This window comes from Cryptomeria japonica, chromosome 10 (assembly GCF_030272615.1).
Source record: "Cryptomeria japonica chromosome 10, Sugi_1.0, whole genome shotgun sequence".
Classification (NCBI taxonomy): domain Eukaryota; kingdom Viridiplantae; phylum Streptophyta; class Pinopsida; order Cupressales; family Cupressaceae; genus Cryptomeria; species Cryptomeria japonica.
In genome coordinates, this window is record NC_081414.1 from 718279552 (window position 1) to 718351640 (window position 72089).

General features: G+C 36.7%; 1 protein-coding gene across 2 annotated transcripts; it reads left to right on the forward strand.

Moving 5' to 3' along the window:
• Window positions 1-2243: 2243 nt before the first annotated feature.
• LOC131046265 (D-amino-acid transaminase, chloroplastic) lies at window positions 2244-44861 on the forward strand. 2 transcript variants are annotated; one of them, XM_057979951.2, is made up of 5 exons: window positions 2244-2723; window positions 3641-3720; window positions 28779-28954; window positions 43599-44275; window positions 44431-44861. In XM_057979951.2, exons 2-5 carry the CDS (start codon window positions 3667-3669, stop codon window positions 44523-44525), a joined length of 1002 nt encoding a protein of 333 aa, XP_057835934.2. In that variant the 5' UTR covers window positions 2244-2723; window positions 3641-3666; the 3' UTR covers window positions 44526-44861. The 2 variants fall into 2 exon arrangements, with proteins under 2 accessions (XP_057835934.2, XP_057835937.2); XM_057979954.2 differs by lacking the exon at window positions 2244-2723 and adding an exon at window positions 4983-5056 and having other exon boundaries at window positions 3650-3720.
• Window positions 44862-72089: the final 27228 nt, after the last annotated feature.

The window sequence follows — 72089 nt, forward strand, 5'->3', positions numbered from 1 at the left end:
TAGAAGATGCATTAGATGAAGGTGGAAAAATATTTAAATCATGTCTATTTTTTCCCAAGGTTACTGTAGATATTGATAAGAAAATAAGAGATCTTGAAGGGAAGCTAGCAAGTATTGGTCATTCATTTGCCCCTCATTCAATTTTTCCAAGTTCCCTTGAAGCTCAAATAATGGATTTTACTGACAAAATCAAGGGATTGAATAAAGAAAAAGAGCAAGTGTTAAGCAGAGTAGGAGAACTAAGAAGTCTAATCACTCCCCAGATGGACGCCTTCCTTGGAGCTCAACAAGATGCAATCAGTGCTTTAGGTAAGCCGATGCCCTTTGACCTCAAAGGCGTTGAAGTTCATGCATACATGTTTAGTGCCCTGATTAATGTTCTAGATTATTTCCTGAGAGGATGGAATGGGTACTTGCAATTCTTGAAGGTTACATATGCAAACATTTTTAAATTCATGTAAATTATTGCATTCATTTGTACATAAGTTTTGGCGGATTCCCACCCTTTGCCATTGATGTCAAAGAGAGAGAGAGAGTTTGGAGAGAGTTGGAGAGAGAAATGAAAAATGATGCTCATTCTTAGGGGGAGTCAATTGAGTGTACAAATTTCAGATTGTCAGATTGCTTGCAGTTTTTGGAGTTTTGGAACATTTATCATTTTTCACAGTGTTGCCATCAATGCCAAATGGGGAGATTGTTGGCATAAGACACTATTCCGGTGATGCTCTAGTGAAGATTGATGATGTCTGATGCATGATATTTCTTAGGAGTTGTCATTGATGACAATTTAGCCTATTGATCTTATCCAGTATGGAGTTTGAGATATTCAGATGTCTTGAGTAAGCTTTGGTATAAGTCTGTTGGTGATACTCTGTGTACAGTTTTGGTGAGCAGTTCTCTTTTTCAGTGATGTGTTTTTGGCCTCAGTGATCTAAGTTAAGCTGATTGAGTATGAGAAGCAAATTATCACACAATTCTATACTTCGGTGTTCTTAAGCATGTTAGAAGGTCTGGTATCCGATAAAGCAGTAAAACAGGGTTATCTCCATTATTGGTGGTGTAACGTGTGGACCGGATTCCTTGAGGTGATTTTGGTGGTTGTTGGTAAGTTTGAGCTAATTGGATCGACTTATGGGAAGCGTGTGATCATATGTTTTGGATCCGAAATATGGTTTTGTAAAGATTTGAGTCGACTTGAAGCTACACGTTTCATATTCTGATATTTTGAGAAGCCGACTTGTGGGAGATCAATTTTGTTAGTGTAGATATATAAGATCGATTGGGTTAATGCTTTTGTGAGATGAGATGATATGGAAGATGATTTTGGGAGCGATTGAGCACAGTTTCACGTGCGCACCTTAAGTTTTGTTGATTCGATAATCAGTAGCAGAGCAAAACAGGGGAGTTTATCAGAACAGTAACAACAAATCACTTTGTGCCTAACTGAAACTATTATTTGGCATAGTCAGATGCTTTTATTCAGTTCATTACTCATTGTAATCATTTTGTATTAGCCTGTAAGGCAGTGAGGCTTCCTCCAGGTAGTAGCCCTTTGGTAATTGAGCAGTGAGCTCTAGACAGTGCGCCTAAATGCATGTGCATTCCCCTCATGTAACATTGTTTTACTACTGGCCATAGTATAATAATATTGTGGGTACTCAATCCCACTGTGGTTTTTCCCTTTCAGGGTTTCCACGTAAAAATATTAGTGTTATGGTTATGTGCTTATTTGTTTTGTGTTTTTGCATTACAGGTTCCGCTATTTGCATCTGATGGATAAAGAATCACATTAACAAATTTATAAATACTAGAACACTAATTCACCCCCAGCTCTCAGTGTTCATTGATCCCAACACCTTCTTCCCCATACTTCTTTTAAGACCATGTCTACATCTCTCTCTTTCACTTTTTTTTCATGAATAAATGTGATCTGAAGCATCAATGAGAAAAACACATAAAACAACACTATTTCAATATATAATTGTGTTAAGCCGGCATAACTAATTTTTTTCTCCACCCTCCTCCAAAGCTGAACAAGAATTTCCATGACTGTTGCACATTTCACGATTACAACCACGTAGGCATTGAAATTCTTATTAAAGAAAAACGAATTGCACAAAAGAAAGTGGTTGTTTTTATATCTTAAACATACATAAATAGAACAAAACAAGAGAACCACGTAAGGGAGGCGATCGATTGTCCGATTGGGTGTTCTTTCCTCCTCTATAATGGATTGAGGAATCTTTAATGATTTCTAATTTAACAAATTTCTAAGGCATCTCGGAGATTTATTTATTTTTAAATAATACTCATGGACGTTGCATTCAAACAGTACTCCACCCCACAAATTGCTCGAAACAAAAACAAGAATCACTAAGAGAATCTCGATAAAACACAAGCACAGAAGTCCATAAACTTTGGCACATATGACTTGTTTTTCTGAACTCTCAAAAAACGGGAATTCCAACCCTTACACTGGAGAAAGCAATGCCTGTTTGTTATAACCATATTTCTAATCATAACACACACTAGTGAGTGGGGACGGAAAATACGAAGGTTTATTCAAAACTAAAAAGATTCCTTTGTTATTGTTTTGGGGCAATTTTGATCGTTGCATTACATTCTAATTTAGTATTAGAGGGGTTCCTGGTCTCCATTACATTTCACTCTTTACATCAACAAAACAAAAGAGGAAGCAGTCAGCTATTTCTCAACTTCTACAGGCAAGTATTTTCGGTATCTTCTTTTTAAATTCCTAGCTCTGTAAGATTGGCCTGTACCCACCTGGTACATTTTTGTTTGCTTTTGACAACACTCAAACGAACCAAATGTTTAATTTCAAATGGGCTTTGTTTTAACAGCACACAGAACCACGTAGTTGTCCAATTTCAAACAGGCTCGTTTTTTTAACTGCACACAGATTGGCCTGTGGTCACCTGGTCAATTCGTTTAGCATTATTTTGCCGTTTAGGGTTAAATGTTAAATCTGATCAAAGATCAGGAAAATCAAATTATCTATTGATTATTACATAATAGTTCATGCCCCGTTTCCCATCGCCAAATGCTCCTTTAATTCCTGATAGGTAGTAAAAAATGTTCAAAGTTTAGCTACTGCATTCTCAATGCAAAGATTTTTTTGACAAGAATCAGTAATGAATCTTCAAAGGGTTAGCTGTTCCATTTTCAAATTCAATTATTCCGTTAGGAGAATGTTTTAGTACTCATTTTACAGGTTTATTAATTTTAAAAGAAGCGTTTTAGTAAAGTCATCAGAATTATTTGATGCTTTGGGTATTATCGAACATAGTGTTTGCGTGTTTCTTTCAGCTTTCGTTTTAGGCCTTAAAAAAAAATGTTTTTGCCTATATTATTTATGGTTGTTCGAGCTATTACAGCTTACCTAACATGTATTATAAATTCTTGTGTTTGAGAGACGTTTCATCCGAGATGGTACCACACTTTATTCCCAATAGATTAGTAATAAATTTTGAATCTTCATAGGATTGACTGCACCATACTCAAATTTTGGTAAAAGGGCTTCAATTCAGTTGTTTGTTTATTTCATTTTTATCATACCGTCTTGCTTATTTGAAACAATTTTGGCTTTGTCTTAACCGGAAATTGCATTTTTTGGCAGCAGGTGAATTAAAAAGCCAAGATTTAACCATGGAACATAACAGTGATGCTGATTTTGAAGTTCCAATTCTCTCTAGTTCTGAGGTGTCTCTTTAACTCTGCTTCTCTCTTTCCCATGCATCCCGTAATGCATTTTCAAATTATATGCTTCTAGGTTACAACTAGTAGAGGCAGAAAGTAGAGTGATTGTGTCCTGCAGGTGTAAGTATGCATGCATCAGTCAAGTGGCTTTACATAGCATTTTTTTAGCAGGATAACCTGCATATATGATGCGTACCTTTGGGATTAAATTTAATAAGATCAATTTTCTTGTTTACTTTTATATTTTTTGAAGAAATTTTCTATTATAGCAGTAGCCAAAATTTGATTACATTGAGTAAAAACTCATTCTATTGAGTACATGTACACCATAAAAGATCTTTTGGCAGGATCACAATCTTCCAAAGAACCAAGACAACTAGATATCAATTGTTGTAACTTGTATTAATCACTGGTTAGTGCTTGTGTTGCTTTGAGTCACACAGAATTATACAAAGTCGATGATTGCTATTTAGTGAACAACTAAGATAAGTAAAATCCTCTACTAATTTATCTTTTCATTGATGTAATTCTTTTACTTAGGTTTTCACCCCATTAGGGATTCTTTTCCATGTTTGCTTTCTGCTTATTCAAAAATTTGAACTGTTTATCATTGGGGGGTAGTGATGGCTATGATGAAACAATATGATTGAGACTTTATATACAATCCTATATGAAAAAAATTAATGTACATTCCATTCTTTAGATAAGTACAGATAAGTGTTTTAACTTTTTCAAAGATAATGATATTCTGTCTTTTGCTTATAAGATTGGATTGAAGAAGAGAGACACATCAACTTGTGAAGGAATTCTTTGCTTCATATTAAGATTTACAAGACTCCCATTTATGATGATTTTTTTCCATAAAGCTTTTCAGTATAATCCTTGTGAAGAAGAATTAAAATTGTAATAATCAACAAGACAAGAAATTACAAATGATTTTTAAGGACTGCTAAAATGTGTTCCTGGGTTTCCTAGGCTTATAAAAAAATGGGAATAGGTATCTCAATATTAGTAGTATGTAATTATTGTTGTTTTGAAAAAATAGATACAAAACCTTTCACTTGTACTGGTTTTATCTTATATACAAGTTTAATAGGAAGTTGAGAATCGATTCGAGCTATTAATGATGTATATGGTTTGCACATCACCTCGTGAAACCTGATGTCAATAGCGAGATTATGATACCTTTGGATGTTTATGTACCTTGAAAGATAGGAGAATATTTTTCTAATGGAAATTCCATGATCATCCATTTCTATGTGTAGGGAAGATTTGGTGCTCCTGTTGGAGGCTTCATTTTTGTATTAGATATTCTCCTAAGTGCGAAACTTTATTTTAGGTATGTGTTGTATTTTGAATAATTTTGGGGCTTCCATGGTGTCCTCAGCGTGTTCTTATTTTGGACATTGGACATTGGGCATTATGTGTGTTGAATTGCGACATGATCTATGAAAATGAAGCCAAATTGAACTTTAAGGAATGGATACTTGCTCTATGCCTGTGCTGTATGCATTTACCTGTTCAATTTGAGCCAAATGCATTGGCACTCTGTTTTGTCATGCTCAATGAGTAGATTCTGTTATTGATTCAAGATAGAGATGAGTATTCTATTAGAGTAGTTATCATTTTTGCATGTTTGCAGTCCTTTCAAATGGTTTTTAGACAAAAAATCAATTACACTATCAAGTTTTTGAAACAAATCTGTACAGTGAAACGTGCACTTCACCATTTATTCTGGATGTATTATTAATCTTATGATTTTAATTCCACAAAATGTCACTGCTATAGATGCAAGATATTTGATATGGCCAGAAAAGCAGAAAATCATTAACTGGGAGGAGAAACATAGCTAGAGTAGAATTGTTACTCATGAGTCAATGACTGTTGTTTTATGGGCATTTAAGATTTCAGAATGTGCTACATTCTCAGGTTTACTCTTGCTGTGATGTGTTTCTTGGGCCTTGATACCAGATATAAGAATGTTCAATTTTTTTTAGAGGGTAAAAAGGAATTTTTTATTACTCAAATTATAAGAAAAGCATACAATTCTCAGAGATTTCCAGATGGCCAAAGACAAGACAACATACATAATATAATAAATCCACCCAGGAAACTTATAAAACCAGCAAACAGAACACATGAAGGAACCAATGAGCCCCTGGCAACCAGAACCCAACAAGCTGAATCTACCTTTCTTGATCTTCATGAATAAGCTTGAGAAGGAGCTGAGATTTCTCTTGATGTAATTCATTCCAATTAATAACATTCCAGCCATGAATACCTTCAGAAGCTGACTTAGCAAGACAGTCACCCACCTTATTCCATTCTCTCGGGATGTGCACAAAAGACAGCCTCAAAAGTCCTTGTGAGATGCAAGATTTGTTTGGCCATAGTAGCCAATCTCCAGGAAACATTATGAAAATTCTTATAATTCAGAATTGACACCAGGATCATCGAATCAGTTTTCACATAAGATTCTTTTTCACCCCTTAGCATGAGCGCATTCAAGGGTCTTAAGAACAGCACAAGCTTCCATTTGATTATTGAAATGTGAACCCAAAAAAGTAGAGAAAAAGAAGTGCACCAAACCTTCCCTGTCTCAGTCAATTCCCCCTATACCAGCATTACCAGAATTTCCATGAGAAGATCTATCAGTATTTATAGCATTCCTTTAGGAGGATGACTCCATTTTCCAGTTCTATTTACTTTCTTGGAACCTTGATTTCATTTGCTAGGATTTTGCTGAACAGACAAAGGCATAGAAATCTCCAAGCTTTTGACAATGTGCTAATCCAATGAAGTAAGGGATTCCTCCATATTCGACTTGGCTTCATTTGTTTCCTTAATCATTTTTTTTGATTTAAGCCAAACCTATAGAACTCTACTCTTGCAATCCTGGAAAATTCTTCAATTTTGTTCCAACCAAATCTGCCAAAAGATGAAAGAAGGCCCAATGTCCCAAGTAGCAATTAGAAAAGAAGTTGAGGCAGGAGGGCACCCAAACTGTCCCAGAATTCAATCACAGAAGTAGCATGAATAACAGGTCTTTTCCAGACCTTGCACCCAAAGTCCCAAATTTCTTTCGAAAAGGAGCATTGAGAAAAGAGGTGAGAAATGCATCCCTCATTCCTATGAATCCTACCATAGAGAAAACAAAGAGGTCCCTGAAAACGTCTCTTCTGAATGTTATCCCATGTAAGGCATTTGTTTTGGCACAAGGGCCACAAAAAGAATTTACATTTGGGCCATCCAATCTGGTTTCAAATTCTCCTCCACCAGGGAAAATAAGCCTCCCCTCTTCTTTCTTGATCAAGATATTGGTAGCCAAGAGCAGTAGTGTACACATCTTTTGGAGCATGACCCCAAGCCAGAATATCAGAACATGAACGAACAACAAGGCCTCTCATCTAAGATGGAAACCAAGAGATCTTGATCCTCTTGAGATCCCCCATCAGGCCAGGACTGTGGATTTTACCACCTATATATGGAGGAGCAACCGAGGTTGACACTATACTTAAATTCAGCCACCTTAGTCCACTTGGCATTCACAAAGATATCCCAAAGCATCCGAAGCTGAGGGAATGAAGAGCGAATAGAAGGATGATTATCTCAACAATCCTCCTAGAATAGAGCATTATTACCTTTATTTACTATCCAGAAAAGCTCCTTTTTAATAAGTCTGGCCCCATTTTTGATAGTGTTTCAAATTATGGAACCGTTTTCAACTAGATCCATTCTTGGGATATCCACCTCAAGACCCCTTTGAGATATTTAGCATTTAAAGTTTTAGCCCAAGGCTGTCCAGGATTTTTTCACCATCTCTAGTACAACTTGGCAGCTAAAGCTTGGCAATTGAGTTTTGATTGTTGCAGTCCAAGCCCCCCAACCTCCTTTTGACTACACACAATGTCCCAATTTAAGAGGCTCCATTTATGTCTATCCAGTTTCCCAGCCCAAAGAAACTTTCTAGAATGAGCATCACAATATTTAAGAAATCTTTTCGAGGCAGCCAAAATTAAGCCAAAATTAAGAACCTATAAATAGGTAAAGCTTGGAGGACAGATTTTAAGAGAGTAAGCCTACTAGCAAAAGATAACCACCAAAAGGTCCAGTGATTGACTCTCAACTGAAATCTATCAAGAATATTCTTCCATTGATCTCTTCTAAGACATCTAGCTGAAAAAGGAATTCCCAGATACTCCACTTGCAAAGACCCAATCTGAAAATGAAATATATTAGCTATCCTTCTTTGAATACGAGCATCTTTGTTGAAGAAAAAGATTTTAGACTTATCCTCATTGATCAATTGACCTGAAGCCGCTAAGTAAACATTCAATGCCTTTCTAAAGTTAACAACTTCCTCCACTTTAGCCAACCCCATCGAGGTAGTGTCATCAACAAATTGGAGATGAGACTGGGTAATAGAGTTCTCAGCCGAAGACTACCCCTGAATAAAACCCCTCAACTGAAAAACCCTTAATAGCTTGCCTAGACCTTCAACCATAAGATGAACAAATAGGGAGAAAGAGGGTCTCCCTATTTGAGTCCTCTGGAAGCAGAGAAAAGGGGAGAGGGAATACCATTGATTAAAACTGCAAAAGTTGTTGAGGTCACACAACTCATAACCCTTAATCCAATCTAAAGAAAACTTGAATTCCTATAGAATCTTTTGAAGAAAAGGTCATCTAACCTTGTCATAAGCCTTTGACATATCTAGTTTAATGAATGTAGCCTTCTCCCTTGATGATGGCATAGAGTGAATGGCTTTTGTAGCCACAACAATACCATCTAAAATTTGGCAACCATTGACAAATCCACCTTGCTCAGGGGATATTAGAATATTCAAAACCTTCTTTAAGTGCTCTACAATAATTTTGGTAATTATTTTGTAAGTGATGATATAGAGAGCAATAGGATGGAATGAATCCAAAGAAAAGGCATCCCCCATTTCAGGAATCAAAGCAAGAAAATTGGAATTAATGGCCCTTAGCATCTATTTGTTCTGTTTGGATCCTTGCACTTCTTCAATCAAGTCAAGGCTTATCTTTTCCCAATTTTTTTGAAAGAATCCAATAGAAAACCCATCAAGGCCTGTGACTTACCCTTGTTCATTTGAAAAACAATTGACTCAAGTTCATTTGTCAAAATTGGGGCTAGAAGTGACTTATTCACATCATCAGAAACCAAGGGAGGAATACATCCTAAAATTAGTCTTTCATTATCCATATGTTGAGGTATTTGATCATTAAATAAACATGTGAAATATTTGACAACTTCAATGGAGATATCCTAGAAAGAAGAGAGAACTTCCCCCTGACTTGAGGAAAGGGAAACCGTAACGTTACCATTTTTGTGCTTTTTGAACGAGCTATGTAAAAAGGAGGTATTGTTGTCACCTTCTTTCAAACAATTGATTTGAGATTTTTGCTTCCAAAATTCTCCTCCCAAAGTTCCCATTCAACCAGCTCTTTGGAGAGTAAATATTCCGCTTTGAGAAGTTCCTTTGTCAACCCCTTATCCTTTATTTGTAGAGACACTTCCTCTAACTTAGCTTGAAGAAGCTTCTTATTTTGAAATATATTCTCAAAAGTATACTTATTCCATTTCTTGAGCTTGTACTTAACAAATTGAAGACATTTGAAGAAGGAGAACATAAAAGTACTAAATCTGGGTTTCCCTTCAAACCACCAGCACTCCACAAGCTTATACAAATCAGGGTCATGAAGCCACATTAATTGAAATTTGAAAGGTGGGCTTTTTGGCAAAGATAATCCTATGGGATGAAACATGCTAGGCTGATGATTTGACCCCTTCCATCCCAAAATCTTAGAGTATGTATTCCAATTATAACCAAATTACAAATCAAATGCTAGGAATCTATCCAACCTTTCTAAATAGATTTAGATCGACACCTTTTGTTGTTCCAAGTAAAAGTTCCATTCCTTGGAATTTATGTTAATGAGATTGAGAAAAGAAATGTTGCCCCTTATCAAATCAAAGGAAGGACCGAAACGTCTCATTCCACCTCTTTTCCCATCTAGGGTCATAATATAATTAAATCACCTGCTAAAATCCAAGGCAAACTAGGAGCAAGAGAGCGAACAAATCTGATATGAGACCATAATAAAACTTTATTTTGCAAATAAATCATTGGGGACATAAACATTGGAGAGAAGAATAGATGACCCTGAAACAAAACAAGAGGCCATTAAGGAGATAGAATTCTTGCTGCCAACCCACCAAGAGGGAGTTCTGCTTTGAGTATCCCACATGCATGCTACTCCCCCTACAGTACCCTGAGCTCCAATAGAAAGATATTGACTGTCTTTCCAAATCTTAGAAGCAATACTAACCATATCTACACAAGATAATTTTGTTTTCTGAATAAACATAATATTTGTTTAATGATCTCTAATCAAAATTCAAGTGGCTTTTTGTTTAGGGATACTACTAAAACCCCTAACATTCCAAGATACCACTTTCATTTTAAGGTGGTAGAAAAGTGAGAATCTAGTGTCTTAAGCACCAGATTCAACCAATGACGCCCTTATCAATTTCATTTTTTCTTGATCCTTCTTCCTTCATGCTTTCACTACCTTTTCCTTACCTTCCTTTTTGATATTTTTTGGTTGAAGACCTAACACTAGAGAGACCTTTTTGCTTTCATCCTTGGATCCAAAATCTTGTATGGGATCTTACATAATCCCATCATCATTTGTTTCATTCTGATTTTTCGTCAAGGGATCAAGCTCCACCTCTTTAACTTGGATTTTAGATACCTATTGCAACTTTTCCTCATTCACTTCTCTAAAGGAAGTCCTGGCTAACTTTACTTAAGTCCTGCTCCACAGGTTCAAAAGCCTCAAAATTTTCCAGCACATCAAATTTATTCCCTTTCAAAGTTGTCTGATTTTGATGATTAGCCGCTTTTGTCCTTGGACCAGATTTGATAGGAATGAAGCCATCCAGGTTTGGCATCTTTAGGTGCATTGGAGTCTTTCCCTTAGCGCTTGCATTTGTAGATTGAGGATTAGGAATAGGAGTAGAAATCTATTGCAAGGTGTGCGCCCTTGGTCTCCTTGTGCTGTGTAGCGCAACACTCGGGTTTGCGACATGGCTTAATCGCTTCTGGTGGATTTTATAAGTCTAGTGGTTGTATCGAACATTAATAGGTCGATCTTTTGGTGCAACAACAACCGTACTTCTAACAAGTTTTATCAGAGCCTAGGTCACAGGTTCAAATCCCTTCGCTTGCATTGGGGGGGGGGATTGTTGCAAGGTGTGCGCCCTTGGTCTCCTTGTGCTGTGTAGCGCAACACTCGGGTTTGTGACATGGCTTAACCGCCTCTTGTGGATTTTGTAAGTCTAGTGGTTGTATCGGGCATTAACAGGTCGAACTTTTGGTGCAACGACAACCGTACTTCTAACAAAATCGAGGGGCTAATTTTTTGCAGTTCCTCTATAAGTGTTCATATTCATGGCACAAACAACAATGGAATGGAAGAGCCTCATGATTAATCTATTGAATCTAGGACATATTGCCTAATTTGATCTCCAAGGAATCTAGAAGAGGGTTGTTCAAATCCACCTTGACACAAATTTGAGCATATGTAGCAAACTTTCTATCCAAGGCTTGGTGAGAAGAACCTACAGGTTTCCCAATAACAGCTGCTATAGATTGCAATATGTCCAACATCAATTAATCCAAATTGATTATGAAAGTAAGGGCCTCCCTCAAAAATCTTGTTAGGAAAGAACCGCAAAACAATATCCATTAGCTACCAGAATGATCTCCATATCTCCTTCCAGGCTCCAATTCCTCTTCACCCAGTTCTCCAAAAAACGTATAGAGATTTAGAGCTCCATAAAGCTGCATATAAGAGTGTGTTTAGAGAGTTATAACACATCATGAGCAATAGAGTTTGGATTAGTGACAAAAATGGGTTGGTCTTCGCACTTCTTCAAACTGCTGTTCGATTTCGGCCTCAACTTAGAAGAGTGATTAACTCTGGAATCCAGTGTTGCATGCAGCAAAAAATTGACAGCATTTGCATGATCAGAAGGAGAAGCCTCTTTACCAGTAACCACATCCTTAAAAGACAGGGAATGGGGGTCCCCTGGACCTCCAATGTCTGCCATATTGCTAGCCATCTCAAAAGAGCTCAACCGATAGTCAACAAAAGAAAGAGCCTGAGCAAACACCCTAGGTGATCAAAACAAATGCAACAACTCCACAAAGCAAACTAGAATAACTCACACAAATAAAACCAAAAACAATGCAAACAAAATAGATCTTATGCAAAAAAAGAAGCAAAAAGGTGGAAAAATCATGCCCACTTGCATGCAATAGCATGCACAACTTGCAACATCAACTGACACCCATGGCACCTCCTCCTTCCGCTCTCCTTGCAAAATCTATTTCCGTCCAATTCACACACCCTACAAGGTTGCTTTTGATACTATCAATTTTTTTCAAGAATGTTTATTTTATTTTCAATGCTGTTTTGCTTAAATACTTTTTTTTCTATCTTTTGCTATGTTCCATGGTGTTTCCAATATGTGGATTATAGGGGAGGATGGTGTGATGCATTTTTGGGGTGGTAGGGAATCAATGGGCTTTTTTTAGGGGAGAGCAATTAAAATAATTGGGAATTGATTTTTTTTTGGTTGCTCCCATTCTATTAATCAAAATAACGTTTGCATTGTTTTTTCAATATTTTGGGCTGCCCAAAAAATTTAGCCTTTGCAGTTGCCAATATGCATTCAAAATCTAGCAATATTGTAAACTCTTTATCTTACCCATGTTACTATGGCATTATTCTATAGACTACAAACCAAGAAAACTTAGAACCATAGACTAGAAAAGACTTGGAAATCACATAGGTATCACCAAGGATTTGTTGTAATCTTGGATGAATTTTTCCATCTATTCCATGCCCTTTGACTCGACAATGCTCAAAACTTTCTTCAAGAAATTAGCTGCCTTGGATGCCTTTTGATGTCTTTGCAAAATTGGTGTCACACCACTAGAGAACATAAGGAACCAAGCAACCATGTGCCCACACCTTGAGAGTTTGTTGAAGTTTGAGGGCATTGGAACTCCATTGCCATACCTTGCCACCTCCAAGACTTCATTCAGATTGCCCAAAAATTGTCTCTTTATCAAGGCCGTAGAAATGTGCTTCACCATGTCCTTCATTTCCCCCAAATTCAGGAGAGAAGCAATGGACATGGATGATATACTTCTGATCTGCCCACAAAAATCCTTGCCCAAGACCCATTGAATGGTGAATAAGACGTGGGTATGGCGGGTTTTGAAGACACTTTGCAGATGTTTCTTTGAGATTAGATCTCGAAAGGCCATTTGGCATTGAATTGAAACAAGGGGGATTGAAGTATCCATTGTTGTTAGTGAGTAGATTTCCTAAACTTGAGTTTTTACATTTCTTCCGTTATGTTAAAAAGGCCAAGCGTTTATGGAGACACTCGAGCAGAGCGTGTTGGGATTGATGTTCATTAATGCTGAATTGAGTTGCTCTGCTCCATCTGTCCTCATAATTGTAGATAGCCACCCATCAATACTTAAAATAATGATTGAGGTGTCTTTTCCTAACATTTTTCGACAATTCCACTTCAATCATAAATCATCTGTAACCTATTCTAGTTCCTCAGCTTTGCCAATTGCCAAGTTGGCCTATTTATCCGCTTGCTTTTTGGTTAGGGAAATGATCTTCCAAATTTAGGAGTTGGTTTGTTATCACTGTTAGTATTGAATTTAGTTTCCACCCCTAAAGTCTGTTAGATTTTAATGCATTGTTTGCAAGTTTGGATACCAAATGTAAATAGTATTTGTTGATGACAACGTGAAATGAATAGTACTGAATCCTGATTGCTGATTGGGTTTTTTTTTTCAAATTTTGATCATCTCTTTCATGTATGTTTAATGAAACTTATTGCATGGAAAGAACTAAATAATCTTTTGAGCATTAAACCATTTTTCATATAACTTATCAATAGGCGAATACATTAATTTCTGAAAATCAGATTGCATTACAATGTGCAGACCTGGAAGTGGGTATTTAACAGTAGTTTTCATATAATATCAATCTGCTTCAACATTCCTCATTGCCTTGAAAAGGTTCAGAACTGCAGGTCCATGTTGTCCTTTTCCAACCAAACTTCTCCTTGATAATGCCAATTGAAGTATGTACTGACAAGGATCTTACCAACTTTCTGGAGACTGAAAATATCACTCAGAGATTTCTGCACATGTCAAAATGGTGCTGGAAGTTGCAGGGGTGGCTAGGAATTAATTAATTCTTTCTGTCTTCAATCTGTCAAACAACTCACATTACTGCTTCTTCACACCTGGGCGCCTCAAAATGGTGTCTTTCAAACCACAATCTGCAGATTTAAAATCCTCAAAAATGCCCACGTGCCTCTAGGAGTGATGTATGACCCTATCCTTGGGGCAACTTGCGAGGAAAATTTAGTTTTTGACAAAAACATGCAAATAACCTAAGGATTCGTATCGCCAAGACAAGAGGATTCCAATGCAACAATATCCAGAATGATTTATAACCCGATCTCAGAGATATGAACAAAAAGGTGAATCCAAGGGTAGCTGGAGATTGTATGGTCAGCTCTGAAAAGTCCTCCAAATCTCTTGAAAAATCGAATTTGCACTCAGGAGAAGCATAAATCACATCAAAACACAAAACCCACAACAAAACACTTCATAAATCTTCATTTGCATCAAACCCTTATCACTGAACTTCAAGCAAATCATTGAAAAACTTATATTGAAAGTAAGAACCAGCTAGGGTGGGTCTTGCAACACCAAAACTAGGCTAATTGAAGAGGGCTTGCAATACCGAAACTAGGCTAATTGAAGAGGGTTTTTGTTTTGAACAATCCAAAGAAGAACTCTTCAAGTTCATTTCAACAACATCTTGTTATGTGTGCACAAGCAGAATAGAAGAATGAGTCTCTAATTTATAGAGTTAGAGGGAAAATTAGGACAACTTCAAATTTAAAATATTGTGTTTTCCTCAAAGATCCTCAATATAACACTTTTAAAATCACCTTTTGTCTTCCTCCCTTGCCTATGCATCCCCTTTTGAGGCAACTTTATAAAATCATTTTTTTTTTAATAGGTAAAGTATATAATTTTATTAATGATAAAGTATGAGAATCACAATTTGTTTTACAAAATTTTACAAAATAAGGCAGAGGCTGCTAAGAACCAGCCAGCCAAACCCCACCAAAGCCGAACATCAGGGGTGCTAATAGAACAACCACCTCCCCTGCATAGCCCAAAACGGCCCTAGACCAACGAATAACTAGGTCCGACAAAAAAAGAAAAACCCCACCCACCCAAAATGACAAAACCCATGTCCACCAGATCACATACCATGCGATCCAGAACAAAAAAAGTAGTAAAAAGGAGACAGAGACCCCTTTGAACACCCGCTGCTACTTGAAGTCCTTGTGCTGTCCGCCACCTTCCTCTTCACTTTGTTCTTCGAACCCCTCGGACGACCCCGCTTCCTCCTTTGCGCACCCTGCGAGCTTGATTCGGCCAAGGCCACCACCCGTTCTTCCTCCTCCCATTGCTTCTGGTTCTCCAATTTTAAGAGGAAGTTTTTGATTTCTCCTAACCTGATCTGCGCCATTGCTCTTTGCACCTCCCTGTCTTCATCAACATCCCAAAGGAAGAATGGGTACAAAGGAGGAATAGCTTCCCTTACATGCAACCAATCGCCACTAATAGCAATAAAGCCCTCACCAAGATGGGCTTGAGTCAAGAAAGTTGCCATACCCAGACTCCACTTGTCTTTAACTTAGAGCACCACCAGCCGCATTGCCTCCTCCTTCGAGCACAATTCCATCCGCCATGCCGCAAACATAGAAGAAATGTTGACATTAGTGAAGTACTGATATACTGCCTCCAGCAAAGTATCGGCCAACACAATCTTCATCCAATGCAGAAATTCATTGTCGTTGTACTTGAAGACCCATTTCAAATGATCATCTGTCACCCTCCCCCCAAAAAACCATCATGGGCTTGATTGTCTGCAGGGAGAAATTTGCCTACATTTTCACACACCAAACACCAAGCTAAAACTACACTATCACCTAGCTACCTATTCACAAACTTCACCAACAAGCAATGATAATTAGCCTACCCTGCCACCTAAGGAGAACTTAAACACTGATCGAAGAGGGAAATGGCTGCACATATTAACTCCACATTAATTGACCTATGTACTCACCCCTGTACCATCCAACGAGCTTGCACCCGCTACCACCTTACCTTGTCTTCGTGGGGAAATTCCCAAATCAGCTCTTCAATCTCCACATTAACTCCTACTACCCGTTTGGAAAGTACGTCCGCTTCCACGTTTCCCAAACGCTGAACATGCAAGATTTTAATTCTCTAAACGTCGACAGCAAGATGCAGATTGTCTGCACCACCTTGTCTAACTTCCAGTTATCAGAACCACCCTTAATTATGGCATTGATTATGATTTGCGAATCACCTTCTAGTTCAATCGACTCGACTGAAAGCATTTTGCCAAGTCGGACTGCCAAATAGGCCGCTCTAACCTCCGCCACATTGTTTGTGGCCACGCCAATCCCCTATCTACTCCAAAGCACTGTTGAAGTTTATCTCAATCCATCCTGGATCAGGAGGCTTCCAGACCACCAATTCATCAAGGACTTGAGGAGGATTAACTCTTCTAGGCCCATTAACAGACAACTTTATAAAAACATTTATCACTTAAGTTATAAATTAAGAGTTACTTTTTTGTCAACTATGTGAAAAATATAAAATATTATTCCCATCACCTTAGAAATCTCATGAAATCTGCTTTACTTTTGAAGCATTTATGAGAAGTATGTTCCTTTATTATTACTGTTATGATCTTTAACATCGAGCACAAACATCAAATCTCATTCTAAATCCTTTAAATAAATAATCCATCTTGCCAAAATTGAGATTCAGAACAAAAATATTGAGATCAGATTACTTTCAAATAGAAGGCACTATGAATGAATAAAATTGGGCAAAATTTGTATAAGGGTTTTTACACTGTACTGCTGGGCTCTTGCACAAATGATCTTCTGAAATCCTTCAGTAAGAAGATCATCCAAACATCGCAAAATCTCTGCCAACTCCTTAGCAAACTGCTCTCCATAATCACAAATCTGAGGCACCATAGGAACAGACTCAAGAAAGTAAATGTTAACTCTGTTATTCCCAATACCTTGCACTCCGACATAATTGCTCTCTGTAAAGTAACTTGCTGTCCCCTCCATAAGTGCAAGCTGAAAACAAGAAGTAACCACTAATTGGTGCCCAAATACCCATCCAACACTGAACTTGGTCAGTTGCAACACTCATCCCCTTCATGTGAAACCAAAAACTAACCTTGTCAGGAGGTTGAATGATCTGAAAAAACTCAAAGCTGCAGTTGTCCAAGGATGAATTTTCAAAATTCAACACTCCCAAAGAAGAACAATTGCTGCAATTCTGAAAATCCTGGGCCTAAACGAGTTTTCTGTTCATTCCCTTAGCTGCAAACTCACTTCCATGAGTCACCAACACATAATGATCCAAATTTTGTTCAAAACCTCTCTCCAATCCACTTGTATGAATACAAATGGACTCATAAAATGACTGAAAAAAGATATAATATCAGCATTTCTTTCACCTTTGGGATCCATAGCCTCCCATGGGATGTCTCTTCCATCATCTTTGATTCCAAACAACCCATGCAAATGATCCTGGGCATAGATACTCAACCCAAACAAGGCTCCACTACGCCAAGGTCTACCAAACTCTAAAACACCATACCGTTCCTCTCCTTGTAATGAATACATAAACTCCTCCATCGTGTCATATCGATCCCATTCATTTTGACCCATCATATAGGAAACAAACTGAAATGTTCACCCCTGATTTTTTTGAGATCTTGTTTGCTAATTTAAAGGTGGTCGATTGTAATGAATGACTATTTTTTTACTGTTTTCAGACTTCATTCATGTTTCTTATTTCCAAAGACATTTGCAAGATACAATGCATTGTTTATTGATAATGCAATGTGCATAGAGCCAAAGATATCATTGTTCAATCATATTCACAATACATAAAACATCAAATAAATTTATTTCAGTCATGACAGACCTGTAACATGCTGTTTCACTGACCAGACCTGAAAGTGCATACTTTCAGTTTCAGACTGTATGATCATTCCAATTTCTGAAAACACACACTAATTTCAATGCTGTAGCAATCTGAGCACCCAAGACACTAAGGGCATTTCACGTAAATGCTTCCAATCACTTCTCTTACTCCCCAATCTACCAAAAACTATTCCAGATTGTTTTGGGAACTCAAACACCTTAATGAAGTTGATTTTGCAGTCAGCAAAGGATATATATATCTCTGGAAATCTCCCACGTACTAGCCCAACAGGTGTACGGCCGTATCCTTGGGCAACTAGGCTTAGAAAATCCAAATGCTAATTAAAACCCACAAGTAATATACGAATCTATATCGCCCAGCAAAGAGAAAGCCTTAGCAATGATACCCAGATGAAAATATTAAATATTCTAGAAGTTAAGAACCGAAATGAGAATTCCTATGCATTTGAAATTGTATGGTCAGAACTGAAATCTTCACCTAAACACTCTAAAAACGATTAACACTTCAAATATGGTCAAACCATACCAAAATCTGAAAATCCACTAGAAAAAGCAAACCCAAATCAGAATACTTCAAAAACCTTCTTTCCAAATCAAACCCAAAACACCAGACTCAAATAAAAACCTCAGAAAACTCGAATTGTAGAACACCACTAGCTAGGGTGGATTTTTCACCATCGAAACCAAGCTAATTGATGATGAATTTCGTCCTCAACAATCTTCAGAAGAACTCCAAGTTCATTCTAGCATCATTTTTTAATCTTCTTAAGATTCAGCATATTGAAATGAGAGCCAAAACTCTCTTTAATAAAAAACTTAATGAGAAATTAGGGCAACACAGACAATAAAATAACATTATTTACCCTTTAAAATATTTCTTTTATCTCATCCCACGTAGATGTCCACCTTTTGCTCATAATATATTTCTTTTAAATCTTTCATTTTCTTCCTCAATTCTCACATCCACTTTGTGCTTTTTAATTATCACTTAAAAACAACTTTAAGTTGTCATTGTCTAGGCATGGCCCAAGTGGGGTGGAGTGGGGGAGTCTTTTGAATATTTTATTTCATTCAAATCATAAAACTTTATAAAGTATTTAAGTGAAAAAACAGAATAATATTTCCTAGCCTTGGGAAAATCACCAAGTCCTAAAACTAAAGATTCTGCACACAAAAGCTGAGGGAAGGTTGAGATTGAGACCAATTACCATAAATAGCATTTACTATAAATAGTAATATGCTAAAAATAGATAAGTTCCCAGAAAGTCGCGAAATTGAAGATGCTGCATGTTGAAGCTGAGAAGAGACTGAAGCTATGATAAGTTGCTCGAAATAGCATTTGCTATAAATAGTAATATGCTAAAATTAGAAAGTCAGCCAAAACTCCCAATTGACCTAATCGATGTCCATACTGATACTTACTTAAAAATAGTAACATAGTAAAAATAGTAAGTACTCCAGTTGTTCAAAATCACTCCAAAAAGTGTCATTCATCTCCATCAATCTGTCTAAACCAAAGAAACAGGACTCGGACTCGGGACTCGGAGTCAGACTCGGCTTCAGACTCGACTGGACTCGGGAAAGTGAAAAACTCAAGAAATTTAGAGATTTTTGAAGATTTAAAACTTGTTTCATGCACCCTTTATTGAATACACCTTAAAGACAATAACATCATCAAACTCGGCTCATTTGATTACATACACAAGTATACATCAATCACATTAGCATAAACGCAAATTGTAGCTGAAGGAAATAACAAACATAAATATATAAATATTGTCAAATGTATACAATATTACAAAACTCATGGAATAAAAAATCCATGTCATTATATGATCATCATCAAATGTTCCACACAAATACCAAAGGTAAATACAACTACAAGCCTATGGCTCAGAGGAGCGTGCTTGCGAAGGCGTTTAAGGTAGGTCCTGGATGATTCGGCAGCCATAGTCGCTCCCCGTGACACCATGCCATGCTCACCAACATCAGGAACATCTGTGTCACTATCAATATCTCATGTCTCTACTCCTCCTCTGCCATGGCTACAGTCTCAGCCTCTATATCTACCTGGTCGATCCAATCAATGTCAGACTCGGAGGTTAAATTTTCCCTACTTCTATCGACGCAGTTTCCCCCCATATTTTTCAACGGGGGTTTGGGGGCAGCACCCCTTGCGCGCTCCCTGTCGCGATATAGGGTGGGGTCGAGGGGCAGCGCCCCGCGAGGCCAAAAAGACTTTTATTATTTAGTAAAGGCATCAGGTGTTATTTTTCTATTGGCTGACATGTTGTAACCCTAATTTTTCTCATTCTCAGGTGGAGGTTGTAGTGAATAAAGACGAGATTATTCATTTTAAAAAAACTTTAAAAATGCATTTTTTTTGGCCTTGCCGCTGGTCGAGTCCCAAGCACAGGACTTGCCGAGTTTGGCGAGTTTATGCCAAACTCGCCAACTCGGCGAGTCTGGCGAGTTCGCCCTCTGGACTCGGATGAGTCCGAGTCTGAGCTCGCCAGACTCGGGGGGCATGTCTCGTACTCGGACTTGCCTAGTTTGGCGAGTCCGAGGCGATTTTCCGATCTTTGGTTTAAACACACTAGCAACTCCGAGCTCGCTAGACTCGGGGGGCATGTCTCATACTCGGACTCGCCTAGTTTGGCGAGTTCGAGGCGATTTTCTGATCTTTGGTTTAAACACACTAGCAACATCAAAATACTCCTCTGATCATGATGACACCAACTTAGAGAGCTAACATCCACTGCACTACAAGAGAACTTGAAAATGAGGACATTACACAAAGTCAAACTATCATTAAGAACTTGTTCTTCCCCTAAACCATCATTTTGCATCTCAAAAAGAGGATTATGATATGTAAACTCCACATCCATGTCAAAAAGGGGATTATCCAAAATCTGAAAATCATCATTACCTCCTTGTTGTGACTTGGTGATAGGCACATGATTGGATACTACATGCATCATTTGACATGTAGAATTTTGAGATCCCCCCCGTGTCATTCCTCTCAACACCACCATTTTACCACCACTTTGAAATTTCAACTCCATAGATTTGAGGTTCAAGGTGACCTCACCAAGAGATTGAAGCCACTACATACCAAAAGCGACTTCTATGCCTCCTGTGTTCACCACGTAAAAATTACCATTGATTTTGTAGCGGTTTAAAACGAACCTCAATTGAGGAATCTTCCTCATGCAAGACATAGTGTGTCCATTCACTACCATGACTTTGAAGCCACCAAATCTCGTAGTTTTTGTCCCTCTGTGCTGCAATGTTCTCATTAATAAAATTATCTACGACACTGGTGTCAATAAGAGCAACAAGTTGCCACCCTTTCAATATACCTTTAACTCTGAATGAATCATTCTTTTTAAGACTAGAGAGTCTAGCAAGTACTCCTTCACTTCCCTTCTCTTCTCCAGACTCTTCTGCTAAATTTTCTTCCTCACTATCCTCTGTTTCAGTTTGGCGGTCTAAATTTTCTGATTCTGATTTATCAGCTGAATTTTCCTCCAGTTGATGGTTTTTCGCCCTTTCCACACACTTATGACCTGGGGCCTATGGTTCCTTACATGTGAAATATAGATTTTTCTTTCTTAGGTCCTCACCTTCTTCAAGGAGGGCTCTTTGGGCTGAATTTTTTCTTTGTTATCATGTTTCCGACCCTTTTCATCATGAAGGTCTTTAGATGAGAATCTGTTCTTTGTGACAGCAAGCTCCATGCTCCTAGCCTTCCTCATAGCCTCCTATAAACTAGGTGGATCAAAGGCCTTAACCCATCCTCTAATGGGTTCCATTACTCCCTCACTGAGAAGGACTACCAGTCTCCTCTTTGTAATCCCAGAAACCATTGCTGATAGCCTCTGAAATTTTGATATGTAAGCGTCCACTGAACCATACTAATTCAGTTGTGCCAATTCCCTGAAATGCAACTCAGGGTCTTCTTTATCAAATCTCTCAATGAGCTTATTAGTAAACTCATCATATATAGTAATGGATTTGTGACCCAATGTGATAAGACCATGATAGCACCATTCATGTGCGATACCATCCAATTGTAGAGTGGCAAACTTAATTGCCTCATCCGTAGCCATTGTCCTAAGAGCCAAGTAATTGTCCAACTTTTGAACCCATGCTCTAGCTATGCATATGTCACTACCATCAAAAAGAGAAAGTTTAACCTTGCTCAAAGCCTGTTGTAGGTTCCTCTAAACTGCTGGTCCTTTATGATCAACTCTATTTCCTCCCTTCTTCTCCTAACCTGAGAACTCATTGAATGGCAAATGATTTTTGATCACATCAGGAAGGCTGTTATACTTTGCTAAAGCGTTCCTCAACACACTAGACTTGACCCTGCTGCTATAGTTTGTCTCTCATTGTTACCCTGCTGATTGGTAGAACTAGTTTCCCTAATATGTATTTGGTTGCCCTGTACCACCTATGGCATACTCTAACTGATTTTGCCCAAAAGTTGTGACATCATAATCAAACTTTTTTTCAATCCTTGAGTTGGGGCTCACAGAACTAGCTCGTTCTTTATCCCTTTCTGCCATGTTCCTTGTAATACTTTCACTGTCTATCTTTTGATCCTGATGTATCCCAAGAACTCTTGAATAGCTTCTCCTTTTGGGACTTGTGGGGGCTGCCAATGAGTTTTCCTTTGTTCCCCGTTAAAATATCTCTGTTCTCTTTCACTCATAGAAGGTATGCAACTCAATAAAGCTGTTTAAACATAGTTTGGCAGGGAAGATTTTCTATGATACCACTGTAATATGCAGCCCCCTCTTTTTTTTTTTTTGAAATGTCTGCAAGTCTGGATACCAAATGTAAACAGTCTTTGCTGATGACAACATGAAATGAATAGTATTAATTGCTGATTGGATTTGTTTTTTCAGGTTTTGATCATCTTTTTCATGTATATTTAATGAAACTCAATACATAGAAATAAATAATCTATTGAGCATTAAACCATTTCTCATACAACTTATTAATATGCAAATACATTAATTTCTGAAAATCAGATTGCTTTACGATGTGCAGACCTGGAAGTGGGTGTTCAACAGTAGTTTTTAGATAATATCAATCTGCTTCAACATTCTTCATTGCCTTGCAAAGGTTCAGAACTGCAGGTCCATTTTGTATTTTTCCCAACCAAACTTCTCCTCGATAATGCCCATTGAAGTAGGAACTGACAAGGATCTTACCAATCCTCTGGAGACTGAAATCTCACTCAAAAATTTGTGCACATGTCAAAATGGTGCTGGAAGTTGCAGTGGCGGCTAGGAATTAATTCTTTTAAAATTTTTTTTTGTCTCCAGTTTGCCAAACAAATTACATTACTGTTTCTTCACACCTGGGTGCCTCAAAATGGAGTCTTTCAAACCAGAATCTGCAGATTTAAAATCCTCAAAAATGCCCACGTGCCTCTAGGAGTGATGTACAAGCCTGTCCTTGGGGTAAATTGCAAGGAAAATTCAGTTTTTGACAAAAACTTGTAAATAACCTATGGATTCCTATCACCCAGCCAAGAGGATTTCAGTGCAACAATACCCAGAATGATATATAATCTGATCTACATGAACAAAAAGGTAAATCCAAGGCCAGCTGGAGATTGTATGGCGAGCTCTAGGAAGTCCTCCAAATCTCTTGAAATAAGCATAAATCACATCAAAACACTTCATAAATCTTCATTTGCATCAAACCCTTATCACCGAACTTAAAGCAAATCATTGAAAAACTAACATTGAAAGCAACAACCAGCTAGGGTGGGTCTTGCACCATCGAAAGCAAAGTAAATGAAGAGGGTTTTTGTCCTCAACAATCCAAAGAACTCTTCAAGTATATTTCAACATCTTGTTATGTGTGCACAAGCAGAATAGAAGAATGAGAGCCCAAACTCTAATTTATAGAGTTGGAGGGAAAATTAGGGCAACTTCAAATTTAAAATATCACATTTTACTCAAAGACCCTCAATATAACTTTTAAAATCACCTCATGTCTGCCCCCTTGCCTAGGCATCCCTTTTTGAGGCAACTTTATAAAAACATTTATCACATAAGTTATAATTTAAAATTCACTTTTTGGTCACTTAAGTGAAAATATATAATAGTATTCCCATGACCTTAGAAAACTTGTTAATGCATTGAAATCGAGAACACTTCATTTTGAAGCAAAGGGGGAATTTAAATTGAGACCAAGTGTCCAAAATGGCACTTACTAAAAATATCATATGCCAAAAATAGAAATGTTGTTGAAACACACTGAAACTATGGCTCAAGCTCTCCATAGAACTCTGAGTCCCCTAATCAACTCTAAAAAGCTTGCGAGAACCCGAGAATGGGTTAACGGGAAGCACAACTGACTAGGAGCAAAAAGGGGACATTATAGGGGTCAAAAAATGTGTTTATAAGAACGTTCTACCACCATGCCAACCAGTCCACAAACATGTGTTGAAACCCCAGTCCACAAACATGTGTTGAAACCTAAGTCACGGATTTCGTTGAATTTCAGCCATGAAGTTCGAAATTCGGTGAACTTCAGAACACCACTAAAAAATTGTTAAAATTTGCCCTATATTCGGACTAGTTGCGGGCATACTTTTTTAAAATAAAAAGCTATAAAAAAGAGTTTCTTCGGGCCCTTCTCAGGTCGAGCGGTGTGAATGTGATGCAGGGCATCCATGTGGATGAGCCCAAACTTGAATTTCAAATTCTTCCGGCAGAAGGCATTGATATGCTTTGACCAACTCTAAATTTGCAGGTAGTGGGAGTTTAAAAATAGTCTGACCAGCTAGGAGTATTAGGAGTTAAAAATTGTCTGACCAGCTCTGAATTATGACAAATGTAAATTGGTTTGAAGGCACCTTAGGAGAGTTAGTTGTTTTCGGGGGCAGTTATGGTTTTAGGTTGGTGTGTGGGTGCTTCTTGTTAATGCATTAGTAGCCTCTGCAAGATAAGACTCTCCTAACTCAGTAATCTCCTATATTCTGTTTACTCATTCATGCTTTATATTTATCAGACTATAACATTGGTCACAATTATGATATTGATATTGGATTAGATTGACGAGCTGCTTAACTATGTTAAGCGTCAATCTAAAATGCTATCGGGCTATTAACCCGATAGCATATTAATGTCGATTCATATCGGCATTAATATGCTATCGGGGTATTAACCCGATAGCATATAATGCTAACAACTATTGTTATTGTTTATGTTATATTAATCCATATGCTTTGATACCGATTCATAATCGGGTATGTTTTATATCTGTAACAATTAACAAATGACACCGATTCATGATCGGATATGTTTAAGCACTATTATCATTAACATATGATACCGATCGGATATGATTAAGCACTATTATCATCAGCAATGATACTGATTCATTATCAGGCATGTTATAAGCGCTGTTATCATTAAGGATACCGATTCATTATCGGGTATGTTTGAAGCACCGATTAGTTATGGATTGGTTGTTGTTAGTAGGGGTCATGACCAAGTGACATCTTGGTCGGACATGTCTAAAAGACATGTCCGATCAAGGTGCCACTTGATCGTGGCCACCCTACTATTTATACATCATTCCAATCAAAGGAGATGACATTGAAATCGATACATGTTCATCCTCCTTACCTGCAGTAAAAGAAAGATAGCAATATTAGTGTCATAGGCATAATATCAAATTTAAAATACACCATCCTGCATATAACTTGTCCATTAAATTGGAAATTACAATACATTTACACTTCTTGGGGGCTTCAGTAGCTTCTAGAGGCAGCTGTTTTTGAGTTTGAGGGTTCTGTTTTTGGAGTGGGGGTGTAGGGTTGGCTGTAAAGAATAATAGGAGCCTCCAGATTTTGGGGGAAGGGGGAGCTGGGTGTAGTTTTTGGTGTGGAAAGTTGAACTATTGGTTGGTTGCATGTGATATTTTGGAGAGAGGCTATTAGGAAGGCTTTCAAGAAGCCATTGCTGCTGTTAATATAGTTGGTTGCAGGTCTATGAGCAGACCACATTAGATTTGAGACTGTATTCATCAGTCTATAGGCTGGAATCATTTGTATTTGCAGATTTGTAGAGACATTGTCTCATTTTGAAGGTGTTGAATGAAAAATATAGTTTTATTTTGCAGACTTTCATTTCTATTTTACAGCATTTCATTTGAATTCTAGTTTCGTTACTGTGAAAGGGTCTGTGTATGATTTTATTGCATCAGAATGTGTTCATCTACGGAGATTTTTGTAGCATGTTTCAATGTAGAATGGTGTGAATATGGGGACGGAGTTTTTTCTAGCACGCACTTAAATGAATTTTTCCAGCTGACTGAAACCTTCAGAAACAAAATTAGTGATAGGGAAATACAAGGTCGGAATTAAAGAAACGGTGCACAAATTTTATGCTTTGACGGCTCCTCTTTTAAAATTAAATATTTATATCTAATTTTTTAAGTTTTCTTTTTATTTTAAATTTGTTTTTAAAATAAAATGTTTTATTTCTTGTAGATTTGTAATTAATTTTTTTTATTAAATATATTAAAATTCAATATTTAAATTATAATTTATTTATTATTTAAACAAAAATAAAATTTAATATCTTTTTATTTTATGTTCTAAATTATGTAAATTTATTATTTAATATGATTTGTTAAATATTTTAAATGCTTGAATTATATTTTAAATTATAATATATTTTTTATTTAAACAAATAGAAAATTCTATATCTTTTTTATTTGTTTTAAAACATATAGATTTGTTATTTAATTTGTTTTTATATTAAATATATAAAATTTAAATTTCAGAAATACTTAAATTATAATATATGTATTATTTAGTATATAAAATTTAATATATTTATTATTTATATATCAATGATATTTAAATTAAATTTTAAACTATCATAATTTGAATACTTTTAGAATTAATTATAATGTATTCTTAACATAATATTTTTTTATTCTTATAGGTTTAGTATTAATATTTAAAAAAATAAAATTTATATAAGATGAATATAATGCCGAAGTTTTGCCCTAGCCGAACTTCATTCGAATTTTATTGTTGTCAAACATGAACTTGAACCCAAATCTTGTGACATAGGTTGAAACTATGAAAACTTGTACAACATTTGAGGTCCGAACCTCCTCTATTGCCAACGTCAAAATGTGAAATTGGAAGTTTGCATTTTTGTGCTTTTGTGAACAATCAATAACTATGAGAAATTAAAAGCCAATATAGATGTGGTTATGATATCGATGAGTGGCCGATGTCCTATATCGGTCCACCTATCCATGATAATTTGAGTAGCTTGTTCCTTGTCAAGTTTGCCTTGTGTCTTCCATAAACAAACTCACCTTAGAATACTCTCTATCAGAAGGTTATATGTATTCTATTTTCAAAAGGAGGTCATATAAAGAACCGATGGCATTTCTTTGAAATAGGAATATGCTATATGAAATGGGATGGCATTGTCAATAGTAGATTTTGCCTCTTCTCGTGATTGCACATTGAACATTCTTGCAATATCAGTAGCCTCTCTTTCCTTTGCTACAACCCCCTGCCCTTTGACTCTCAACTTCCACGATAGGCACAGTAGATTGCATAAAATCTATTGGCACACCCTTATGTCTTGTCTCACCCTTATGGCTTGTTTAGTGAATGACCACTTTGTCACTACCATAAATCTTACTGCTGCTCATATTACTTTTTTCATTTTTTTTAATAGAACAATTACAAACATTAAAAGAAAGGATTGCCAAAGTGTATGAACCTTCTCAGTGAAAAAAAGAAAATTCAAAAGGATTTATGAAAATGAACAATCGATTTTGAATTTAACTCAAACAATGCATTTTGATACTCTCTTGACTTCTCTCTGTTGTTCTCTTCTATTCTCCTCTCTTTGTGTTCTCACAAAATGCAAAATGATGAAATGGAAAAATGACGGGATTTTAGTTTTTTTTTTAGATTTGGAGTTGCATAAAGGGGTCTGGGGGTCCTGTGGGCTTCCTTAACCTTTGCTTTTCTTTATCAATTTTTCTTTTCCTTTCTGGGTTATAGGGGATGTCTAGACATCCCTAGCTGTCTTTGGGATGCCCCCTACCATTTTCTTGGTGTTTCTAGGACATCCCTGAAGTTTTTGATGATTGAGGATAGCCCTGGTTGGGATTCCCAAAACATCTTGAGGACACGAAAGCTGGAAATGTCTAGGGTACACTTTCCCTTGTAACTTTGATCTTTTGTTATTAGTTCGTGCATGGTTCCCATCATACAAAAGAAAATTCTTTACTGTCTATTTGGTGTTGCTTTCTTTTTCATAGATGCAAATGATTGGGAAATGAATCATGGCATTTCTGTTTTGAGAAACTATTTTGAAATATTTCTTTGGCATTCTAGCAATTATTTTTGCACTAAAAATGTGTTTGGTTATGAGAGTGTAAGGTCATGGATGATGACTTAGTAACTATTTACTCCTATAGAAATTTCTGTCACCATTTTATTGACCATTTCATCACAATTCTAACACTTAATGTGGTTGACGTTCATGAGTCGATTATAAAAAGTCTTACATTTAGTTTTGTTTCTATAATGCACAATAACAATAGAAATTAATTTGTGTGTGTTCTATTCAAATTACAATTATGCAGTTGCATTTATCTATTAACAAAACAACCAAATACATTGTGGATTTTAGGTATTTATTTATTCATATCATCATTGTGTTTTGTTTTCAATTTTAAATGGAAAATGAGAAATCCACCCTTGTTTTCCTATCTTTATTTATTCCCTTCTCATGTAGATAGATAAGCTATTATTAAAAATTGAATATGGTACATGCCAGGTTATAAGCAGATTGCAAGAGAAATTTGGCAGTCACAGTGAGCAGCCTTACCCTGCTATGTATTCGAGCATATTTGGTGGTGTGACAACAGATCCAGCTCTTATGGTAATTCCCATTGATGATCACATGGTTCATCGAGGACATGCTGTGTTCGACACTGCTTTGATAATTGACGGGTAATTAATTTTTTCAGAAGTCTAAGTTTCAGTAAAAGGAAGCAAGCTTCTTTTTTCATTTTCTATATTGTCATGCAATTAATGTTGTTCATGTTGTGTTATTATATCTTTCTGCTTCTTTTTCTTTTTAAATAGCACATGTAGATATGCACAAAACATGCTCCTTCCCAAGCTTCAACGTTTAGAACTGTTTAAAATGTCCTATCCAAAATAACAAAATTGTCTTAAAAGGCATATAAAAATCTTCTTAGGTACCAACAATTATCCACTTAAAAGAAGCTATAACAATTTCAAGATAGGAGAGTTACGTTTGATTAAGCAAGGTTAATAAAGGGCACATCTTGAGTAATCTTAAATACTTCGATTTCTCATCATCATTTGTAGCAGGACCATCAAGTAAGCTTTAAGACCTGCAGCCTGAGCGCTACAGTAGCAGACACTAGAGGATGACCAGACACAATAGGATTAATAGTATAGTAAGATTACCCAGAATATAATGTACATCTTCATAGGATAAAGAACGAGCAAAATTACATCTGAAGCAGGAACATTGTACCTACTAGGAATTTATTATAACAAGCTCCTTAATCATAGAAGCCTTAGAAGTTGAGATGCCAATATTTCTACCCTATTTGGCAAGTTAATCAGCTAAATGAGTATATTTTGAAAGTTTGCACCTGATAAATGCATTAGTTAGCAACGGAAGAGAAAAGTTGCTAGGATCATCCAACATCTTTGCATTGTGAAGAATTTTTTTCTTTTATTAAGAATGACTATGTTATCCATGTTAATTGCATAAATCAGCCATAGTAATGTCCCTTATCCTAAGTATGAGGATGTTGGAGTCACTTTCCAACCTTGGTTAGGACTTCGGACATTTGCATACTGTTAGACCCTTCTCCCAACTCCTGTTTGCTTGGTGGTATTGGATATCCCAAAACCCCAATTCCTGGACTCTTTCTCCCTTGTTGTTTGCAGACCTGCAGACTTTTGTTTCTTTGTGCACTCAATATCGCGAACCCCTGATCCTTATTCCCTATGACCATTACATCTCTCCAATAAACGAATTCTTGCACCCCTTGCCACATTGCTTTTGTCAACATGTGAATCCTTGAATCTCCACCATATTGCATTTTGGCACAATAGAATCCCATTCCTCAAAACCCTGACATCTGGCCTACAAGGTATTATCCGCACAACGTATTGGTAAGTGATTCCTTGGGCTTCCTCGCTGTTCAAATAAAGGAATTCACTGATCTTCAAGGCTGACTAGGGATGCCATTAATGGGCCCAAATTTGAATGTGAAATGGTAGGAAACTCTTCAATAGCTCTCAACAAATTTGAGCTCTTGCTAGGCCTTCAACTCAAATATAAGGTGACCAACTTCATCAATCTGGATCATCTTTTGGACATCATATCAACAAACCCTAAATTGTAGAGTTGAGCTCTTGCGTTCACTTGTTGGATTTGAGGACAAAAAACCTTAGAAGGAGCTAAACACATTGAAGATGTGTTGAAAGAGCAGCTAAAAGCAAAAATCTCAGTGTGTGAGAAGCTTGAATCGAAAATTGTTTCCTTAAGGAAGGAGCTAGAAAAGACTAAAGAGCAGTTCAATAGAAACATAAAGTTCAACAAGCGTTAAAAAATGTTAGAAGATCTTATTAACTCACAAAGATCACCCTTTGTCAAAAGTGGTCTTGGTTTTGATGGTGAAAGTTCACAAACCACAAAGAAGTTGGATAGTAATAATTATGCCATGGCCCTCAAAAGTTCCAACAAAGAGATAAGGGAGGAGGTGAACAAAGAAGAGAATAAAAGAGAAGAAAGCAAAAAAGGAAGCAAGCAAGGAGGATAAAGCCTCATAGTTTCAAAGAACCAACAAGGACAACCTCAAATGGTCCTTCCGGAAAAGAAAGCCATGCACTTTTAGGTTCAACTATTCCTTTCATGGCTATTGTTTTTCATGCAATCAATATGGTCATAGAGCATTAGAATGTAGAGTGCATACAAGAAATTATTTCGGATTTTCAAAGAGGAACTTCAATTCATTTGCTCCTCTGATGGATTATAATGTTATATGTTATAAGTGTAACAAGTTTGGGCACATTGCTAAGTTTTGCAGAATTACCTTTGTTAAGATGCCAAGACAAAATAAGAAAGACAATATTCATGACAAAAAGAGGGATGAACCAAGCAAAGTTTGATAAAAGGAGCAATAGATAAAGGAGAGATCTATGCTTGTACAAGTTGCACTACATGCTCAAGATGCGAGAAACCAATAGTATGTTGATAGTGGATGCTCAACGCACACGACTAACAACAAGAGCAAATTTCTCTCTTTGAAGAGGGTGAATGAAGGAACAATAAAATTTGGGGATAGTGCTATGACAAACATAAAAGGCAAAGGTACACTTAGTTTAGACAATGGAAGAACCAAAACAAAAGATGTCTTATACATTGAAGGATTGAAGCATAATATTTTAAGTGTGAGGCAAATGTGTGACCAAGGGCACACCTTCACATTTCATTTTAGAGGACGCAAAATTGTGAAAGATGGAAAACTAATAGTTGATGCCTACAAAACGGATGGAAATCTCTACATACTTAATGAAGTCATAAATGAAAAATGATACATGGGGAAAGAAGATGAGAGTTGGCTGTGGCACAAGAGGATGGGTCACCTGAACTTTGATTACATTGTGAAGATCTGCAAAAAAGAAAGCCGTAAGGGACATGCCAAAAATAGCAAAACCTTCAAATACCATTTGCAAACAGTGTCAATATGGGAAACAAAGAAGGACAAGCTTCAAATTGAAGGAGTACTCTACATCAAATCCTTTGGAACCTATTCACACTAGTTTGTGTGGGCCCACAATGACAAAAAGCTTGCAAGGTGAGTGCTATTTCATGTTATTAATTGATGACTATTCAAGGATGACGTGGGTAGCCTTTCGCAAAGAAAAATCTAAAGCAACTGAGAAGTTTAAGGCATTTAAAGCCTTAGTAGAGAGTGAAACAGGTTGAAGATCAAGTGTCTTAGATCTGACGGAGGAGGAGAATTCACCTCAAATAAGCTTGAAGAATATTGTGAAAGGCATGGGATAAGAAGACAATATATAGCTGCTAGAACTCCATAGCAAAATGGAATAGTCGAGAGAAAGAATAGAACCATTCAAGGTATGGCAAGAGCCATGCTCAACAAATCCAAGATGGCTGAGACTTTTTGGAAAGCGGTTCATACTGTATATATCTCCAATTGAGCACAAATTAGGGTAAATAACACCAAAACTCCTTAAGAACTTTGGAAAGGAAGGCCTTCATCATTGAAGTATTTCAAGGTTTTCGGAAGCAAATGTTACATAAAAAGGGACGAAGATGATTTGGGAAAGTGATTCTAGAAGTGATGAAGGTATCTTCCTTAGATATTCCACAAGGAGCAAAGCTTACAAGGGCTGTAACAAGAGATTAAACAAAGTTGTTGAAAGTGCAAATGTGAGGGTTGACGAAGAAAGGTATCAAAAGGGGAGATAGTATAAGAATTTGATTATCAAAAGGAAGAAAGTTGCAAAGAAGAAGAGACAAAGGATGGAATTGAAACTGAAGAAGTGGAGCAAGAAAATACAAGAACTTCATCAAAGGCACCACCCAAGACACCATCCAGATTTGATTATTGGAGAAAAAAGTATAGAAATTCAAACTAGAAGAAGACTTGCTAATACAATAGAGCATGCAAATCTGTGTTTGCTCCTCAAAGTTGAGCTAAAGAATTTTTCAGAAGCAAGTGAAGATAAGCACTGGATCAAGATTATGGAGGAAGAATTGGATCAAATAGAAATGAATGAGACTTGTGAGCTTGTCCCAATACCTAAGGACAAAAATGTTATTGGAACTAAGTGTGTGTTTCATAACAAGTTGAATGAAGATGAGGAAATCACAAGGAATAAAGAAAGGCTTGTGTGCAAAGGCTATGCACAAGTTGAAGGAATAGATTTCAAAGAAACATTTACTCCTGTTGCAAGATTAGAGGCTATCGGAATGTTCTTAGCTCTAGCAAGTTTCAAGAATTTCAAAGTTTACTAAATGGATGTCAAATCAGCCTTTCTAAATGGAAATCTTGAAGAGGAAGTGTATATTGAACAACTTGAAGGATTCATTCTATCAAAGAATAAAGATTATGTGTGTAGACTGAAGAAGGCCCTTTATGGACCAAAGCAAGCCCCAAGAGATTGGTATTCAAGACCAGACAAGTACCTTCAAGAGAAAGTTTTTAGAAGAGGAACAACAAATAGCAACTTGTGTATCAAAGATGAAGGAGATAAGTTGTTAATTGTTGTAGTATGTCGTTGACATCATTTTTGGGGTTAACAGTGACATGATGTGCCAAGGCTTTGCCTCCAACATGCAGAAGGAATTTGAGATGTCTATGCTAGGTGAGCTATCTTTCTTAGTTTGCAATATTCCAATTAGATAAAGGAATCTTCATATTACAAACAAAATATGTTAAGAAAATGTTGAAGAAGTTTAGAATGGAGGATTGTAATCCAGTATGTACACCTATGGTTATTGGTTGCAAATTGAGCAAAGATGACGATTCTCCTGCAGCAAATTAGACTATGTATAGATCTATGATTGGAAGCTTTCTATATCTAACAACTACAAGACTTGACATTATGCAAGCAGTTGGTTTGGTAGCATGGTTTCAGGCAGCTCCGAAAGAAAGCCATGTTAATGCAGTCAAGAGAATACTGAAATGTTTAAAGGGGACTATGGATTTCGAATTGTGGTATTTAAGAGGTGAAGATTTCACCCTTATAGCATATACGAATGTGGATTGGGCTGGCAGTATTGATGATAGGAAAAGCACCAATGGAGGTGCATTCTTCCTTGGCAATTGTCTTGTATCTTGGCTAAGCAAGAAACAAGTATCAGTTTCACTATCTTCAGCAGAGGCAAAATATTTTGCAGCAACAAAATTTTATTCATAGGTTCTATGGATGAAACAAACATTGAAAGATATCAAGGTTGAGTATGAGAATCCTATTCCCATACTTTGTGATAATACGAGTGCCATTAACATATCAAAAAATCCAGTTATGCACTTAAGGACAGCATATTCCAATTAAGTATCATTTCTTGAGGGAGCAAGTACTTGAGCTGCAAGTAAAGTTGGAGTATGTTGATACTAAGGAGTAGATTGCAAACATTTTCACAAAGCCTCTTCTAGAAGAGAATTCTGAGTACCTGAGAGAGAAATTGGGAGTGATGTCACTCTCATCCATTGGCTAAGTTCTTCAAAGGAAGCATGAATTTAGGGGGAGCTATTCATTATCTTATTCAAGTTAGCCTCGGATACCCTTTGTCATTGCTGTCAAAGGGGGAGAAGTTTGAGTAAGGGGGAGCATTACAATTACAGGGAGTTGTTGACTCAGTTGCATTCAAGATTTTTTTATAGGGTTGCCATCAATGACAAAGGGAGAGATTGTTGGAATATTGTCATTGATGTCAAAGAACAAATGTTAATTAGAAGCAAAAATTTAAGGAGCAGATATGCTGCATATTGGAGCAAAACTATAGGTTTATGAATAAGTAGACCTACAGAAAAGCAGAAAATACAATAAAGCAACAAATATATAATGAAGGGAAAAGAAGATCTAATAAATACAAATTTGTTTCCGCTATGGGCCGACTTGCTAGCTTTTTTTTATTAATTTGCAAATGAAATTAAATGATCTCTAGAGGTCGACCCCCTCCTTAATTAGGCAACCCTCTTGGAATTACAAAGTTACAAACAATAAATTGAATATGTTAAGGGCTGGGCTGACCCCTCTTGAAATGGGCGCCCAAATATGGCAAGTTGTTTTTTTTGTAAATTAAATCTTTTGTTTCATGCTCTCATGGCCAACCTCCTAGGATGTGCACCCACCCTTGGGCAAATGTGGCTGGCCAACTTGATTTGATGAGTTGTATATTTTGGTGAAGAGGTGCCTCTTGGAAGGTATAAAGAGAGGTATGTTGAGGTTCATTTATCTCAACCATTTATTGAGTATCTTTGCAATCAAGAGCAGAAATATGAGCAGAAAGTCAGATTTGTGAGAGCACAATATCAGTTTTGTGAGCTTATATTGAAGATCATATTTCAGATTTGAGTGGAGAAGAAGTTCAAGGCAAATTGTGGGCAGACTTTGAAGGCCTTGAAGGGATCTAGGGAAGATCCAAAAATAAAAATCTTCTTGTTTCTAGAAGGTTGATGCCTTCCACTTGGTGAGTTTAAGAGGTTGGAGCCTCTTACTCAAAGAGATTGGAGTCTCTTGCTGAGTTCGTGCTTAGTGGAGGGGATTGGTGTCTCCTGTGGGTTGGTGCCTACAAAATTGTAAGGAGTTCTCTATAAAACTTTAAAAGCAATATTTTGCTGTGGTTTTCTCTTGCAAGGGTTAACATGTAAAATTGTATGTGCATCTTGTGTTCTCTATTGTTAGATCATAATTGCGTGGATGCTTTGATTATTGCCTTACAGTTGCTAAAATTATAAATTGAGAAAGTTGTTCTTATACTGATTCACCCTCCCCTCTCTACTCAACATCACACAATCTGCTCTATTGCCAACGAACTTCACATCCTTAGCAATCTGACCTCGATGTATGCCATGATACCTATGATCCTTGCTGCACCCACCATCTACTTCAACCTCTTCCATGACCTCTGCTAATAGTGGTAGGCATCCGGATCAGAGTTAGTTCCTCACCCACAGAGGCCGCTATGAAGCAAGCCTTATATTTGTTTCATTCAATGAGATCACTGCTGACATCTATCATGTGGAATACTCCCGGTACCACATTAAGCCTCGTCTCCTTTAGTTCTTTGATCTTTCATGATGAGATCAGTGAAATCAATGAGTAACTCAATAGGGTTAGATTTTTCCAGTAGTTACATTGAACAGCTCCGACTTGGAGAAGAACCTAAAGATGGCTATATATAATGATTAATCACAAACTTTTAGATCTCATTAGCCTTTGTATAAACTTGTTTTATCCACAGAATTTGGTTGCCTGACTCTTGCATCATCATGTTTAGTGAGTGAATGGCACATAGTATTCAAGTATGTGCTTGTATCCTGCCCCAGCAAACAACCCCATGAATCTGCAATTTTTAGCATTGTCTGTTATGACTTGGACAATGTTTTGAGGTCCCACCATCTCAATGGATTCTATGAGGATGTTGCCAATAAATTATGTATTCTTCAACTGTCCCTCATAACCAACTGTCCTCAAAATTATTGCCCCTTTAAGGAAAATTTCAATGATATTAAATTAGGGGACAATTACTCCTGTTTCAGTCCAGGAATCCCTAATCCAATACACTGGAATATCTGCAATGTTTTTCCTTGACGAATAAGACGATCTGCACCCTTCAATAGCCTAGATCTGCATAACCTTTAGGGGTCTCCTCAATTCTCATCACTAGTTCCAACCAGTAAGGTGATCTTACAAGGTTGAAAAGAATTCCATTGATGAAATACACTATCAAATGAACTTATTTGCATAATCCCATGCTTCACTTTGTAATGCCCTTTCTAGTGGGGCCACATCTTGTGCTTATTTGTAGGTAAGAGGAGTATCAGCTTCTTTTGACAATGTTGTTACTAAAATTAGATGTATGACAGCCATGATTGGAGTAGAGGATGGACCAATAGGTGGTTTGTTCAATTGGAATCTTTTCTTGGACAATGGATGATACTTCGATTGAGATTTTTTTAGTTGCTTTCTTTGTTTCCTCTTACTCTATGTATGATTTTGTGTTTTTGGCAACCCATGTTTTTTTGGTCCATTAGTTTTTTATTTTGTCTGATGTGTGTTGTATACTTTGCATGTTGTACATCCCACCATACCTAGTGGGACCCTAGGTCATGCCCTAGCAACAGATTATTAGGGGTCATGCTAGAAAAATATTTGGGTTGTTATAGGTGTTTTTCAGCCCATGGTTTATACCCGTTGTTTGTAAGACCACTTTTCATATGTTGATGTGCCTATAAATACTTAGACATGGGTTAAGGTTAAGCATAATCAAGAAATATCTTATTGTATTGTGAATGCTTGAGTTAATATAACAAGTGCTGTTTTTGCTAGTTACCCTACCCCTTACCCCCCTGCCCATAAATAATCTTGTTATATTGTGAGTGCCATTATTTTTTTCCTATTGAATTTAAAATTTTGTTAGCATTTCTTCTTTTGCATAAGTTTATTTATGTTATCTTTTTGGATTCCTTGGCCTAGAATTACACATGAATAGACCTACCTTATTAACTCTTGTACTTGTTTTGGCACTCACAATGTGGAGCATAGCTCCCTTTGCCAAAACCTAGTCTATCTTTGTTGTATGTTACCTAATGGCGAAATGGGTCAGTCTTGAAGTTTGTTTTGACCTTTGGCTCACAATTTTAGAAATTTCTGGCATTGCACCAAATCCTTGTAGCTATAAATCTTGAAATGAACACAAATATGGGGAAAAAAAAACCATCTCTAGCCCTAGGCTGCCATTACTCATTGGAAAAAAACATCGAAGTACTAGAAGAAAATTTTCATGTAAGAAACAAAGCCCTATTAGAGATGGGTATAGCAATATTCTTGGCAGTTAATCAACACTCATAAAGGAATAGGTATAGCAAGATAATGCTGTTTGGACATCAATCAATGCTTCAGCCCTAAGCAACAAGCATCAATCGAAGTTTTGTTGAGTGAAAAGTAAAAGGTAAGGTTGCTTTTTGTTTTGTTTTGTGTTGTATTAGGCTTCAAGAGTTTTGTTTTTTTAATGCTTTTTTTATCAACTCGCTCAAGACCTAAGTTTGCATTGAGTTTGGCCTGTGTTTTACAGTTGACTAGAGCATGGGATGCCTTGCCCAATTATCCACTGGTTTGTCTCAGGAACAGTTGTGAAGGAGTTTATTGGGCATTTTGGACCATTTACTAGCCTGGGATCAGGACTTTTTGTGAATCTAGTTTGGGTATATGGCTGCATATGTAATGTCCCCTTTCGGATTTACTGGTGCAGGAGCAACTAAGTTGTCTTCAAGCGTCTATGAGGCAAATTATGAAACCTTTGTGTTTTGAAGGGTGAAAGTGGTAAATAAGGTCTTGAAAGACCATATGTGATGTAATAAGGTCATTAGGACCATTAGTTTGTATGTGGAGTCTTAGTAGGAGTCATGTTGATAAAAATTGTCAAAATTGTCATTTTGTGGCAAATATGTCTTAATGGGGTCATATATGGTAGTTTATGATGTATGAAGGTATTTTAGTCCTATTTGGACCTATTCATATTAGTTTTGAGTCATAGAAGTCTTGGTTTGAGTCTAGGTTGCATTTTTGATAAAATTGTCAATGTTGCCAAAATGTTGTCAAGGCAACTTTTGCATTTTAAGAGCAATTAGGGGTTGGTTAGTTGAAACAAATTTTAAAAGTGGTTATAACCATTGGGAAGGCTTGGGAAACATTTAATCAAACCTCCCCTTGGTCATTCTGAGGTTGGATGTGATGTATGTAGCAAGAAAATCAATAAAACTTGAAGGTTCCCTGCACTTTTCTGAGAATTACCATATGACAGTCTGCTCTTGGGCGTTTTTATTCATAATTTCAAGTTCTATTACATTGTAAACTCATTGATGGTGAAAGAGGAATGAATCCTCTCTAATTTGGTCTTTGTCTCGTTCAATTTGATTGTATTTTGAGAAAGTTATCTTAATTTTTGTAAAAACTGTTAAAACCCTAGGTAGGGCAAACAGTGACATTGTAAAATGTAATAAACCTCCATTCCACGTTGATCAAAGGCTAATACTTGGTGGAATGGAGGCACATAGCATGTATTTGTATTTTTTTTTGGTTGCAGGTTACCATGCTCACTTTTGCACGTGCAAAATGATGTCAAAATGCTGATTTGACAGTGCCACAATCTGAAAATACAGTGATTTCATGGAGTTTTGAGTGGTGTAAATGCAACAAAGGTGTTTGAATGGTGTTGTAACCCCTTGGCATGATCCAAGTGTTAGGTGATCAAGGAAGCCAATCCATTCATGAGGATTTATGACTGTCCTAATCCTTGTGTTGACTATCACAGTTGGACAGTGCATAGAAATCACTGCACTTTACAAGTTTAGGAGTGGTTTGGGTGTTGATTTTGATGTCAGAGGTGTAGTAGGGTGGATCCCCATCATCATTACTTGTATTTGAAGGGTTGTGAACAAAGAATGGCCCAAGTAAGTATGACTGTCCCAAGCATACATGACTGTCACAAAAAGACAGTGTTGCAGCAGTGAGACTTCCTTTGACCTTTGGGTGGTTGGGAGGGTAAAGAACCATGGTGGTATGTGTTGAGAGGTCCTTGCAAGATTGATAGGGAGTACATTGGTTTGTGGATGTCTATTATAGGCTGTGAGTTGAGTCTTGGTGGAGATTGGAAGTCCTAATAGGGGGGTGGTCTTGAGTGAGTAGACACAAAGGGGTGCTTGGAGTGTTTGGATGTTGGAGAGTTGGGATTGGGACGTAGATATGTTACTTGGTCCTATTTGGATGTGAGTCAATGGTTGGGTGAGGATTAATGAATAAGGGTGTGCCTTTGGGGTATGGAAGCCTTATGAGTACTCAATAACCTTGTGAGGGATTTTGTGAGACAGTGAAGGGTCCTCACCTAATTGGATAGGTGAGTTGGGAGAAAGATCTCCCTTAGTTGATTGGGTGTGTGTGTGGATGTTCTGCATCATTTACCCTAGAATTTGCCCTAGAATCACAATTGCAACAAGTTAGGGTTAGGGTTACATATTTACCAAGTAGAATATCTCCTTTAAACAATATGGGCTTGGATTGAGACCCTGCAACCATAACCAAGGATAGCATATATGTATACATATAATTCCAACTATTAGGGTTAGATAATAACACAATAATCTTTAAATCAATATATATGGAATATCTATATGTAATGTCCCCACTTTGAAATAGAATTTAATGGTGAATAGTAATAATAAAATTAAAATTCAAAAGAATAAAAATAAAATTAAAATATAAATATAAAAAGAATATAATTAAAAATTTAATTAAGTTAATGAATGGTCAAAAGGCTTGAAATGATAAGGTGTGACTCCCAAACATGAGGAATAAAAGGGAGAAGAGAACTCGTTTGAAGGGGGGGATAATTTGGGAATCAGAAGTGCAGATCTGATTTAAATAAGAAATGCAGATCTGATTATGAAAGGTTGTGTCCCTTCCAAAGGGCATAAATAAAGAAGAGTTGCACTCTTTCAAAGGGTGCTAATGGTGGAAGGGTGTGTCTCTTGCCAAAAGGCATACATGATGAGGAGATGTGACCTCTCCCTCACATTGAGAGATATAAAGAAAAATGAATCAAAAGAAAAGGAATTGGAAATCAAACAGCCTGCTTCCATGATCAAAATAACACTTTGAAGGAAGACGTTTTCAGGTATGGATTCTGTGCAATACTTCTGCAATATACAGATGTAACTACATAACTGGTTATTAGTAATAATATATATGAATCGATATTCTTGTATACTGGGATATAGTTCTATTCTGAAATACCATACGGGCTGTGATAAACTAAATTCAGTAATGTTCAGTCATTCTGATCTCTTATGCACATTAGTCTATGCTCTGCAATAATATTATGAATACTTTTAACACCCCACTGCATATTAATACACATGTCTCCATATGATGAATGCCATTGATATTTGAAATCCCATGATAGGTAATACATTCAATATATATATCTGTTACAGTAGATCCAGGCTATGATAATACTGAGAAATCGTACCTATGTAAGCATGATTGAAGGAGATGGGTTACAGTAAGGAGAACGGTGCTGGGGTCACTTTTAGGTATGCCACCTCATGGTTTAAAACCGGGGAGTCCCATGAGGCCAAGGGGGCATTGAGGATGCTGCCTCTGGGCCTATAAAGGAGAGACTTCCTGGGCACCTTGCTGTAACAGTCATCACACCTACCATATTGAATAAATATGCAACCATGGATTAGGATAGGTATGATGAGTGGAGGAGAATGGTGATAGGATGCCTCACTAGGTAAGCCACCTCATTGTTGGCATGGGCCACAAGAGGTCAAGGGGGTTAAGCCGCCCTTGAGCCTAGGGTAGAGGGTTTCTTGGGCACCACACTTAATCATCTTATCTACTCCTTCCCTATGACTATTTCTTCTAGAACAGACTTATGTTTTATCCAAATAGGTTCATAGGTTTTGTTATGATTATATGTATTTTATCCTAACCTGTTTGCAGGGTCTCATTCAGGATACTGAGTATTCCTTATCACACTCAGTAGTAAAGGTATAATTTCAGTACTCCCCTCAGTGAATCCCCTAAGGTTTGTATAGTACAACTATTGATACAGTCTGAGATATGTTGACTGCAGTTAATTTAAACACAAGACTATAAGAAAAAGATAATATCATGATCTGTGGTATAGCTGATTAATTGTTATTACTATGAATTCAATCTTAAACTAAAAATTGAAATTTGAATTATTTTTTTGGATTTGGTAATAATGAGTTGCTTGTGAATTTAAATTGAATTGACTATATTACTCCCTACTATTCAATCACATTAGGGTTTGGAGGAAGAAGCATGATAGGTCTGCCCGAAGCCATCCCACACTAAGCCCAAAAGCGGATACTCACCCTCTTGGCCCTAGCGGCTGGCAACATGGACATCCACTTGGGGTGGCTTACTTAGTGGGTGCTTGTACCTATTTTCCCTACCCATGCCTCATCCCTTAAGGTCAATAACCCATCATGGTAGAGTTGGAGAGGAGATTGTAATAGGGGCATCTTGATTGTCCTATCTAAGCCCAAGAGTGGATCTTTACCCTCTTGGCCCCAGTGGCAGGCAACATGGACATCCCCTCAGGGTGGCCTACTTAGAAGGCAATCTCATAATTTCCCTTCTTACACCTCCTTCCTTCTCTCCATGATGGGGGTTTACAAACAGAATTTAGAATTCTGCTGCTCTCACGTCTGATCTGAATATGATTTTCTTGACCAATGGTTGTAAAATGCTTGTGTTCGATGGATTCCCTTGGAGATCGATCTTGCTATTAATATCCTCCCACTGAGTGAAGAGGCATGTCTCTTCTTATTGGCAAAGGTTTGCACAAGGGCTGCTCCTTGCCTTCGTGTCCCTTCCCCTTCATCAATGGCACCTTAACTAATATTGATACAGATCATACCTCAAGATATTGCCCTTTCATAACATCGCACCCTTCCTTTATTTTTAATGGCTTTGTTGTTTAATGTTAATTGCTGTATGTCTCGCTTCAATTAGAATATGAATTCATTTTCTATCATATAACTGATAGTTTGTAATATAATTGATTGCCATGATTTGCTGTTATATAACCGATTATCATGTTGACCATTTAGTCTTCCACCGATGGTTTATATTGTGCTTTTCTGATCGCTGTTTTACGCATCTCAATCACTGCCTATCAGATCTTCTGCATATTGAAGATTAATTACCATTTAATTTTAATTATAATTGCTGTCACTAGTTTAATGACAATAGTCACTTCTCCTTGGAGAATCATTAGTAAAGTTGATTGGTGCATCCTCCTTGTTGTCGATTAAGAAAATTGCGAAGTCTTTTTGAAAAGACAATTTTCTTTATTAGGGTTTTTATTGTTTAGGCGGGGGCATGACAGAATATGGGTGAATTCAGTTTTGTAGCAATTTTTGTGATGCATGTAGCTCCCAATAATATAATTTGGACTGATGTAAAACTTTTAATGGATTTCATTAAACTTACATTTGAAATGACTGAGTGTGCAAATAGTTACACAATTGACCCTGGCTTTTAATGAGATAGCTCACTTGCATAACCTTTTGTAATTTGTAATTCGCAAAGTACTAAAGCAAACTTTTATAAAGCTAAATGTCAAGTATGATTGCCAGGCATGCACATGAAATACAAGTATTAGCTTGGATATTTCTGTTCTCCAAAGTTTGCTAATTCATAATGCTTAGGTTCATATTGGGCTTTTTGTTTGTTTGTTGAATAACTACTGTTGATCTGTAAAGATTAAATTCCAAAAGGCTGTGAACAAAATATATAATAATCATGTACATATTTATACTTTGTTATGTCAGTTGCTGCTAATAACAACATTCTTTTATTGGGTTATTATCAATTCTGCAACTACAAATTAAGCCTTATATATGTGGTATCCATACCGGGACTATATAGTTTTTCACTCATTTAGATGGCAGTAACACTTCAATTTCTCACTTGGAGCGTTTAGCTTGTGGCTATTTTTTCTTGATGATTGCGCAATAAGCTGTGGATCTGCGGTTATTGATTGTATGTGTTGGATAATATACAAAATTGTGAAGATAAAAAAAAGGTCCTCCAGGGTAGCTTACAGCATAGAAGACCACCCTGCACCACCTGATTTTGCTTGGAACAAAGGCTATTTCATTATCAATATCATCTTGAAATTGTCTTAACTGAAACATGATATTTATGAGTAATTGGTAAAATGGAACTGATTATAACAGGCATAGTTTCATTAATACTCTGGAAAACAAGGGTAAGAAAAATCATGCGCCTAATAGTGCTAATTTGTGTGCAGTCATCTGTATGAATTGGATGCTCATCTGGACAGATTTTTGAGATCTGCATCCAAGGCAAAGATTCTCTCTCCTTTTGATCGCTCACATTTAAGAACCATTCTTGTACAAACTGCAGCTGCATCAAAATGTAAGATGGGGCATGTAAGATGTTGGTTGAGTGCAGGTCCAGGAGATTTCTTACTTACCCCTCCTGTTGGCCAACCAACTTCTGCATTTTATGCCATTGTGATTAAAGAAACATATTTGCCAATCAAGGAAGGGGTTTCAGTTGTAACATCAACTACACCTATGAAATCTCAAGAGATGGCAACCATGAAGAATGTCAATTATTTGCCTAATGCCCTCTCAAAAATGGGTGCAGAAGAAAAAGGATCTTACTCTGCTATCTGGGTTGATGATGAAGGTTATATTGCCGAAGGACCAAATGTGAATGTCGCATTCATTAGTAAAACCAATGAACTATTAGCACCCTCATTTGATAAGATTTTAAGTGGATGCACTGCCAAAAGAATGTTGGCACTTGCCCCGAAGTTGGTAGAACAAGGCTGGCTTACAGGGATTCGAGTTGGAAACATTACTGTAGAAGAAGCCAAAGATGCAGCTGAGATGATGCTTGTGGGAAGTGGGCTTCCTATTCTTCCCATTACAATGTGGGATGGAAAGCCTATTGGCAATGGTATGTACCATGCCTTAGCTCTGAGATAAAATAGAAGTACAAATTTTAGAGAAATAAATTAAGCACATTATTGCTATTAATAAAGTTCAAACTTTCGTAGGGATATGTTGTCTTATGGCTTTATTTTATTTTGATAATTATATTCCTCTTGACAGGTAAAGAAGGTCCCCTCACATTTTCTCTTTCAGAGCTCCTTTGGGAGGACATGAAAGCTGGGCCCGACTCAGTGCGAACTCCCATTCCATATTGATTTAGTTTGTTTGTGGGTTGAAATTCTTAAATTTTTGGTTCTAAGTTCTATGATTATTTAATGATCTTAATGATGTAAATTCAAGTATGATACATAGAAATTGATACATTATTAATGCTATTTTAGATTTGAATAAAAAGGATAATGTATTCATACTAGCAGATAGTATGGATTTATTTCAAATGCAATGCAATGTCAGATAGAGAACAAGCTTGCAACAGACTGGTTCAAATTTTATGTTAGCGTTGGTTTTTATCATACCGTCATGTATGCAGAATATTTGCATTTGAAAATTACATTTTTAGCAACTGAATAGAAATGAATGTATTTACTTCATATTGATTGTGGTCACGGCAATTATTTTCTTCTGTTCTTCTGACAAAAATTATTAGAACAATATTAAAAAATGGGAATTTCAAGAGCTATTTTAAAGTTGTTAGTGATTAGATTTTTAAAATTAAATTGGTTATAACATGTGAATACAATTAACTTATAAATTCCTGTAATATTTGTCATGTTTATTAGGGAGGAGTTTCTATTTTGTCACAAGATAAAAATCTGAGAATGCAAAAATTGAACAATAAATAAGGTAAATGTAAATTAAGCCTCAGGTATGCTTACAAAGCCAGGCCTCATACCAAATTGATGACTCGATTGGCAGTGACCAGAAACTACCCTTTTATTTTGATAGAATCTGATAAATGTTTGACACAATGATGGTTCTAAAGAGCATGGAAATGACCTTGGCAAGGCCTGTTTTAGTGTTCAAATAATATGCTGTCATTTTGCAATCATTTTTAAAAATGTTGTAGGTTCATCTAGCTTTCTTTATTTCCAGGTATGGGCAGACCAAACAAATAGGATCATTCATAAATAGGGTTGGATGTAAAGCTTAGTTGTTCCTTATGGTAGCATCTATTTCAAGGGATATTTAGATTCAGGTTTGTACTCTGAAGTAATGTTAAAGGTTTAAATTTAATATTAATAATAATATTATAAGTATTATAAATATATTTATATAAAATATATTGAAGGATGTTAATTTTAAAGTGTACATTTTATAATATTTTGATTTTTCAGTATCTTTTAAATAAATGTATTTAAGATATTTATATTTGTATTATGATTATTTTTTATTTTAATTTGAAAAAAATAAGTAAAATATAATACTATAAAAAAATATTATTGAAGGTTCTTATGTGTAAAAACAAAAAAGAATTTTACAAATGTGTTTTAGTATAAATTAATTACTAAATATTGCTAAATAAATATCTTAGGTCTAAGAGGTAGCATTGATAATTTCTTGAGATAAATGTTCATAATTTTAAATAATAATGTTTGGCTTCTAGTTCAATGTTTGATTTTGACTTATAAGTGTGCATAATTGATATTTCCTTGCACCAAATAATTAGAGCTGAATTAGAGCTGGTTAGTCACATTCATCACTATTTGTAAATATTTTGTTTGATGGGGAGGAAATTGTGGAAGTGATTTGCACAGCTGCGGAACTGATTGTCAAAATGTGGAGTGGATCCTTTTGCATATGTTTGATCTATTTTTATTTTAGGCTTGAAATATGCTTGGTTAATATAATTTGTATAATTTTTTTGTGTAATGTCGAGAGTTTGAAAATAGTTGGGAATGTCTCCCTTGGTCAAACTCATAAGATACCAATTTGATAGCTTGTATAAAGATTTAGGACAAACAACAAATAATAGCAAAATGTTGATGTAACATCAAATACTTTGATGCTCCTTGATATGTGCAAGAGATGTTTTTTTAATGTGCTCAACATCCTTGATGTTCAAAATGAATTAGAATAACTAATCCTTTGAGCTAGCATAGGTAGTGGAGCTGGTTCGGGCCGTGGGTTTGCTCCCCATTGGTTGCGGGTTCGACTCCAAGGCCTGGAATCACTCGTTACACCTGGCTTGCAAATTGTGTATATGATGTGGGTCATTTGTGTGAATTGTAGGTATGGCCTTGGGTGAAAAATGAATGAAACTAAAGATATAAATTAATTCCTAGGAATGAGTGCAAACAAGATTAGTATGGTTCAAGTTATATGCCAACATTTAGGAAAATTACATTGCTTGTATGCTTTTCATTACATTATAAATAATCATGTCAAAATTAGTCTAAAACAAAGGTGAAAAGTGTAAAGTGTAAAGTATACAATTTTCACCTTTTGATACTATGAGGATGCATATGAAAGTAAACTCATGTGGCCAACATGAAATTTGGACACTCATAAAAATGAATTGAACATGGATGTTTCTTTTTGTTGCACTCCCTTGAAATGAGTGCTCCACTTAAAAACATACAAACATACAAACATAGAAGACAAAGATATAGTGAGTAGCATTTGCTAAGCATTCTAAAAATAAGCATAATTTATAAACTACTACAAAATATAAATAAAAATAGGATACCCTTCGAATACAAGTAACAAGGACTACTAACGAGCACTCGACATAATATCTCTATTGCATCATAAGGTATTGCCAAGGGCTAGCTATAGGAAGTTACTCATGATAGCTAATAAGGTACCACAAAGAGTCAACTATAGAATACTATTCGATAGTTGTAATCATCACGACCTTGAGTCAATCATTATAATCATAGTCATGAAAGCATTATTGAACAAATATGGCCCTCTCCACTTGATTACATACATATGATGCAAGTAATTTGCAGGAAAGGGGAAAAACGAGAAAATGATGAAACCATGTAATCCCAATAAGTAGGCATGCTGTGACAACCATGTTTAATGATAAGAAGAAAGATGCCCCTAAATTTGGCCCTGCATTTAGGGCCTTAAACCAAATTCATATTGTTGTCAATGCTAGAGAAGGATTTTGCAAGCAAAATCAAGTAAGAGATATCATTATTATAATCTTTACTAAAAGTATAATCATAATAATTCATGTAAGATTAAGGTATAAGCATGGTTAAGACAACATAAAAAAGTAAAATTAACATGAAATTTAAGTTATGAATCTTAAAAGATAATGTAGTCATCACAAGAGAGGATCATATTAATAAATCATATTGCTAATTCATCATAGTCAAGACATGTAAGCATAACATCATGATGGTAGAAATATATATGCATGATAAAAAAAGTACCCCTTTATGGGAATATGTAAGTAATAATGCAATAAGATTTATATTCAATAATCATAAGTTGAAGCTATATTTCCTTAAGTTTACATTTTATTTTCAAAAGATGTGTGAATATTATAAATAGAAATAAATTCATAAAAAATATGTTCATAATGGTAAATGTAAGCATAGAATGACCACTACAAATGTGATGACAATGTATCATTAAAAGGTAAGCCATGTGTAACAATATGATATGTGTATGATTTGTTTTAGACAACTATTGTAATAGATCTAGGTATAGGAGTATTTACCAAAAATCTATTATTCACACATCATATCCAAAAAAAAATAATTATTCGAAGTTATAACTCTTTTTGATAGATATCAATAGTTTACATTGAGAAGAATTAAACAAGATAATGGGTGAAGAAAGCATAGTCCTTTATACAAAGAAGAGGTAAAACCTTGTAGAAGGATATTTCACTTTCATTGTCATCTTTGTAAGAGACCTATTTAAGAGATCCTTCATGATGTAGTGTAGTGGGTGTGTTTTTGATTAAAGGTAAATATGTTTTAATAGGCTTTGAAAACCTACTTATAACAAAACATCAACAAAAAAATAGTTGACCATCAACAAAATATCTATCAACAAAAATTAGAACCTTTAACAAGGACAAAAAAAAACTACCAAAAAGGTTGATCTACAACACAACTACAACTAAATTACCATTGAAAAATAACCAATCCACCTTATAGTATGCCTAACTCCATCCTTACAATTTGCACACCTTTAACCCAAGGATGGGGTTCCAATACAAATTAGGAACCTCTCTTCCTTGTTTGAACATTCATCCAAGACACACCATTATCAAAATCCTCATCTTGTGGAGAAAGGAGGGAGTCCTCAACCATCAACTGAACCAAAGTCACATCACATGACGAGGAATAATGTTTGGCTAAATATGACACATGTTGAAAATAGTTTGTAGATTGAGTAGGAGCAAAAATATCTCATAGCCCACCATCTAGGAAATGTGATTAGATATAGGACGAGAGGTGTTTTCCTATAACTAAGGCCCAACACCAACAAGGGAAATGCACTAATGTTACCAAAATCTAAGGCCCACCCTCTGTTTGATTGTCGATACTTGTAGACATCCCTCACCCTACTCTGTATGGCAAGGGTAAGCATTCAACCCATTCTCACCCTCTGGATCTTATATCTTATCCTCTGAGGGTACCTCATGTTCCTCCGACTACTCCTAAAGAAAAATGAGGAAAGGTGTCCACGACTGAGCTTGTATTGCCTGATTTAGTGGCACCTCTTGCTTCATTGGTTGGGCCTTCCTCCTTACTAAAAATGACATCGACAACCTCTCCTATGGAGCAGGGAGCTACTATGTCTTCTTATGCTTCTCTTCCTAGTCCCCATCGACATCAAAACTAGCTTGTGCACGAGCATAGGCGTCATTGATGGGCGATGGTTAGAGAATGCAAGGCTGCCTTGAAGGTTGAGGGTGAGTCTTCAATGTTTGCTTCTACTCCCTTTGCATCAGTGCCTGCTTCCGTTTCCATTGCTCCTGCTTCCATTTGTGCATCCACTTTTGCTCCATCCTCTATACTTGCTTCTATTTATGTTGCTCCTATTGCTAGCACTGCATTCACTTTCACTCCATCCTCTGTGCTTCTTCCAACAACTTCATGGACTATTGATGAACCTCACCTTAAGAAGGTACATGTATTGATCACTTCCTCCTTATTTCCACTTCTCATCACCTCTTTGTTAGATATCCCTCCATTTTTCTAACCAATCGACATGTTGCATACATAGATTGTGTCTAGTACATCATTGTTTGGTCCTCCCACTTCATCTCCACATCTTCATTGTATCTTTTTTGGGGTCCTTAGACCTGCTATGGTTGGTGTAAATCCCTCACCTCAACTGCCTAAGCGTAAGTTCAAGTAAGGTTCAGTTCCTAATTCATCACCAGAAATTAGATCTCGTGATCTCTTTGTTTGCATGTGCTTGTTGTGGAGGAGGTTCTTTCTTCTCTAGAGTTTGTCATTGCCCCTCTTTTGGAGTCTGATAATGCGACTTCTATTTTGTAGCCTTTGGTTGAGTTACCTATTTCCTCTTTAGAGAGGTATATGTTTGACTCTCTAGAGAAGATCTTGACGTTGTCAACAATCTTCACTCAATTGTTGACTCTTTCCTCTAAGGAGTTGTTGGATGGGAATGTTGAGGTAGCCTTATCCTTGACTCTTTCTTTTGGTGAGATGCCAAGTAATACCTTGATTGTCCCTCTTCAGGCTTATCGTCTCTTCTCGTATGATCAAGGTTGGGAGGACGATGCTTCGATGGGGGAGGATTTCTAGAGTAGTACTCTTCTTATCTTTTAGATTAGAGCGTGCTTGTCTTGTATTCCCACATGATTGTCTTTATTTGTTGTGCTATCTTGAAGGACCTAAGTTACCCTATAAGTACTTGGATAGAGGGGATAGTATTTGTTGTGCACTTCCTCTATTTGTCTCATATTTTTTTTTCATATCTTAATTTTCAACGTTCAGGAATGATGCAAAGCATTGGGAGCATTTAGGCCTTCTTCCATGTTGATCCGAATTTTTATTTTATCTTTGTCTTCATGTGTCTTTCCTCAAATCTGAAAACTTCAGGACCATGACGAGTAACTCATATGTAGCTATATGTATAATCTAATTTCATTGTATGAGTTCTACCGATGACAAATAATAGGATCCCCTAGTCTCTCTTTGTGTTTTTATTGATGTTGTGGGTATCATGTGCTATTTGTTGCAAGGTAGCATTCCATGGATTCATCTCGATATGTTGACATGAAACAACATCTCTTTTCCTTATAATGACTTGCATTTACCTTCATGTAAGACATCTCATTCTAAGAGGGAGCTAATCTTTGCATTTTATTATCATATATATATCTTAGATCTTTTATCTTATTTTTTTCTCCTTTTGTAGGGGCCAAACCACTATCTTATTAATCTTGTATCTTTTATGTGGCTATCCTAAAATGTAGTTTTTAGTAGTCACACGTTGTCCAATCATATGGCTATCTAGCATAACATGACTTGCTACCCATACTGACACCATCTAATGATCTTATATCTCATTGATCCCTATCTTGTAATATTTGTTTTGTTAGTAATCATTTTTATATCCAAATTTCTACTTTTTATACATGCTTGTGATGATATAGCTCAAAACTACTTCACGAAGGTTCAACTCAAGTTTCTTCCTTGGGGGCAACTCTACATGGATAGAAGAATATGCTTCCCCTTCGTGCCTAGGTATAATTCTTTCCCCCTCTTTACCTTAGCTTTCATTTCCTTCTGTTGTAAATGTACATATATACCAATCCAAAACAATCATCTTTACCAAGTCGGTCATAAAAGAGATTGTAATGTGCATGCACGTTCCCGACCCAAAATATACAACCAAACCCATAATGTGAAACGTATTAGTCTTAATCCAAACCAAAACTAAAACTGACTGAAAAGTTCTAGACCAAAAGGAAATAGTTAGATCATTTGCCAATACACGAAAGAGTCTTTTGTTAAAATCCAACGACACAAAACACTTCCGGATCAAAACATGAACACTCAGAATCAAAACATAGCTTTCCGACCCAATACATTGCTCTCGATCTACTTCTAGATTTCAGACTACTTCTAGATCAAGGGGTTGGCATCAATGACAAGATAAAGGCTTATGTGCAACAAGTAATAGTGATAGATGGAAAATTAGGCTTTCAAACGTTATTCTTTATAAACAAGGAAATGACCTAACTTTCACATCCATCACATTAAAAGGAGGATGAACTCAATAGATGCAACCTCAATTCTATTAGGAAGAGGGTTGAATTCTAATTGAGGTCCTATTCCCCTTTTGTTTGAGTTGAAAATGTAATTCAAAAGATGTAAATTGAATACCAAAACTTGGGTAAGAAGGTAAATTAATGACCTAATAACTTGGACTGATTATGCTAATTGATAATGAAACATAAACTTCAAAATAGGTATAGAAATGGAAGGAGAATATAATTGTGCACTAGTAATTGAAATCCAGAGTTGAACTAATAGGACCAGGGTGCCCAATGCCTTGGTCTAAAAATTTGAATTCTGATGTAATCTAGGAGACACCTGTCAAATTTAAACATGTTCTGAGAGGACCATGGTGCCCCAAAATGCCCTAGTCTTGGAGCATGGTGCCCCAAAGCATCCTAGTCCAGACTCTTTTTGATGAAATTTGTTTGGATGCTTTGTTTGTGGTCCTAATGTTGTTTTGGTCTTCATGACTCCACTAGGTACTTGTAGCTGCACACAGGAGGAAGGAAAGGAGGTTATGGATAGGGGTTCACCTTAGGTCAAACATCGAGTTTGGAATTAACCCTAATTGAAATAAAAATTGAATTAGGAAAGCTTGCCTTTTTAAAGTAAGGCTGAAATGCTTGACTGTAGATGATTATACCTTCAATAGGTGATGCTATGTTAGGTTAGGATAAATCCTCCATGTGTTGATGCAATAACATGATAAATCACATAAAATCCATCATGAAATCATAGATAAAACATAAGTTGAAGATACCTTGATATAGTTTGATTCTCCTTGAATTAGATCTACTCTTCAAGGAGAAGAATTGGTGTTGAATTGATGATAATGCTGGAATAAGATATAGTTGTGAAAATGAATTGAGAAGGATGCCTTATATAAGGATTTCGTAATTAAAATCAGCTTTAGGCCAACTTAGATTTGATATATTTTTGCATAGGATGAGATTTGAATTAGAAATGACCACCAAATTATCCTCCCAAAATTCAGGGAAAAAAGTTTGGGACCAGGTAACTTGGCTACTTGGTCCTATCAACTTTTTTTAGAATTTATAGAGGACGCGAGATAACGAGATTCTTATGCGAATTCCAGCTTGGTGGCTCAAACCATAATGCATAGGTATGCAAAATATGCTTTGAGAGTTGAAATTAGGGTAAGATTAGGATAAAATCAGGATAAAACAATAAAGGGCACACCTAGAATTAAGGTCCCATATAAGAGTGTGATGACGTAATAAAGTGGAATAAGATCCATAATATTGAATTAAATATTAATTACAATAAAGGTCCTATGATGCATAGAGGAAAGGGAAGTACTAAAATAGGTGCTAGGAGAGTGTGAAATTGGACACAGTAATAAAGGTGTACAATTTATGATGCTGCATTAAACCCCCACTTTAGCAAAGTATGATCTTACAATCATACTCTTGGTAAAGTAGAAAATTAAATGGCAGAGAATCTGAGAGCATGAAAAACTAGGGATAATATAATACTGAGGGATAATCAAGCCCCCAATCATAAGATCCTATCAATCCATGCAAGTAACCTTCAAGTATAAACAAAAGCACATAATGTTAGCAGTAAAACACAAAGTTCAAAGTCAACTACTTGAAGAGACCTTGATAATTAAAATGTCTCGACCGCTAATATCATTCTCGACATGTTGCAAGAGCACACATGGACTTATAAAAAGAACAAGGGCATACACCAATTGAAAGCACTAGAAACCATGATCCAACACTAGCAAAGTGTGTTATGATATGGGTTCATGGGAGAGAAAGAAGGAACATGGATTCCATGGGATAGCAAGTTTTTTTATGCTAGGTGATCCGTGCTACCGAGGAGAGTCAGAATAGTCTAGCCATGTTTTGCTAGTTCCACTCACCTTGCTCCATATGTTGTTGTCTAGTTTCAGGAGTTAAGCATCTCATATAAGACTCTTTTTTGTCTATTTTCGAGCATGCAACAACCTATATTAGTCATGAAATGAAAAAATGTGTTTGGTTTGAGAACATCTCATATGAGACTTTGTTTTATTTGGTTTCGAGAATGTGTACCCCGTATAAGACAAAAACAAATCTCGCGTTTGGTTTTAGGCATGAAGCATCTCATATAAGACTTTGTTTTTTTGGTTTTGAGTCTAAACACCTTGTATAAGACATGCAAAACCATAGTACAAAGACGGTGATACGTATGTCCCCCCTTAAGATGTCAACATAGTCCTAGATGTCTAAAGGAAGCTAGAAACGAGGATACACACCTTCAACACCAAGGATATATCCTTTTAGGGAACAATGTTCATAAATCCAATCTAAAGAGCCATTACTCTTATAAGCAAGGATAATATAGTTGAAAAAGAGATATCTTGCAAAAAATGTAAAGGGAATCCTTAGAGAGAAGAGATCTTTTCTTAAAGACATCTACCTCCAAGAGGAGATTTGAACCAAAAAAACATCATTAAGAAAAAGAAAGGAAGGAGAATAAGAATTCATACCTTCCTCCTCTTGCTAGGTAAAAAGGGATTCTTGATGAAGGATGACACACTTTTGACACAAAGTGAAGGGTTTGTTTATAATAGACCTACATTGCCAAGTGTGGAAGAGGTTATAATCAAGGATACACACCTCTTGCATAAGAGAGAATCCTTGAGCAAACAAACAACTTCACACAAGGAATGACATCATACCATAAGAAAACACCACTCAACAAAGGATACGTGTATACTTAGTGTTAGAGTAATCTTTTATTAGCTAATAATTATTTATTTAATTATTAGTCTATTATAATCTAAGCTTAAGCTAAACTTAGGAATCTTATAATTCTTTAGGGTTTTCACCTTTAGGGTTTCGAGTATCCTCTTACAAGGATTCTCTCTTTGTATTTTTATAACAACTGTAATTATTGAATTGCATTCTTGTTGCTCAATCAATATGACTCCTCTTTTCTGGATCTTTGAATTTTGGCTTCTATAGCTTTTTGGCTTCCTTCTTTCCGTGACAGGTTTGCATGCAGGTGATCTTTGGGAGCTGTAGAGTTGATTTTTCCTCAACTCCAATATGGTATCAAAGCTCCATATCTGCATGCCCCTGTTATCTTCATGAGGGATTTTGGGCCTTGTTTTTCAGATCTGTGTATTCGGGGGTTTGTGCAGTTGCTTTTTTCCATTTATGGAGGTAGCTATTTTTTGGTACATTTTCGTGCCAAAAGGACCTCACAGTTGGATTCAAAAGGTTGATTCCATGAATTTTGATATATAATTTGCCTATTTTCGGTGACTGGGGCATCTGTGGCATGATTTTTTATTGGCACATTTTTCGAGGCACACAAATCCGTACGGCTGTACCTTGAAATGCGTCAAATTTTTTTTGAAAAATATATTTTTAACCCTCTTTATGCCCTGAAAGAGAGGTTTTTTTTCTTTTGGCCGTAACTTGGTCATACAGAGACCTTTTTTGACAAACCTTATATCGTCGAAAAGCTCTTTCCAACAATTTCCAGATCTGGAGATTTGAATTTTTTATTTTTATTTTTTGATAGCGTTTTTTGCTGTCAAAACCAGAGGTTCATTTTTGCAGTCCGGGAGACATAACTTGAGCATCCAAACTCCATTTTTTAAAAACTTTATATCATTGGAAAGATTGTTCTGTGTTCTTTCCATTCATATGAGTTTTCTTTCCAGATTCTTCTCCAGGTATATTTTATTCAGTTTTTTTCTTTTCAGCACTCTGGTGAATATCTTGGATGTTTCAGGTCTTGGGATCTCTTTCTTTGAGTAGGATGTCTCATCTTTGGCTGTTCGTTCTGTTTCCAGTCTTCTGTCTCTTCTAATCATTGTAGCATTTTATTTATGCAAATGCACTGAGATAAAGTGCCATCATGCATTGCATACTTGGGATCTTGCACATCTTGTGCTTTATTGTACATGCACTACTTATAAAGTGTCATGGGGGGGGGGGGGTTGATATTTGTCTATGTTTGCCATCTATCTTTGTCACGTGAGTGTTCCTTCCACGAAATTAGCCTCATGATGTGTGCCAAGTGAGTGTTCCTTCCATGACACTATGTAATTTCTCCTCAACTTCAATGTTCCTGGTTCTTCGTCATGCAACTCTTGTTGGCCATTCTTTTTCAGTGTACTTGTCCCTCTCCCTTTTCAGCATTATGGGGAGGTTTGTCCTGTTGGTTCTAATGCTTCCTTGGTTCAATTGATCAACTCTTCAGGCTTTGGTGTTTCATGCCATCTGTATCTTCGAGTTCAGTTGTTTTCCTTTGTTTGCCATATGATTCGAGTATTGTCATTTGAGGGTACTCATGCAGATTATAGTCTTCTCTACTTGGTCATGTTCTATTTTAGTGGAGGTTCTTCAGATCAATAGTTACTCTTAGACAGTGTTTGCAACTATTTCATGCTTCAGTGGTGTTCTTCATTCTCTTCTTTTTGTTCCTATCTTCTGGAACACTCTTGTTTGGAGGCTTCTTAGTCATTCACTTGAGCTTTCATCTCTTCTTGGAGAGGATTATTGTTCCCACAAGGTTTTCTCCTTTTTCTCCACTTCACAAAGATTGTATTGTACTTGGGTACCTCATCAGGCTTAGTTGTTGGGACCTATTGTTGCTTTCCTGTAGTTTTTACATGCTTTTTTAGTCCTTAGTTATTTTTTAGCTACTCCCTAAGTTCATCTTAAGTGGGGGTGTTAGAGTAATCTTTTATTAGCTAATAATTATTTATTTAATTATTAGTCTATTATACTCTATGCTTAAGCTAAACTTAGGAATCTTATAATTATTTAGGGTTTTCACCTTTAGGGTTTCGAGTATCCTCTTATAATGATTCTCTATTTGTATTTTTATAACAACTGTAATTATTGAATTGCATTCCTGTTGTACAATCAATAGGACTCCTCTTTTTTGGTTCTCTGAATTTTGGCCTCCATAGCTTTTTTGCTTCTCTCTTTCTATGACAGGTTTGCATGTAGGTGATCTTTGGGAGTTGTAGAGTTAATTTTTCCTCAACTCCAAAACTTAGGATATGAGAAATCAATGCCCCCCTAGCATAGGGACAATGAGAAGTATTACAAATAAATTCAAGGAAGAGATAGACTCCATTGAGTCTCAGCTTACCAAGTTTGCTCACTCATTTAATATCTACAAGGATGGTAATGGTTATATAAGATCTAAGGTTCAAGATATTCACTCTTAGTTATCCCTACAATAGAGACAAATAGATGAGTATATGGTATTGTTCTGTGGTCTTAAGGATGCGATGAAATTATGAATTTCCTCCTTCATTAGATTATTAGTAGATGTTGAAAAGGTAGAACAAAGTGTGATAAATGTAGATATTTTTGATATTGCAATAAATTGGTATCTTGAGTGTGAAAGTTAGAATAGGCTTTGCGTAGGATCATGGTGGGCCAAAACAGGCCCTTAAGTGGCAATGCAATTTCAGAAAAATAGAGTTAGGCAACTTGATATAAAAAATTGAATAAGTTATGAACATTATTTTAAAAATATGCAAGAACATAATTTGTAGCAAATTGAATGTAGTTTCTAAGCTACTAGTTGTTTTCTGAAAAAAAAATCTATTTGACAAAAAATTCAAATTTCAATTCAGTAGAATTAAAATTTTAGAAAAAAGATAAGTAGGTGTATGTTTGACCACCCTAACCACAATCAAATCATAATATTTTTTTATAAGATTTTAAATTTAAGTAGTAGACTCTGTTGGAAATAATGAATCAAATTGAGAGGGGGGGGGGGGGGGTGAATCAATTTGCTCACAAAATCTACACAACCCTACACAAATAACCAAAATAAAAATCTTATACGCTACAAAAATACATGGGGACCAAAACAATGTCAGCTAAGACATAGTATGGACCTAAACCAACACCACACATAAGAAACACCTCCAAGTATTATGCCTCGAATATCCGCAACATGCTACAATCATCATGAATGTCGCATAACATGAAGAATACCACCAGATCAATAAAATAATCAATAATGCGCATAACGATCAATGTGGACCATCAACACAGATAAAACACGATCTAGAAACATCCACAAGCAACATGAATTGCCATATAAATAACTGCAACATCACCACTTACTTGAGTCTTCATCATCATTATATCGAACCTCAAGAACATCAACTATACTGACTAACAAATTGAAAGATTCAATTACAGACTTCCAAATCATGAACCATTTGAATTGAGGACACACCTGAACGTCCTAAACACTCTACCAAATCCACAAACCAAGATATTTCAATTCTGGAGTAATGCGGAGCAGAATTCAGAACATTGAATACCACAAACAATTGAATAACCAACCACAATACAAAATCTCATAACGCGATCAAATCTGCATGCAGACCATTGAAACTTCCACTGAATCAACTAGAGATAAGTATCTCAAAACCCTTTAATCTGCAACAACTCATCTGGAACACATTGGCCAAACCAACTCATCCAATCTAACTGCAACACTGGAATACATAGAGGAATATGTTGACATCAATGACAACACATCATTCCAACAAACTTATCAACAATATACAATAATCTTCCCCTTTGGCATTGATGGCAACATATGGATGTGAAAAACAAAAAGAGAAATAAATAATTAATAACTTCCCATAACTCTCAACAATCTCCCCTTGAGATCAACACGGGATATAGCAGTTTTTCACATGCTTCTCTCTCCCTTTGACATCAATGCAAAAGGCACATATGAAAGACATGACTCTCTCTCTCCCTTACAAGATAATCTCTCCCCCTTAGAACAAAAACACAACACTAACTAATCCCCCTGAGTAGTAGCCTAACTCATCAATCTGGATCACAAGATATCTCTGTGAAGTCCACCAGACTGATGCAACTCCATGCTCTTAGTTCTCATCAGGATGGGAAATCACCCCTAGCTTATCTCTAAGATACTCAAAAGTATCCTTAGGCAAAGGCTTCATGAAGATATCTGCAATCTGTTCCTTTGTAGATACAAACTCCAACCCGACTTCTTCCTCATTCACCTTCTCTCTCAAGAAATGAAACTTGATTGATAGATGCTTGGTCTGTGAATGCAACACCGTATTCTTAAAAATATTGATAACACTTGAATTGTCATAGTATATAGCAATAGGCTCATAAAAAACAACTCTGATATCCTTCAGCATCTACTTCATCCGTACCACTTGGGTACAATTTCTAGTAGCAACAATTTATTCAACTTTTGCAGTAGATAAATAAATAGCATTTTACTTCTTACTCATCTATGAAACTAATCTCTTTCCCAAGAAAAATACACCACCACTAGTACTCTTTCTATCATCCACATCACCTACCCAATCAACATCAGTAAAAGAACTCAAAGTAAAGTCATCATCTTTAGGATACCACAAACCAAAATCAATTGTCCCTTTCAAATATCAAAAAAATATTTTCACAACAACAACATGAGATTCCTTAGGATCAAATTGAAATCTAGCAACAAGACAAACAAAATTCAAAATATCAGGTCTAGTCTGAGTCAAATACAACAATCCGCCAATCATAGATCTGTATCTAGTCTGATTTGCTTTTAGAGAGTCATCATCCTTTGTCAACTTACATCCGGTCACCTATTTCCTTAGGATCAACTTGAAATCTAGCAACAAGACAAATGACATTCATAATATCAGGTCTAGTCCGAGCCAAATACAACAATCCGCCAATCATAAAATTGTATCTAGTCCAATTTTCTTTCAGAGAGTCATCATCCTTTGTCAACTTACATCCAGTCACCATAGGTGTACCAATTAGATTTGCATCATCCAAACTAAACTTCTTCAATAATTCCTTCAAATACTTAGATTGAGATATAAAAATACCTTTATTCAACTGAGTAATTTGCATTCCCAAAAATAATTTCATCTCACCAATCATAGACATCTCAAACTGATTCTGCATATCATCAACAAACTTCTTGCACAATCCATCATTTTCACCAAAAATAATGTCATCAAAAAATACTTCAACAATTAAGATGTTATCATGATCAATCTTGAAGTACAAATGACTATCAACATTACTTTTATTGAATTCAAGCTTCATCAAATACTTATCTAATCTAGAATATCAGGCTCTTGGAGCTTGCTTCAATCCATACAATGATTTCTTCAATCTACAAACCATATTTTTTTCATCTGTCAACTCAAATCCATTCAGTTGCTCAATATAGACTTCTTCTTCTAACTCACCATTAAGAAAGGCTAACTTGACATCCATCTGATAAAATTTGAAATCTTTGTAAGCAACACAAGCAAGAAACAATCTAATAGCTTTACTTCTAACCATCGGAGCAAAAGTCTCCTCAAAGCCAATTCCTTCCATCTGAGAATAACCCTTACAAACAAGTCTTGCTTTATTCCTAACAACTTCAGCATTTTCATCCAACTTATTTTTTAACACCCATTTAGTTCTAAATAAATTTTTATCCTTAGGTCTGGGAACAAGAATCCATGCATTATTCTTCTCAATCTGATTCAACTCTTCTTCCATTGCTTTAACCCAATTTTCATCTTTACATGCTTAACTAACATCTTTAGGTCCAATATTAGAAATCAAACAATTCTTGTCCTAGTCATCAAACCTCTATTCTTGTCTCCTATAATTTGATTCTCTAAATGGTTCAAACTTACATACCTGGGATTCTTAAGATTTTCTTGATTTTCAGACTCTTGAGCTCTTTCTTCTGCACTAGCACTTGCACCTTCTCCTTCAATCTCAGGCTTTTTCGAAACAATCTGAACTTGATTTTGGGTCTGCACTTGCTTTCCTTTATTTGTATTGACATCCTGATCATCAAAATCATATTCAGAGCATTTGGGATGATACTCATTTCTTTCATCAACCTTCACATTAACACTTTCAAGTATCTTTCTCAATCTCTTGTTATAACACTAGTAGGCCTTGATTTTAATATAATAACCAAGAAAGATTCTTTCATCACTTCTGGCATGAAATTTCCCTAGATCTTCATCTCTTTTGATATAGCATTTACTACCAAAAATTCTAAAATATATAACTGTAGGAGAATGACCAAAACATAACTCATAAGGAGTCTTACCAATATCACCTTTGATATTTAAGAGTGTATACTGCAGTACTCACAACTTCTCTCCAGTAGATATGTAGAACATTTCCTTCAATCATCATGGTTCTAGCAGCTTCCCGACCTGTTCTATTCTTCCTCTCCACAACACCATTTTGCTGAGGGGTCTGCGGAGTAGATAACTATCTCTTCACCCCATTCTCTTCACAAAAGGTATTGAACTCACCATAAGTAAATTTACCACCTTTGTCAGATCTCAAACACTTCATCTTCAGTCTAGTCTCTGTCTCAACCATAGCTTTGAAAATCTTGAAGTTCTCCAATGCTTCAGACTTCTCCCTTAAGATAGTAACCCACATAATCCTTGAATAGTTTGTCACCCTGCAATATTCTCACACTAGAAGGAACACACAAATCAATATACACAAGATCAAGTATTCCATTAGAAGTATACTATTTTCTTTTGAAAGTAACTTTTGTCTGATTCCCTAATTGACATTCTTTACATATCGGATTAGAAGGCTTTATCAACTTAGGTAGATCTCTCACTGCTTGAGTAGAACTCATCTTAACCATGCAATCAAAATTCACATGACACATCCTTCTATGCCATAACCAACTTTCATCAATCTAAGCAATCAAACAACTTTTAGCACCAACATTCAAGATAAAAATATTGCCTTTAGTCTTTGTACCCGATGCAATCTCAATTCTGGAGCTACTCAAGATCTTACATTTTCCATTCTTGAATTGTAGATCATAATTCTTATCAACCATCTATCCAACACTCAAAAGATTATTCTTTAGACCTTCAACATAGAAGACATCATCAGTGTTATGCTTACCTTCAAGAGAAATAGAACCTCTACCATGCATTATACTAGCTTTGTCATCTCCAATCTTACTACACCACCATCATACTTTTCCATACTCACAAAATTACTCTTATCACCCATCATATGATGAGAGAAACCACTATCAATAACCCATTCATCTTTCTCTTCAACTTTAGCGGCCACAACTTTCTCCTCAATAATGCAGTTAGTAGAATCAACAGTCACCGAATCATCTTCCTTGATAGCAATGAATACCCATTCATCTCTTAATTTCCTTTCTTAGACTCATCATCTGTCACACCTTCATCAGTAGAAAAATGACACTTCTTCTGATATTTAGGCTTGTAAGGCTTCGGTGGCTTCTTAGAAACTCTTTCTAGACACCTTGAGGCAAAATGTCTTATCTTATTGCATGAAAAATATTTAAGAGGCAACTTTCCTTCATACTTACCAACACCTTTAGGCTATCTTCGGGCAATTAGGGCTTTAAGTTCTTCAAGCTCTCTCATCTCATTCTCATATTTGGATACCCTTGTAGAAATTTCTCCCAGATCATATTTCTACTTCCTGGAAACAATATCTTTGAATGCAGATTCTGATAAATAAGAAGAGATTCACCAAATTCGGTCAACTCAAAAGTAGCAAGCTTTCCAATTAGCATGTCTCTAGTCACATCTGTCACAGTCTGGATCTACTTAGTAGCAACAACCTTGTGTTTGTAAGCAAGAGGCAAGGATCTCAACACTTTAGCTACAATCTCAGATTCTTCCAACACTCCACTAACACATATGATGTTCAATACAATCTCATTCACTTTTTGTTTAAAGGAGGCAATGTTCTCATCTTCACCCGTATTTAGCATCTCATACTTTCCTTCGAGGCTCTGCATTTTAGCAAATTTCACATGGCTATGACCTTCATACAAAGTCTCCAACTTCTTCCAGATCTAATAGAAGTCTGTAGATCCATCACATTAGTCATCTAATAATCAGACAAGGCACTCAACAATTCTTCCTTAGTTATAATATTGATTTCAACTTCATTTATCTCATCTAGAGTTGTAGGACCATTTAGAGGAGCATTATACACATTCTTAGTAATCTTCCAATAGTCTTCACTGATGCATTTCAAGTGACAATCTGGTTCATTCAAAGAGTGTAATTCGTTCCATGAAATCTTGGAATATCCTTCTTAAAATAAAAGGTCACCATCCCGAATCACCTCAAGTGGTCAAGCTTCTTCTAGAGGATCTAGCTCTGATACCAATTATAGGCAACAATGCAACAAACTGAGAGGGGGCATGAATGAGTTTGCTCACAAACTATACACAACTCAACACAAATAACCAAAATAATAACCTCACATGCTACAACAATACATGCAGACCAAAACGATGTCGGCTAAGACATATTATGGACCTAAACGAACACCGCACGCAAGAAACATCTCCAAGAATTACACCTTGAACATCCACAACATGCTACAATCATCATGAATATTGCATAACACATAATACTACCAGATCAAGAAAATGATCAATAATGCACACATCAATCAATGAGGACCATCAACATAGATATAACATGATCTAGAAACATTCACAAGCAATGTGAATTACCACAAAAATAACCACAACATCACCACTTACTGGTATCTTCATCATCATTATAGCGAACCTCAAGAACATCAACTATATTGACTGATAAACTAAAAGATTCACTTGTGGACTTCCAAATCACAAACCATCTGAATTGAGGACACACCTGAATGCCCCAAACACTCTGCCAAATCCATAAACCAAGATATTGCAATTCTAGAGCAATGCGGAGTAGAATCCAGAACACAGAATACCACAAACAACTGAATAACCAACCATAATACCAAATCTCATAATTTGAACAAATCACTATACATACCATTGAAACTTCCACTGAATCAACTAGAAATAAGTATCTCAAAACCCTTTAATCCACAACAACTCATGTGGAACACACTGACCAAACCAACTCATCCAATTTGTCTGCAACACTGGAATACATAGAGGAATATGTTGACATCAATGACAACACATCATTCCAACAAACTTCTCAACAATATCCAACTGACATGTTCGGATGACACATATTTTTTTGTAACTGTTTTTGAAGTAAATAAATAATTATGAATTTTTTACTACAACTTTTCAGAAATATTAAAAATCGTATGTCTAACCACCTTAACTTCGTCAAAAGTTTATGTTTTTTTTAATCCTATAGTAGGTGAATCATAAAATGTGATGCATGTTTTGGATTCAAAATATATGATACAGTTTGAAAGTTATGGATGTTTTTCCAGTCAGCCTATCAATCAAGACTTTACTTAGAATTCAATTAGAAAATGAATAATAATTATTTATTAAAGTCAAAATAAGAAAAAGCTTATATTGTTGGAAAACTAAGAATGTCCTTAAAAATCCCTTTTCGTTTCGTCAATTTTGGCTAAAAGAAAAGTTGTCAACCACTAGAGCGAAGCCTAGAAAAGCAAGTAACACTTAAAAATACGTTTTTTCTGTGGACTTTCCAAGTTTGACATTTCCTAGCAAAATACCACGGTATCAAATTTTTGTTAGATAAACTGGATATCCGATTAAAATCGGATATCGGATATTAATCCAATTATCCGATATCCAATTTTTATAATTTTTTATTATAAATATAATTAATTATATTTAGTATATTATTATATATTGTATAGTATTAATATATTAACATATATTATATTAATAATTAATATATAATATACATTATATGTTAATTTATAATATATAATATACATTATATGTTAATTTATAATATATAATATACATTATATGTTAATTTATAATATATAAATATATATTAAAGTATATTAATAATATATATTAATAATATATTAATAATAAAAGAAGATATTTGATAATCTCTGATATTCGATACCTTGTTTAGGAGAGAGAGAGAGAGAGAGAGAGAGAGAGAGAGAGAGAGAGAGAGAGAGAGAGAGATGATTGGCAAGGGATAAGGGGAAAGCGATCTAGATAGGGAGAGAAGGGGAAAGGGAGAGGGAGAGATAGGGAGATAATGGTAAGGTAGAGGAAGAGATATGGAGAGATGGGTAAAGGGATCTAGAGAGAGAGGTGGGAGGGAAGGAAATATCTGATACCTTGTTTAGGATAGAGAAAGAGGGATAGGGAGATAAGGGGATAGGGAGAGGGATATGTTGAGAGAGAGAGTATTAAAAAGGCTAAAAGGGGACAAAGGGAGAGAGAGGAGGGAGGGAGAGGGAGAGGGAGAGGAGGAGAGAGGGAGAGAAAGAGGGGGGAGAGAGAGAGGGGGGAGAGGGAGAAAAATATCCAATACCTTGTTTATGATAGGGAGAGAGAGAGAGGAGTAGGGAGAGAAGGGGGGAGAGAGAAAGAGAGAGATAGATTATTAAAAAGGCTAAAAGGGGACCTCTCCCCATCCCTTCTCCTTCTCTCTCCCTCTCTATCTCCCTATCTCCCATCTCTCTCTCTCTCTCTCTAGGACCTCTCTCCCTTTGTCCCCTTTTAGCCTTTTTAATAATCTCTCTCCCTTTCCCCCCCCCTCTCTCTCTCTCTCCTTAAGTCCTTTTAAGAACTCTTTCCCTTTGTCCCCTTTTTGCCTTTTTAATACTCTCTCTCTCTCTCTCTCTCTATCTCTTATGGTGTACTAAGGGTCATATGGTGTTATAATACATGTGTGGCTCCTCAAGACCCCATATAACCCTTAACGTCACCATATGACCCCTCAGGCCATGACCCCTTTTAACATCCTAGAACATGACATGACCCCTTAGGACACCATATGATCTATTAGGACAATATGATGTCCTAATGGGTCATATGGTCTCCTAAGGGGTCATTGCAAGAGTTGAGAAATACAACACCACAAGAGCCCAAATGATCTCTGCAAGCTGAAATAAACCTATTACAAGGAGAAGCAAGGAAGCAATAAATGAAAAACCAAATACACAGAAGAATGCTAAAAAAGATGAGAGCTCAATATTCACCAAAATGTGTAATGTGATAATTATACAAAGAAAAGAAAAATAACCTCTAATAGGTCAAGAAACCCTAAAAGGGAAAACCTAGGCTTACACATAATAATTAATAAAAGAATTAATTATTATGCACCTAATGTTAGCTTAAGTGTAAAAGAGATAAAGGGAACTTAAATAATTAAACAAATGTTGTTTAATTAATCAAGTAAAGACCTGATTACTCTAACACACCCCCTTAAGCTAGACTTAGGGAGAAGCTAAAACCTAGAACAACTACTAAAAGCAGGAAAGATGGGTCCCGACAACAAGGCCTGATCAGGTACCCAAATACAATGAAACCTCTATGAAACGGAGAAAAAAGGAGAAAACCCAGTAGGAAAAAGCTCCTCTCCAATAAGAGATAAAAGAACAACTGAAAGAAATAAGGAAGGAAGACCTCATTAAGACCCCCTAAGGACAACTTCCTTCACCCCAAGCATAGAGCACAACTGAAGATAGTGTGGCGATGCAAAAGGTTTGTGAAGATGTTTGCAACCTACTCGGTAGTGGGAATATACTCCAGAATGAGAGAACCATCTTGAATCAATTGGCGAATGAAATGCATGTGAAGCTCAATGTGCTTCATTTGCTGATTATCTACCAGGTTGCAAGAAATATGAATAGAACTCTAATTGTCACACCAAGGAATAGTGGCACTATCAGGAGGAAAACCAAACTTAGTCATCAATTGTCAAAGCCATAAGATCTCTTGACTGGCGAGCACATCAGCTCGGTACTCAGCCTCTATAGATGATAATGCATGAGCAGTCTTCTTCTTGCAAGACCATGTGATAGGACCAGAGCTAAGATAGAAAATAAAGGCAGAAGTAGACTTCTAATCAGTGACATCACCAGCCCAATCTGAGTCAGTGTAGCCAACAATGTGAGGTTCCCCTGATGTGTAGTGAATGCCATGAGAAATAGTGCCTTGAATGTACCACAAAATACATTTGGCAACTTGCCAATGACTCTCATGAGGATCATGGGAGAATCAAGAGACAAGGTCAACCACAAAGGAAAGCTCAAGACAAGTGTGCATCAGGTACAACAAACTGCCAACCAACTGCCTGTAAAGTGTAGAATCTACTGAAGGAGTAGAGCAAGTAGTAATTAAAACAACCCCTCACTGAAAAGGAGTGGGAGCAGGCTTGCAATCAAGCATGCCAAAGCGCTAAAGCATGTCAAGAGCATAATTCTGCTAGTAAATGTAGATCCTATCAGAAGACTGAATCACCTGAAGACCAAGAAAATAGTGTAGAAGACCGAGATCTGTCATCACGAACTGGTCCATCAAAGCTTGCTAAACATGTTGAATCATAGAGGATGAGCTACCTGTGATGAGGAGATCATCAACATATAGCACAAGAAGAAGGATCTCACCCTCAAGAAGCTGAATGTACACGGTGTGATCAAAATGCCAACGGGTGAAACTAGTGGAGAGCAAGAAAGAGTCCATCTTCTCATACCAAGCCCGAGGGGCCTGTTTGAGACCATACAATGAACGCCAAAGTCTACAAACCAAAGAACTATCCTACACAAATCCCTAAGGTTGGTCCATATAGATTTCCTCCTGTAGGTCTCCATGCAAGAAGGCTCTCTTCACATCCATCTGAAAAATGGGCCATCCCCTAGAAGCTGTAAGGGAGAGTACAAAGCGAATAGAGTTCATCTTGGCGATAGGGGCAAATGTCTCGAAGTAATCAATACCCTCAACCTACAAGAAACCCTTCGTAACAAGATGTTCTTTGTACTTATCAATCGAACCATTAGCAACATACTTAGTGTGATATAGCCAGCGACACCAAACCATCTTTCTGCCCTTAGGAAGAGGATTGAGATCCCAAGTATTATTCCTCATCAAAGAAGAATACTCCTCCTCCATAGCACAATCCCACTCAAGGTGTCCTGTAGCCTTTGAAATTTTTTGAGTTTCATCTAAAATGGTATGACTCAAAAGACTAGAACCCACATTATGAGAACGTGTGTGACGAGTATCTGAAGGATCATTGACCATAGATCCTGCCACCTCAACAGTAAAGCGAGCCCACTTGGGCATTTGAGGTGGAGCAAGTGGAGGTAGGGATGGTGGATCATCAGCAGCATCATCATAATCAACCTCAAAATAATCCTGAAGAGATGCAGTAGGAGGAGTAGGTAGAGGAGTAGACACTGGAGACATGGTATCCACTGTGGGAAGGCGCTCATCAAACTGAACATCCTATCGAAACAGGACCTCTCTGGAATCAGGATCAAACAACTTGTATGCCTTAACATCCTCACAGTAGCCAACAAAAATGAGGGGTTGGCTCTTTCTCTCTATTTCTTTCCTCTGAGCATCATGAATAAATTCCCATACCTCACTGCCAAATACTCAGAAAAAAGAAACATCAAGCTTGTCATGAGACCAAGCTTCCTCATGAGTCATATGTCGAACCGCCTTGTGAGGCATCTGATTCTAAATGTAGTTGGCACAATTGACTGCCTCAGCCCAAAAAGATGAATCCATGGACTGGGACTGTATCATATAATTCACCATCTCCCGTAAAGTTCTATTCTTTCGCTCAGTGACACCATTCTACTGAGGGGTGTAGGGAATAGTAAACTGATGCTGCAAACCATGCTCATTGCAAAAATCTCTAAGATCCTGATTCACATACCCCCCCATTATCTGTATGTATCCGTCAAATAGAACAACTAGACTACTTCTCTACAAATGTCTTGAAGATTTGAAATGAATCAAAGACATCAAACTTGTACTTAAGAAAGTACACCCATGTGCGTCTAGAGAAGTCATCAATAAAAGTGAGTACATACTTAGCCCCAGAAAAAGAGGGAGTAGGGAATGACATGAGGTCACTATGAATCAACTCCAAATGTGCCAAAGCACAAGGGGCTCTTCTCTTTGGAAAGGGATCCCTGTGATGCTTGCCAAGAACACAACCATAACAAACACCATAAATGCAATAAATCTGTGCAAGCACAATAACAAGTGCCTGTGTACTGATCTGGTGAAGATATCTATAATTGACATGGCCCAAGCGCTCATGCCAAAGCTTACTCATTGAATATGAATGTGCTATAAGAGATGAACCTACACCCACCGAGGGCTCAAAACCATCAAATCTGTAAAGATGAGATGCAGTATCAAGACTCCTAGTAGCCACAACCAAAGCAGAGTCATGGAGGTCCCGAATAACCACATCATGTAGTGAGAACTCAACTGTTTTACTAGAGATAGAATTACAAATCTAATAAATAGATAGGAGGTTCATCGAGATGTTAGGGACAACCAGAACATCTTGCAGAGTACCCCCATCCAAAGAGACAGAACCTGAACCCAAGACTGAAAGCTGAACTGAGTCACCCACTACGATATGTGAAGTACCACAAGAGGCAAGAGAAGTAACCAACTTCTAAGTGTGAGTCATATGGTGAGAAGTGCCAGAATCTAAAATCTAAGTGGACCCATTGGTTGAAGCTCGAGAAATGAGAGCATGACCTTTCCTTGTGGAAGGAGAAGATGCCTGAGGTGAGGAGATGTGATGCTGCTACATGACTTCCTCTAAAGCCTCTAAGCTTTTCCAACACCTGGAAACTGGATGTCCTTCCTTGCCACAAAAACTGCAAGTGTTTCCTGATTTCTTCTTAGTCTTGGAGGAAGACTCACCAGACTGTGAAGATTTCCCATGTTTCAGAAAACATGGTGGTTTAGAATCAGACTTAGGAGGTGGCTTGGAGGAATGCTCATTGCCTTTAAAATTCTTCTTTGGCTTTGGTTTCTACTTTTGCTTCTCCTTAGAGGACTGAGCAACCAATGCTTTGTTCTTGGACCTTGAGAGCATGTCCAGCTGAGAAAGGTGAGACTGCTCACAAGACAAATGCTCACAAAACACATCAAAGGTAGGCATGGTGAAATGAGCACCCAAGCCATCCATGGTGGAGTAGAAAGCAGAGACAAAAACTAAAAAATGACCCTAAAGCTTTGAAAGGATCAAGTGAATGCACTTTGTGTCTATCGTGATCTTTCCACACCCCTGGAGAATAGATCTGGTAGTCTTGAATTTGTTCAAAAAATACTCAATGGTGGGAAAGGAATCAGGTGACAAGGAAACCAACTCTGCCTCAATCTGTAATGCCTAGATCTCATTAACCCTCTCGAAGAGAGACTCAAACTTCAACCACATAGCATGAGGAGTGAGCAACTCATCAAGGTGAAATAGAAGACTGTCGAAAAAATATAAAGAGAGCAAAGCCATGGCCTCATCCATCTTGTTTCTGTGCTAAAGAAGCTCATAAGGACATTGTAAGAGAGGCTGAACCTCATCCAAACAAGACCACAACCCTCATGCCTAGAGAAGCCGCATGATGCAAGGCTTCCAGGTGTGATAGTTGTGTGATGCTAACAACTCAACTGAAAGATCTTCCATGAAACTCTACACCTGCACCTGCTTGTGATTGTTTTTATTATGTGATCTTTCAAAATAGACAGAAGATGCAGAAGGGTTTTTTTGTTTTGAGAGTTTTGGTGTTCTATATTTTTGATATAAATGACATAAAGTGAGAAAAAACATCCCCCACAAGAGATAAACCCAAACCCTAGTACATACTAATGAGAAGGAAGTAGTGCATAAGAAAAAAAATTCAAACTAAAATCTCATGTACCTGATGAAAAATATGAGAAATAATATCACATGTCTGAATAGAGCATGCCGAGATCTTTGCAATGCCTATTCGTTTTCAAAAAATGGAGTTCGTTAGCCCATTCTACGACCTCGAGAGTGCATAAAAGAGACCCCACTTTGATTGGAAAAATGTATAGTCAAACATCAAAATTGGAAAAAAATTCTAACACCACGAGGTCCGGCTCGGAACTAGCTTTCTTACACCCATTTGTTTTCAAAAAAAATGACTCCGGATGCTCAAGATATGGCAAAACAACTAACCATCCCTAAAAAGGCAAGAGGGAGGCGGTCTGGTGGCAGGTTCAGGTGGAGGTGGCCCATGGGCGGCGCTCTGGTGGTGGAGTGGTAGTGGACAACAAGCAGAGCAGTGGTGGCCAACGGGCGAAGCTACCAGTGGTGGGGAATGACCAACGGTGGGAAGGCACCGGTGGGCGGGAACGGGGGCCGACGGGGTTCGGAGGCCAGTGGGTGGGGCCTGCTCTGACAGGGCCAGCAGGGGCTGGACTGTCAGGCTGGCGGACGGGGCCTGCTCTGATAGGGCCGGACTGTTAGGCCGGCGATAGTGTTGTCAGCTTGGTGGGGGTTGGACTATCAGGTTGACAACAATGTTGTCAACTCAGTGGGGACCCCCACAAATCCCTAAAAAAAAATATTTTTGAAACAAAAACTTTTGCCTTTGTGTTGATTTTTAATTTTTTTTTTTGCAAAAAATCAAACTTCGTCTTGCATGCCGTAAAAAGGCAATCTTTTGAAATTTTTTCTCGAACTACGTGCCAAGGTCGTACGACCTGGTACTAAAGAAAAAATACCCCCAGAGGCTTAGGAGTAAAAAATGGTCAAGTTTTAGATGACCATAAGGGTTTTTGGGCCTTCTAAGCATGATGGTGAGGTTTGTTTAGGCCCAAAGTGCTCAGAAAAAAGGCCTATCCCTAGGTGCACAAAAAAACTTCTGAAAAGCCTCAGATCTGCTTCCAATGCAAAAAAATCAAAACAAGAACAGGTAGCTGTATATTTGAAGCTCTAATACCATTCGAGAGTTGAGAAATTAAACACCAAAGGAGCCCAAATTATCTCTGCAAGCTGAAATAAACCTGTTACAAGGAGAAGCAAGAAAGCAATAAATGAAAAACCAAATACACAGAAGAATGCTCAAAAAGATGAGAGCTCAATATTCACCAAAATATGTAATGTGATAATTATACAAAGAAAAGAAAAATAGCCTCTAATAGGTCAAGAAACCCTAAAAGGGAAAACCTAGGCTTGCACATAATAATTAATAAAATAATTAATTATTATGCACCTAATGTTAGCTTAAGTGTAAAAGAGATAAAGGGAACTTAAATAATTAAAAAAATGTTGTTTAATTAATCAAGTAAAGATCCGATTACTCTAATAGTCATATGGTGTTCTAGCACATTTGTGGACTCTTAGGACCCCATATGACTCTTAACGACACCATATGACCCCTTAGAATACCATATGACCCCTCTGAACACCATATGACCCCTTTTAACATCCTAGTACATGACATGACCCCTTAGGACACCATATGACCCCTTTTAACATCCTAGTACATGACATGACCCCTTAGGATACCATATGACCCCTTAGGACACCGTATGACCCCTTCAGACAATATAATATCCTAATGGGTCATATGGTGTTCTAACACATTTATGGTCCCTTAGGACCCTATACGACCCCTAATGACACCATATGACCCCTTAGGACAACACATGACCCTTCAGGACACCATATGACCCCTTAGGACCATATGATGTCCATATGGTGTCATTAGGGGTCATATAGGGTCCTAAGGGGCCACACACATGACCCTTCAGGACACCATATGACCCCTTGGGACCATATGATGTCCATATGGTGTCCTAAGGGGTCATATGGTGTTC

Bases quoted from the DNA above. Each gene is read 5' to 3' on its own strand.
- LOC131046265 (XM_057979951.2), top strand. From the start codon at position 3,667: ATGGAACATAACAGTGATGCTGATTTTGAAGTTCCAATTCTCTCTAGT. The intron at 3,721-28,778 runs GTGTCTCTTTAA...GGTACATGCCAG, and splicing joins CAATTCTCTCTAGTTCTGAG to GTTATAAGCAGATTGCAAGA. The intron at 44,276-44,430 runs GTATGTACCATG...TCCTCTTGACAG, and splicing joins TGGAAAGCCTATTGGCAATG to GTAAAGAAGGTCCCCTCACA.